General features: G+C 43.0%; 1 protein-coding gene across 1 annotated transcript; it reads right to left on the bottom strand.

Annotated features, from left to right (window-relative positions):
* Positions 1–44,225: 44,225 nt before the first annotated feature.
* Positions 44,226–71,330, bottom strand: LOC117536001 (ski oncogene-like). Its single transcript, XM_034200707.1, has 7 exons — positions 71,177–71,330; positions 55,443–55,609; positions 54,658–54,773; positions 53,141–53,445; positions 52,355–52,677; positions 49,874–50,104; positions 44,226–47,732 (listed from the first exon to the last, which is right to left on the bottom strand). The coding sequence occupies exons 1-7, from the start codon at positions 71,328–71,330 to the stop codon at positions 47,553–47,555; spliced, it is 1,476 nt and encodes a 491-aa protein (XP_034056598.1). The 3' UTR covers positions 44,226–47,552.
* Between the last annotated feature and the right edge of the window lie 759 nt (positions 71,331–72,089).

The following is a 72,089-nucleotide window of genomic DNA, read 5'->3' as shown; positions in this document are numbered from 1 at the left end:
TTGGAACTGATCCGAATCACAAGGCTAAGACACAAATTGTCTTGTCTTGTCTTGTCATTGTAGGACAGGGCATTAACCGCTGCATGAATGTGTTAGAATGTCAGAAAATGGCCCGACACAGAGAAACAGGTTTGTGTTGTGAGTACTAGCAATACATTCATGTTGTATCCATTTTATGGATGAAAGCTCATAATCACACGAAAAATGGTGGAACGACTTGAAATGAGACCACTATGAGACCACTTGAGGGTCTTTATAAACAAGCCTTAAAAGTTATGGATAGAAAGTCATTAAAACACCATCATTGCAATATACTGTCCAAATACAAAATTTTCAGTTTTGATAGTCTTGTTCTACTTTCCCGAGTTCGATTGGTATTCAGAATCATTCACAATTCTACAACACCACCGTTGAGGAGCTTTTTTCAGTTTTGCCGTGAGCAGAGTTGCAGAAACTCCAGATCTGCATCAAATGCAGATCTAACCATCCCTCTGAGGCGCACTGCCTTTGGACCATCAGCATTTTGGTTTACGGCCATCAAGCACTGGAATACTCTTCCAGTTGAACTTAAAACAAGTACTGATTTTAACTCGTTTTCCTATGGTGCAAAAAAAATGATATTAAGCAACCAGTCATGCCAACATGAATTACACTGTAATCTGAGTTTTTAAAAAAAAATGGAACTGTATTGTCATACTATATCTTAGATATTTTATTTAAGTGTATTTGAAGTGTACTAAGTATTATATTCGTAACCTGAATTTAAATCAGGCTTTGTAATTATTTGAGTGACCGAGATCATGTAAGTGTATTTCAAGTGTACTATGTATTAATTTATTGAGCTGTACTTAAATCAGGTAATACAATTGTTTGACTGATAGAGATCATGCAATGTTATTATTTGTTTATTGATTGTTATGAACCTGTCTGAGGACCACAGATGGAAATTAGCTATTAGCTATAATCTGGCATATTGCATCTCTTCTCTTTGCTGAGATTAATGTTTTTGTATGCATGGTCCTTCTATAAATAAATGCAAAAAATAAATAAATAAATGGACCATCCAGGTCTGTGTCTCAGTGCCATATTGGTTAGTGCTGAGTAGAGCTGAGGATCTGGGCTATCTGCCCCGCATGTGTCTTCACCTGTCGAATAGGAAAGATTAAATCAAGCTTTTATCACCTACTGTCCCACACGTTGGATGCTCAGAATCAGAATTCAGCATTAGGATGTCTCTATTCGTCATACAGGGGAGAAATTAAATTGTTACAGCAAAGAGTGTACCGACAAAGATACAAATAAAACACTATTAAGTAAAGTGACAAGCGCAAATTCATAAATAAAGGAAAACATCTCATTAGTTCACATTGAAAGAACAAATAACCTAGCAGCATAATTCAAATGAAGGCGAACAAATGGAAACTATAAGTAGCTATAGTAACATGCATGTTTTTTTTCTCAAACAGTGCTGTTACAGTATTGGGCAGCGCAGAAAAAAAGAAAAAGAAGAAGTAGCTGTCAGTAAAGAAGTAGCAACTGAACTTCCACAGACAACTATGACTATTAAAATCAACATGAATAATGTCATTTAAGAATTGGTAGTTTAGAATTCAAAATCAAGCAGTATGAATCTCCAACAATGAAAACAAATAAAAAATGTCACATTCACTGCAATGATGTGAACATAGTCCGTGTTATCTTCATTAGTGCTGACCCCCTCCACAAGTGGAGAAAAAAAACAATAGAGTTTTAAAGATAAAAAAGTAAAATATTCTGCATAAAATAAAGCATTAGCATTCCGGAATCCTTTTTCTTTGATAGAAAGTGAAGGTACTACAGTATATACCTGTGTATATAAAAACACAAGGACACAAACTATTACCATGATTCAAAGTGCATTTCACTTAAAAAGATCCAATTGAAGAAACGTTGTCTTTTCAGATCAATGCATTTCTGATGTTTGATACTCATGATGGCTCACTGATGTCTGAATCGTAGCTGAAGCACATTTTGGAATGCATCTCCCAAAAGTTTCATTGTGTTTTGGAACAATTCGGCAGCCTTAAACACTAAGTGTTCAAAAAGCAGCAATATTGAATAGAGGTTTAATAATTATGGCAGTGCTGTCTTAACCAAAGATCATTCACCTCAAAAACACTGCAGTACACATACATACTTTGCTTATGTCATTGTCTCATACAAATGTAGTTTATTAAAACTAGAACTCTTCGGGAAACCTGACCCTCACATAATTGTGATTCCAGCTGTAATGATGTGAATACACCCACACTGTGTATTCCTCTGGACCTATAATGTATACTAAAGTACTTCACTTGTATGCCTGTCAGTAAAACTGGCTGGTGTTTCGCAGGGCAGAAGTTAAATGCAATGATTCTCTCTTCTAAACCATCAACGTGTATGTTAGACCCAATTCCAACTAAGCTGTTGAAGGAAGTTTTTCCATTAATTAGCACTTCTTTATTAAATATTATGAATATGTCTTTATTATCAGGCTATGTTCCACAATCATTCAAAGTAGCAGTAATAAAACCGCTTCTTAAAAAGCACAACCTCGATCCAGAGGTTTTAGCCAACTATAGACCTATTTCTAATCTTCCGTTCCTCTCAAACATTCTTGAGAAAGCAGTCACAAAACAGTTGTGTGATTACTTAAAAAACAATGATTTATTTGAAGATTTTCAGTCTGGCTTTAGAACAGATCATCACAGAGACAGCTCTGGTTAAAGTCACAAATGACCTTCTAATAGCCTCTGACAAGGGACGTGTCTCTATTCTTGTTTTGCTCGATCTCAGTGCTGCATTTGATACTATCGACCATGATATCTTATTGCAAAAACTAGAGCACTTAGTTGGCATACAGGGAACTGCTTTAGGCTGGTTTAGGTCCTATCTGTCTGAACGCTCTCAGTTTGTATGTGTCAACGATGAATCTTCCACGCAAACCAAAGTTAGCCATGGAGTGCCACAGGGCTCAGTGCTTGGACCTATTTTGTTCACATTATATATGCTTCCGTTAGGCAATATTATAAGGAATCATTCTGTAAACTTTCATTGTTATGCGGATGATACTCAACTATATTTATCAATCAGGCCTGATGAAATTAATCATCTAAATAAAATTCAAGACTGCCTTAAGGACTTAAAAACGTGGATGACCTTACATTTTTTTATTTTAAACACGACCAAAACTGAAGTTATTGTACTTGGCCCGAAGAATCTACGAAACAAATTATCTCAAGATATACTAACTATGGATGGCATTAATTTGGCCTCCAGTGAGACTGTAAGGAATCTTGGTGTTATATTTCATCAGGATTTATCCTTTAACGCCCACATAAAATCAATTTCAAGGACCGCCTACTTCCATCTACGTAACATTGCAAAGATCAGGCATATCTTGCCTCAAAACGATGCAGAGAAACTAGTCCATGCATTTGTTACTTCAAGGCTGGATTATTGTAACTCTTTATTATCATGGTGTACCAAGAAGTCAGTCAAGTCGCTTCAGCTGATTCAAAATGCTGCAGCTCGTGTACTAACCAGAGTTAGGAAAAGGGACCACATGACTCCTGTTCTGGCTGCCTTACACTGGCTCCCTATAGAACACAGGATAGAATTTAAAATTCTTCTTCTCGCCTACAAAGCCCTTAATGGGCAGGCGCCATCTTACCTTAAAGATCTCATTATACCCTACTGTCCTACTAGGGCATTGCGTTCCAAGAATGCAGAGTTGTTGGTTGTTCCTAGAGTCTCTAAAAGTACAATGGGAGCCAGAGCCTTTTCTTATCAAGCTCCACATTTGTGGAATCAGCTTCCAGTTTGTGTTCGGGCGGCAGACACCCTATCTGTTTTTAAGAGTGCGCTTAAGACCTTCCTTTTTGGCTGTGGTCCTGGATCATAGGTCCTGGATGGATATCCTCGTGGATTCATTTTCCTATTATACACACATGCATTTCCAAACATTTGGTCTACCTATGTTGCAAATGTATTATCTTTCCAATTTACACACGGCATCTATTGCACGTCTGTCCGTCCTGGGAGAGGGATCCCTCCTCTGTTGCTCTCCCTGAGGTTTCTCCCATGTTCCCCTTTAAACTGTGGGGTTTTCTCTGGAAGTTTTTCCTTGTACGATGTGAGGGTCTAAGGACAGAGGGTGTCGTATTATCATACCGATATTATGTACAAACTGTGAAGTCCACTGAGACAAATGTAACATTTGTGATATTGGGCTATATAAATAAACATTGATTGATTGATTGATTGATTGATTGATTGATTGATTGATTGATTGATTAAATTGTTGAGTTTTATTTTTTGTTTCAGAAGAATGTACATTTCAACCAAATGTTCTGATACAATTTCATCCTCAGTGCTGTATTTCACATGTCACATTATTATGTATGATTCCATCGGGCTGTGTGTGTGTGTATGTATGTGTGTGTGTGTGTGTGTGTGTGTGTGTGTGGTGTGTGTGTGTGTGGTGTGTGTGTGTGTGTGTGTGTGTGTGTGTGTGTGTGTGGTGTGTGTGGTGTGTGTGTGTGTGTGTGTGTGTGTGTGTGTGTTGTGTGTGGGTGTGTGGTGTGTGTGTGTGTGTGTGTGTGTGTGGGGGCCGATGGAAGCCTGATCCTGGATGTTGGCAGCGCTCCAGGTGGATGGAGGCTGAGCGACGCCTCAGCAGCTGAAATATTGATTCAGAAAGCTGAAGCACCGCGGGCCATCAGCCTGGACATACAGCAGAAAAACTACAATCTGTGTGCAGAGTCTTACACGGTGTTACATCTGACTGAGGAAAAGATTGGTCTTGTACTACTTTAAGACTGCTCTTACATAGCCGCTACATACATTACATTGGCCTTTCACAAGACGTTATGCTAGGCTAGGCTACGTCCTGATTCAAGCTTTTAACTACAGACATGAGAGTCCTACCAGTCCTCTCATCTTACTCTTAGGAAAACAAAACAAAACTGAGATGTTGACTTTAATGAAATGTTTTATGTAGACAGATTTCACATAACTGCATTAGGTTAGTTGAAAGCAATAATATTAAGTTGAACTAAACATGTTTTATTTAAACTTGATATTATGGCTTTCAACTAACGTAATACAGTTATGTGATATTACATTTTTTTTTTTTTTTTAGATCAACGTTTCTGTTTTTTTTGGTGAATAAAGGATAATACATATAATAATAATACCACAATGCTATTGTTTAAAGGGCCCGTTCCCCCACATGCAATTAGTCTAACATGGCATGTAGATAGAGTTATCGCTGACAATTTCCTCTCTTCGCTAATGGAGCTGTTTATTCCATGGCTCAAACATGCTAAATATCTATCCTTGCTTAACTTTGATTTCACCCTCTCTATTCAAATATCTTAACCGTGTCCACAATAAAAAGAAAAAAGCTGAATTGCATTGAATTTTTTGCTGGGAGTTCATATTGAGAGCTTTACCAGAGAGACATCTGCTTTGGGCAGATCAGGAGATAAGGGGAGACCCAAACTTCTTCAATAATCTACTAACAGTGAAACAACAGACTCATCGTTTAATCAGTTCATTGATCATTAAATATGCCAATAACATTAACCACTTCAGACTAATGTCTTATCGTTGCTGTGTGCAGAACTCTTGAGTGAAAAATAGGTGTGTGTGTGTGTGTGGTGTGTGTGTGTGTGTGTGTGTGTGTGTGTGTGTGTGGTGTGTGTGTGTGTGTGTGTGTGTGTGTGTGTGTGTGTGTGTGATGATGTACATGCATTTGAGTGGGGCCCAGTGATTGACACGCTCTCACAAGGAGGGCTGTGAGCCGGGCTCTCTGTGTCTTTCAGCGGGTAAACCAGCGCGCCTTTGATTAATTTTTTAATACCCTCAGCTCCAGCACCATGTTTCTCTGCCTGTTTTGTTTTTTTGCCTCTCTCGTTCTCCATTGTGCCTGCCCCCTTCAAAGTCAATACATTTACCACTCTCCTCCTCCTCCTCCTCCTCCTCCTCCTCCTCCTCCTCCTCCTCCTCCTCCTCCTCCTCCTCTTCCTTGTTTCTGCGTGGTGTACTCTGTGGTCCTACAGGAGGTACTTTAGGCCCCATGTGAGATGCATTTCAAACTGAATAGTGAGGTCCTCCAAGTGCTGCTCCTGAGCGCTGGTGCCTATTCCCCCCCCCCCCCCCCCGCAGGAGACACACTATGTAAATGACAAGAGCTCAGTGAAATATGGCAGCAGAGCCACAACAGCTTCATTTGAAGGCAAGACTGAGATGACGAGCCATGTTCCTCCATCTCCTTTGAGACCAGGAGGGAGGAGGAGGGAGGGAGGAAGCCAATCGGGTCCCACTCGGCCTACTTCTTCTTCTGCATCAGAGGTCTGTGGACTCGGAGTGCCGTGGTGGTTTTTTTCAGTTTGTGGTACATATATGATGATTACATTATATTACATTTAGCTGACACTTTTATTCAAGGCGACTTACATTAAGTGCTTTCAACCATGAAGAAACACACTCAAAAGCAAGAATCCTGCAGGTACAGTTCCTGTCTATAAACCCAATGTTACAGCCGCTGCTACCTTGTGCCTTTAACGTTGTGTGTATGCAAATGAGCTGTGCCTTCCGATGCTGTCAGTGGTCGTCCCGACCTCGCAACATTCGCAGGGATTGGACAGACGTCACTCAAGCCCTGCCCGCTGCTGCCACGTCATCCGGGGGAGGAGGATAAAGGCTGGGCACGAACATCCGTCTGGAGGCCCTGTATTTTGTGACAGATGCCTCAACCCTCTACTTGTGACAAAGCCTTCCTCCTGTGATTCTGTTAGACTGCATAGCAGTGTATTTTCTGTGCCTCGTTAGACTGCTTAGCAGTATATTCTGTAGGGTTCTGTGCGATCTCACTGGTTAGCAGTGTGTCGTGGTATTCTGTCTTTAGAGTAGGGTTTGTGTGTGTGTGTGTTGCATAGATCCAGGTTGCTTAGCTCCTGTAGACCCGCATTTAGATTAGTGACATTGTGAAACAGCTAAGACCCAGGTTAGCTTAGCACCTGTAGATCAGCATTTGTGTATATTGCTTAGACCACGGTGATTAGCACCGGTTGATCAGCAACAGCTGTGTTTCCACACACTCTCCTTTTGTTTAGTGTTTTGTTCCACTTTAGAAGTGAGGTACGTTCATTCTTTTGTAGCCTACTGTGCAACTCTCTTTTGGAGTCCTGTGTTGTTAACCCGTAACAGTTTGGTCCGTTGTTGGTCCAGGCTGTTCGTGTGTTTATCATTGTTTTGTTCAGTTGCCGTCATAAATAAACCCACCGGTAACCAATACCAATTACAAACTGGTCGTGTCGTTTCCCTTTCTTACCCCTAGCAAAGAGGGAACGTAACACGTGGGGACTCGTCCGGGATCTCTAAATAGATTCCGGGGGTTGTAGGTGGTGTTATTGTGGCTGAAAGCTGTGTAAAACGTGTGGGCGGTACACTCAGGTATGGCATCGTTCACTTTAGCATCGTTCTTAGTTTGGCCGTCCTATGAGGAGTTGGACCGGTGTAAAAAGGACGACTTACTGGAGATAGCGCGGCACTTCGGTCTTGAGGTGAGCCGGCAGATGTTAAAAAAAGAGTTGAAGGCAGTGGTAGTGGATGAGATGGTGAAGAAGGAATTACTAGTAATGGCTGTACCTGTTGAGCTCCCAGTGTCTGATGTGTTAGCTGAAGACCCGTTAGAGGCAGGCGGCAAAGTTTATATGTACCGAGGAAAAGAGTGATGACAGCGAGGGGGGCGAGTCGTGTGAAGCACGGTTCATGCCGTCTCGCGGAGGTCCACCCTCTTCTGTGGGCAGCACAGATTCCCGGGAAGGGAATAAACTAAAAGTCCGTCTCGCCCGGCTTAAGTTAGAGGCTAAAGACAGGGAGCAAGACAGGCAGTTCCAGTTGGAAATATGGAAAATCGAGGCAGACAAGGAAGTCCGGATACGTCAGCTGGAGCTAGACTCCGAGCTGCGCGCCTCCGGTGCTTTTGGCCATTTCGGAGGAAGCCTTCCACTTCCTTCTCATCCACCTGCCTTCAATGTAGGAAAAAATGTTGCATTAGTGCCGGTTTTCCGTGAGGCTGAAGTGGATGCATATTTTGGTGCGTTTGAAAGCATGGCAGCGGCATTACAGTGGCCGGCTGAGGCCTGGGCTCTGTTAGTGCAGTGTAAACTTCACGGGAGAGCTCAGGAGGCGGTTGCTGCTCTTTCACTGGAGGACAGCCTAAGTTACGACCTGGTGAAGCGTGCCATACTTAGGGTGTATGAGTTAGTTCCCGAAGCTTATCGGCAGAAGTTCAGGAATCACAGAAAGGGGGCTAATCAAACACATGTCGAGTATGCCAGGGAGAAGGGGATGTTGTTAAATAAATGGATTGAGTCATGTGACGCTGCAGAATATTCTGCCTTGAAGGAGAGTGAGTGATGACAAAGCAAGGGGTGAGAAGGTGGCTTATGTGTTGGATAAAGAGGTATTAGTGCGCAAATGGTCCCTCACTGCTACTGCTGAAGCTGACTGGAGTGTACTGCATCAGGTAGTCGTGCCGGCGCCATACCGTCAACATGTGCTATCTGTAGCGCATGAAAGTCAATGGTCGGGACACTTGGGCGTGACAAAAACCTATCAAATAATTCTGAAGCATTTCTTTTGGCCAGGTTTAAAGATGGATGTTTCTAGCTTCTGCCGCTGCTGTCATGTGTGCCAGGTTGTCGGTAAGCCTAACCAGAAAATTCCGCAAGCTCCGTTACATCCCATATCGGCTATAGGTGAGCCCTTTGACCGGGTGTTGATAGACTGTGTTGGTCCTTTACCACGTACGAAAACAGGTCAACAGTATTTGCTCACCATAATGTGTACGTCGACTCGTTTTCCGGAAGCTATTCCCCTGCGTAGCATTACTTCCGCAGCTGTAGTTAAGGCCTTGACCAAGTTCTTTTCTACATTTGGAATTCCGCGAATAATTCAGAGTGACCAAGGGACAAACTTTAAATCGAAGTTGTTCAAGCAGATTCTCCAAACACTGCAGGTTAAACATGTCATATCCAGTGCGTATCATCCCGAGTCGCAGGGGGCGTTAGAACGGTGGCATCAGATTTTAAAAAGCATGCTGCGAAAGTACTGTATGGAAACAGAGAATAATTGGGATGAGGGAATTCCTTTCGTTTTGTTCGCAGCCCGTGAAGCTGTTCAGGAGTCATTAGGATTCAGTCCCGCGGAGCTCGTCTTCGGCCATACGCCCCGCTTGTCCACTTAAAATTCTACATGATGAGTTTCTTTCGGCTGATACTCCTCCAGATACGAACGTACTAGATTACGTTAGTTAGTTTCGGGAGCGTTTGTACCGAGCAAACTCACTCGCTAGAGAGTCGCGATCCGCTTCACAAGCTGTCATGAAGCGGAACTATGACCGTGCCGCTGTCCCTAGGCACTTTGAAATAGGTGATAAGGTCCTTGCACTATTGCCTATCCCCGGTTCTGCGCTCTCAGCAAAATTCCTCGGCCCGTACGAAATCCGTGATTGATTATGTGATTGGTACTCCAGAGAGACGACGAAAAACGCGCGTCTGCCATGTAAACATGTTGAAGCGTTATTATGCACGCACCACCACTGATAGTACGCCGGCCGGCTCAGCTAATCAAAGAGTAGCTGCTTCCGCCTTAATAGTTGTCGATAGTTTCGGCCCGTCTGACGACGGTTTGGTGATGCGTTCACATCACCAGCCGGGTGCTCGGTTATGCAACTCGGAGATGGTAAAGACATTGCCAACTACGTTAGGTCATCTGCAGGAGGGGCAGCAGCACGACATAACCCAGTTGGTGGATCGTTTCCCGAGCCTTTTCCATGATGTCCCGACACAAACTAATGTGATAACGCATGACATCGATGTAAAGGGCGCGAGGCCAATTAAACAACATCCGTACCGTGCCAATCCGTACCGTGCCAATCCGTACCGTGCCAATCCGTACCGTGCCAATCCGACCAAGCGCGAGTTTATGAAACAGGAGGCGGAATATCTCGTATCAAATGGCCTCTCAGCGGTCTCTCTCTCTCTGTGCTGTCTCTCTGCTGTCTCTGTCTGCTGTCTCTGTCTGCTGTCTCTCTCTCTCTGCTGTCTCTGTCTGCTGTCTCTCTGCTGTGTCTCTGCTGTGTCTCTCTGCTGTATTTCTCTCTGCTGTCTCTCTCTCTGCTGTCTCTCTCTCTCTGTCTCTCTGTGCTGTCGCTCTCTGCTGTCTCTCTCTCTCTTTCTCTCTCTGCTGTCTCTCTCTGCTGTCTCTCTGTGCTGTCTCTCTCTCTGTGCTGTCTCTCTCTGCTGTCTCTCTCTCTCTCTCTGTGCTGTCTCTCTCTGTGCTGTCTCTATCTCTGTGCTGTCTCTCTCTGTGCTGTCTCTCTCTCTCTATCTCTGTGCTGTCTCTCTCTCTCTGCTGTCTCTCTCTCTATGTGCTGTATCTCTCTCTATCTGTGCTGTCTCTATCTCTGTGCTGTCTCTCTCTCTGTGCTGTCTCTCTCTCTGTGCTGGTCTCTCTCTCTCTCTGCTGTCTCTCTCTCTGCTCTCTCTCTCTCTCTCTCTCTCTGCTGTCTCTCTCTCTCTGCTCTCTCTCTCTCCTCTCTCTCTCTCTCTCTCTCTCTGCTGTCTCTCTCTCTCTCTCTGCTCTCTCTCTCTCTCTGCTGTCTCTCTCTCTCTCTCTGCTGTCTCTCTCTCTGTCTGTGCTGTCTCTCTGTGCTGTCTCTCTCTGTGCTGTCTCTCTCTGTGCTGTCTCTCTCTCTGTGCTGTCAATACAATTCAAAAGCTTTATTAGCATGACCATATTTACATACAGTATTGCCAAAGCTATGTATATTTGTAACATCTATACAAAAATACATACAAATAAACAAATTAACAGTTATAAACAAACTGCTAAGAACATGTTTTTGTTGTTGTTGTTTTTTACAAGGAATACAGATTCATTTCATTCATATAATACATGAATACAAAATAGAATATGATATATATACATAAGATGTGAGACCTGGTGTATCTGCTCATTCCGGTTCCCTCAGACTGTGGCAGGCAGAGACAAACTGTCCCTCAGACTGTGGCAGGCAGAGACAAACTGTCCCTCAGACTGTGGCAGGCAGAGACAAACTGTCCCTCAGACTGTGGCAGGCAGAGACAAACTGTCCCTCAGAATGTGGCAGGCAGAGACAAACTGTCCCTCAGAATGTGGTAGAGACAAACTGTCCCTCAGACTGTGGCAGGCAGAGACAAACTGTCCCTCAGACTGTGGCAGGTAGAGACAAACTGTCCCTCAGAATGTGGCAGGCAGAGACAAACTGTCCCTCAGACTGTGGCAGAGACAAACTGTCCCTCAGACTGTGGCAGGCAGATACAAACTGTCCCTCAGACTGTGGCAGGTAGAGACAAACTGTCCCTCAGACTGTGGCAGGTAGAGACAAACTGTCCTCAGACTGTGGCAGGTAGAGACAAACTGTCCCTCAGACTGTGGCAGGTAGATACAAAACTGTCCCTCAGACTGTGGCAGGGTAGATACAAACTGTCCCTCAGACTGTGGCAGGTAGATACAAACTGTCCCTCAGACTGTGGCAGGCAGAGACAAACTGTCCCTCAGACTGTGGCAGGCAGAAACAAACTGTCCCTCAGACTGTGGCAGGCAGAGACAAACTGTCCCTCAGACTGTGGCAGGCAGAGACAAACTGTCCCTCAGACTGTGGCAGGCAGAGACAACTGTCCCTCAGACTGTGGCAGGCAGAGACAAAACTGTCCCTCAGACTGTGGCAGGCAGAGACAAACTGTCCCTCAGAATGTGGCAGGCAGAGACAAACTGTCCCTCAGAATGTGGTAGAGACAAACTGTCCCTCAGAATGTGGTAGAGACAAACTGTCCCTCAGACTGTGGCAGGCAGAGACAAACTGTCCCTCAGACTGTGGCAGGTAGAGACAAACTGTCCCTCAGACTGTGGCAGGTAGAGACAAACTGTCCCTCAGACTGTGGCAGAGACAAACTGTCCCTCAGACTGTGGCAGGCAGATACAAACTGTCCCTCAGACTGTGGCAGGTAGAGACAAACTGTCCCTCAGACTGTGGCAGGTAGAGACAAACTGTCCCTCAGACTGTGGCAGGTAGATACAAACTGTCCCTCAGACTGTGGCAGGTAGAGACAAACTGTCCCTCAGACTGTGGCAGGCAGATACAAACTGTCCCTCAGACTGTGGCAGGTAGAGACAAACTGTCCCTCAGACTGTGGCAGGTAGAGACAAACTGTTCCTCAGAGAGTGGCAGAGACAAACTGTCCCTCAGACTGTGGCAGGTAGAGACAAACTGTCCCTCAGACAGTGGCAGAGACAAACTGTCCCTCAGACTGTGGCAGATACAAACTGTCCCTCAGACTGTGGCAGAGACAAACTGTCCCTCAGACTGTGGCTGAGACAAACTGTCCCTCAGACTGTGGCAGAGACAAACTGTCCCTCAGACTGCAAACCCGCCTTAACCTGCCCTCAGGCCCTGTGGCTGATTTTGTAGGCCCCCTATTTAAACAACAAATCAAAGTAATTTATAGCCTCTGCAGGCTCTGCACACACACACACACACACACACACACACACACACACACACACACACACACACACACACACACACACACACACACACACACACACACAACACTAATTGAGCACCATGAACAGCAAGATATGCCCTCAATGCCAGGTATCAGTAGATGAGAATGATCATTATCTCCGGTGGATTAACACAAACCTAGTTATGTAAAACGATGCACATTTAAACCTGCAGGCTACTGGGAATCAATGAATAGTGCAGCATTGCCTTACCTCTTTAGCAGTGCTTCCGAAAAAGCCTTTATGATGTTCTTAAAATCTATCTCACGAAGAATGTCATGCTCAATTGACATCAGTGTTAGGTTTCCTTTTCCGAGCGCCACTCTCAAACTTTTTCTTCTCCGACATTTTCTCCTAAACAACCTTCATCTGTCACTCAATCACTCGCAATTTGAATAAGTCACATGTGAAACATATTCTCATTCTAATTGGCTGTTAAGTGGTGTCCACTGACTGTTACGGAGTCATCATTTTTGAGAAAAATCTCTGGAATCCATCGATCTCATTGATTAGCGGAGCAAATGATCAAAATACTACGGAGGGAAGATATTTTCGTTTGGATTACTGGTCTGGGGGAAGCTCACGAGTGTGTGTGTGTATACGTGTGTGTTTGTGTGTGTGTGTGTGTATACGTGTGTGTGTTTGTGTATTTTTGTGTTTGTGTGTATTGTGTTTGTTTCCCGGGGAAAACACTCACGAGAAACACCGGCTGTTGTTATGCCTGCTGTGACGTCAAGTTACTCCGTTCTCCGCTTCTAATTATGCCGTTACAAGCTTCAAAGCTGTATTTATCATCTGAATTTGCCAAAACATTACATTATATAATATAATATATATATACTACATGTGTTTTAGGTTGACTTTTAAAATCTGTCCAGGGACTACAGATGAAAAATAGCCACTTGGCTAACTCTGGCACATTTACAGAAATGTTCATTAATGTGCACTGTCCCATTTAAATAAAAAACATTGCATTTAGCTGAAATGAAAAAAACAAGTGTAATATTCTGAAAGCCAAGACTTTGTTTATTTGAAACCAGATGAAAACAAACTGAAACGGACCCTGCCGTGTTATCTATGATTACTATACGCCTTACATTCATAATTTCAGCCGGAGGGAGGGGGGCAGCGCTGTGGAACAGAAGAGTGGCGAGGGAGAGCTGTCTTCTTCCCTTTATTAGCTTCAAAAATGTATTTATCGTATGATTTTGGAAATAAAAGTTTCATATTCTGAAAGCCAAGACTTTGTTTATTTAAAATTAAAATAAAACACCCGAAAAAAGAAAAAAATAGATTTTTATTTTTTTGAATTGGCTCATGATAGGCCCCCGATCTCTGTAGGCCCCTGGGCTTCAGCCCAGGTCAGCTCGTGCATTAAGGCGGCCCTGTCAGACTGTGGCAGAGACAAACTGTCCCTCAGACTGTGGCAGAGACAAACTGTCCCTCAGACTGTGGCTGAGACAAACTGTCCCTCAGACTGTGGCAGAGACAAACTGTCCCTCAGACTGTGGCAGAGACAAACTGTCCCTCAGACTGTGGCTGAGACAAACTGTCCCTCAGACTGTGGCAGAGACAAACTGTCCCTCAGACTGTGGTAGAGACAAACTGTCCCTCAGACTGTGGCAGAGACAAACTGTCCCTCAGACTGTGGCAGGCAGAGAGAAACTGTCCCTCAGACTGTGGCTGAGACAAACTGTCCCTCAGACTGTGGCAGAGACAAACTGTCCCTCAGACTGTGGCAGGTAGAGACAAACTGTCCCTCAGACTGTGGCAGGCAGAGACAAACTGTCCCTCAGACTGTGGCAGGTAGAGACAAACTGTCCCTCAGACTGTGGCAGGTAGAGACAAACTGTCCCTCAGACTGTGGCAGGTAGAGACAAACTGTCCCTCAGACTGTGGCAGGTAGAGACAAACTGTCCCTCAGACTGTGGCAGAGACAAACTGTCCCTCAGAGAGTGGCAGGGCAGAGACAAACTGTCCTGCAACAATGCAGCTCTCTTTATATTCCCCGAGAAGTATTTTTTGTTTTCATTTTAAATATTTGAGGATGCTTATGGTTGAGTTTTGGGAATAATTGTTTCCGTATAGGTTCAAAAGTTGGGCATTGTGTGAGGAAGTGCTGCTCTGTCTCCACAGCAGTTCCTCCACACTGCTGGCATGATCGCTCCCTCTCTCTCTCTCTCTCTCTCCTCTCTCTCTCTCTCTCTCTCTCGCTCTCTCTCTCTCTCTCTCTCTCTCTCTTCTCTCTCGCTCTCTCTCTCTCTTCTCTCTCTCTCTCTCCTCTCTCTCTCTCTCTCTCTCTCTCTCTCTCTCTCTCTGGATTTGTATTAATAATGGAAATGTGCCTAATTCCGCTCTGCAGGCGTTGTTAGTTGTTCTCCTGTGAACCTGTAGGATGCGTTTGCAAAACTCATTGTGAGCATTTTCCCATTTGTTAAATGTTTGGTTTGTTTGTGGGCCCCACACTTCGCTTCCATAGAGTAGGACGGGTTGTATTACTGATTGAAGTCATTTAAGCCAAATTAAAATTGGAATGTGAATTTGTCTTTTTATTGCATAAAACGCCCTGCGTGCTTTCTCTCTCAGTTCATTGACAGCTTGATTAAAGCTTCCAGTAGAACTTGTTTTCAGTCCGAAATAATGATATTCTGAGCAATTTTCTATTGTATGTGTCCCAATTGTAAAGTCAATATTGTTTGCCTGACATCTGGATCTTTTTTTAAATATCATTGTTTTTGTCTTTTTTATGTTAATTGCCATGGCCCAGGTCTGACAGTAACCTTCGAGTATATTTAAACTCTGTGGAAGTCCTTCTTTTGTCGGGTTTAACAGGATTAAATCATCTGCATACAGCAGGAATCTGATCCCTGTTTTGTGAAGAGTGAGCCCAAGTGGACTGTTCTAAGATAGTGGCCAGTTCGTTAATATAGATGTTGAACAGGATCCTTGTCTTACTCCCCGTTCTTGAGAAATGAAGGTTGTTCTTTTGTGTCCGATCTTGATGCTGCACATGTTGTTTGTGTACATAGATTGTATTAGGTCAAATGTTTTACCCCCTATACCGCTTTGAAGTAGTTTGTTGAATAGACCAACGTGCCAAATCGAGTCAAATGCTTTTTGGAAATCGATGAAACAGGCAAATATTTAGCTTTTATTTTGATTAACATATTTGTCCACTATGGTGTGTAGGGTGTAAATGTGGTCTGATGTGCGGTGATTTGGTAAGAATCCAATCAGGCTTTTGCTCAGGACATTGTGTTTCGTAAGGAAGTCTATAAGCCGGGAATTTATAATACTACAGAAGACCTTCCCCAGGTTACTGTTCACACAAATGCCTCTGTAATTATTAGGGTCAGATTATTCGTTTTTAAAAATGGGTGTTATGAGACCACGATTCCAGCTGTCAGGAAAGTAACCTACAATCAGGATCAAATTGAATAGATTGAGTATTGCCAATCTGATCTTTTTACTTGAGTGTTTTAGCATCTCGTTCAATATGCCATCAAGCCCACTTGCTTTTTTTTGGTTTTAGGTTAATCAACTTTTTGTCCAGTTCCTGTTCAGTAATTAGAAAGTCCAAATGGTTCTGGGAGTCCTTGATGACCAATTCTAATTTGTTGAACTTTTCAGTTATTTGTGTTTGTTCTGAGTCAGAATTGAGAGGAATGTTACCATACAGATGTTTGAAGTGATCGGTCCAGATGTCTCCATTCTGTATAACTGGGTCATCGTGTTTACTTTTATTTAGATTTTTCCAATTTTCCCAGAATCTGTTTATGTTTAAAGAATCCTCGATTATTGTTAGTTGTTTTTGTGTGTACTGAGCCTTCTTGATTTTGATTGTACGTTTGTATTGTTTGAGCATGTGGCAGTAAAGGAGGCGTACGTCTGCGTTGCTAAGATCTCTATGTTCTTGGTTCGATATTTTCCTAAGTTCTTTCCTTTTTTCTTGGCATTCTTCATCAAACCAGTTGATTTATTTTAGTTTTGGGGGCTTGTTGCTGCATTTCTTCAGTTGGGATGTATGAGCTGTTCTCATGAAGATGTGGTTAATTGTTCTAACTGCCAGGTCTATGCCTTCTTTATTGTGGTCATATGTGGTGTCCAGAGAGTTGTCTAAGAGTCTTTGAATTTGTTCGTTTCCGATAGCTTTCTGGAACTCTTGTGCACTGTCTGGAGCCCATTTGTATTTTCTTTTAATGTTAAACAGATTATTGGGCTCAGTTTGTGGACGGTTAGTTTCTGTTCTTTTCATGAACACAGTAATTTGGCTGTGATCAGATAGAGGTGTTAGAGGTTTGACTATAAATTAACTGAGAGAGAGCGGGTCCAAATCTGTTATCATGTAATCTACGGTACTCGTGCCAAGAGATGAGCAGAAGGTGGGTCTTCCCAAAGAGTCACCTCTAAACCTACCGTTAACAATGTACAGACCGAGGCTTTGAAAGAGTTGGAAGCAGCTCTCTTCCCATTCTTGTTTATCTGAGGGTCAGAATTATGGCGAGGAAGATTTGTGGTGTTGTTGCGGGGAAAGTTTTGTCCAAATATATGTTTGTTACCACTCTCTGAGTATGAGTCTGGATGGGTTCCAGTACGTGCGTTGAGGTCTCCACAGATCAACACTTTCCTTGGGCCTGAAATCTGAAGATTTGGGTGAGGAGGGTGTGGGAATATTTCCTCGCTGTAAGTAAGGAGAGTCACTCGGAGGAACATATATTGTACATAAAAACAAATCATTTTCTGTACATGTGATGCTTTTGGATAGTTTAATCCAGATGTGGGAGGGCTCGGATTTTATTATTGTTATATATTTTGAGAGTTCGATTTTAATTGCTGGGTTTTTGATCGAGGGCAGAAGAATTTGTTTGTAATTTGGGGGACAGTGGATGTTGGAATCAGATCTACACCAGGGGCCTGTACTACGAAGCTGGATTTTCCTAACCTGGATATGTTTGAGTTAGCCGGTTGGCCTAATCCAAAACATACGCGCTCTCGCTAAACTATCCTACGACGCTGGTTATCAAGTGGATCGCTCAAGCCAGCCGTATCCTATCTAGTTAGGTGCGCGTTCACATGAAAGGGGTGGTATCTGGAGCATTCGACCAATCACAAACATGGAGAAGCGCACTGACAGCGCAGCGCGTCATACTTCCTGAATGAAAAGTGAACTTTAATACTAGTTAAATATGAAGACGTTAAACTTTAAACATCCATGACTTAAACACTTTATCCAGGATCAAAGCCACATAGCTGCACCTGCAAGGTGAATACAGCTGGTAAAAGAAAAAGTGTTTGAATGCATACATTAACAGGTTTATGATATCACTGCCCCGTCTAAGACACGATCTGCCTTTAATTACATTTGACTCGAGTGTTTCGTCAACTTAATGTGTTGCTTAAAATAATACTTCTGCATACAGTATGTGACACTGTGAGTGTTGCACGGCCAGATACGGCTCAGCTGACTCAGATAAGGAAATTATGATTATGATGTGATATGAATGATAATGGGACACATCGACGTCTGCACTCAGTGTACTTATGTTGTGGCAGATATTTAAGTAAGCTTTCTTAACGCTAATGTTATAATAGTCAGATTGCTCTGAAGATGGGAGGTGATATTCTATTAATGTTCACGTTCACACAGTCGGTCATTTTTGCCGGCCGTCTTTCCTGCAACGGCAGCTTTTCTGTATTTCCTTTCTCCTGTAATATGACTTGATCGCTTTAAACTCCGCACACTGAGCTCTGATTGGTCAGCAGGCAGTGCTTTCACTGAGTTGAGCTCTTAGCCTGCAAACTAACCTGCTCCGGACCAGGTTAGCCGCACAGCATAAGTTACCATGGAGATCTAGCCCGCTAAAACAACACACTCTCACGCCCTAAGCGTCCAGGAGCGACGTTTGGTCAGTGTCCGTGGCGTCCAGTTGTGACGCTCCTAGGCTCCTTCAGCTTCATAAAGGGACGCAAATAGCTTTCAACTGATTGCAATGTATTCCCATCTGCGGCGGGATTTGACGCTCATGGAAGCACGGCATTCGTTTGTGTCGGCTGCCCTTAAAGGCAATGTGAGCGTCCATTCCCATTGGATAACGGAGAATTGTACACCCGGAAGTAAGTATTCCTCTTACTGTCAATTGATTTTACAGTGATATCTGCACTACTCATCGACTAAAAAACACCAGATTATCCTTGTTAATTACACAACATTGATTGGTTTAAATTGTGTGCAATGCTTTTGTATTTTTTCCCTTCGATTCGGAGAAACAAATATTTTTTCGGAGTAAAGGATGGCAGAAGACACTACACTACCCAGAATCCCCAGCTATCGTTTGGACTACACCATGTGCTCTGTTTGACAAACCCCGTTTTTTTCACTATTCATTCCAATGGCTGGCGTCTATGTCACGTGATCTTCAAATTTCTCCCTGCAGAAAAGAAAACATGGCCGAACTTCGTTTTATTCTCGGTGGAAAATGCCTATTTTAAAGTTAGTTTGGCCATTAAAATGCGTTTTGATGAGATTTGATGCGAGAAATATGAGTTGTTATTTCAGATTATGTGTGCAGTGGATGTCCATGATCTTTAGTTTGCTAGTTATTACGAAGATTACTTCAGGAAATTGCGTCCATAGAACGTTTTCATTGTTACCAAGGTGGTTGCTAGGGATGCTGCTATCGATATTATTTCTGTTATGTTGTGTAACTGTTTAATGGTGTTATCTTTATTGCTACCCCCTTCCCCGTCAATGTATAGTGTTGGTCCACAGCGCAAACATATTAGTTTAACAAAATCCGCATCTAAAGATAGCCTACGTTATTTCCCCCTGTGCAATTTCAGTCTCACATCTCACAGCACATCGTCATGAACAAATAACGGAAACAGACCGAAAACATTGAAAAAAAATACAATAATACTTTATTCCGAGTGTGCTTGCTTTTCTCTTTGGAAGTCATCACATAACGGCATGGTAATACACGGTTCGGCTGCATTAAATATTACATATCTGCCGTAGTTCTGTATTTATAGAGCCCTGATGAGAAGATTTATAGACAAACATGAGGAACTGAAAACGTGACGTGGATCATAAATATATCAGCCATTAAACAACATCTTACATTTCTTTTCACACAATACGTCTCCTTGCAGTATCAACACTAATTCGGCTGACTTTTATATTTGATCCAATTGGTAGATAGGCTGTATTTACACCATAAAGATGCACAGCTGATATAAAGGGACACCTAGTGGTTAAAGCATGTTATTGAATTTCATTATTTTTATTATTAGATATTAATAGGATCCCTATAAAGTATATTCATTACTCGTTATTCTCTACTAATAGTTAATTAAAGACTGTATATAATGACTATTTTGCACATCCCTTTCAAGATTTTCTAAGGTTTATTGACCATATAGGCCCACACAACTATGGTGTAGTTCTGCATTGAATGAAAAACTTGGGTCGCAGGTTCCTCAATAGTGCATTACAAGACATCTATCAATATTTGTGCATAGCTCCAGCAATGTTAACTATGTTGAAGCACTTATTTTAACTGATATTATACATAATGTATTATACTCTTATAAGAAGTATGTAGATATTTCATCTCCGGCCTTGTCAGGTATTGAACAATCAATAAATAAAGAACACAGAATTGTTAAATATAAAACACAGAATTTGTGTGATTATACTAAATGATTTACAAATAAACACCACTGCATATTTACAACTGTAACACATGCTGATGTAACGCAAATGTTTCCAACCTGGGATCAATAAAGTATATATTATCTTAAGCTGATCGATGGCTACTGCCATATTTGCAAAATGTGCCTCTGAACCTTGACAAGTGCATGTTTCAGGCTTATCAATTAATGTAATGTAATATTATCAATTAACAACAGGGGTCACAAACATAAGACCAGCTGTTAAATAAAGCTCTTCTGACCTTAGCTGGCATGTGTGTATATATATTAATGCTGCCCATTATGGGCACAAGCAATTTTCACCCATTTATTAATTATATGTTTTACATTTGAGTGTTTCCTATCCCCTAAACCTCCAGGGATGTACACAGTTTAATACTGGCAACTTCTTATTATGGGAAATACGAAAACGTCTTTTAAAACTACAACTCCCAGTAGAGACGTGCCATAGATAGAGAACATGTTGCGAAACAGAATAGCCAGCATGTGTAGTTCTGGGGATGGGGGGGGGGGAGGGGGGGGACGCGGTGGACCCGTTCAAATCCAGTTTTGGACAGTCTGACGTGGTTCCATCCCATTTCAAGTGCTGTTCGAGAATCGGCGTAACCCTCGGAGCACACTCTCCAATCACAGAGCTTGAGGACTATCACGGGGTTTGTCAAACAGAGCACATGGTGTAGTCCAAACGATAGCTGGGGATTCTGGGTAGTGTAGTGTCTTCTGCCATCCTTTACTCAGAAAAAACATTTGTTTCTCCGAATCGAAGGGGAAAAATACAAAAGCATTGCACACAATTTAAACCAATCAATGTTGTGTAATTAACAAGGATAATCTGGTGTTTTTTAGTCGATGAGTAGTGCAGATATCACTGTAAAATCAATCAACAGTAAGAGGAATACTTACTTCCGGGTGTACAATTCTCCGTTATCCAATGGGAATGGACGCTCACATTGCCTTTAAGGGCAGCCGACACAAACGAATGCCATGCTTCCATGAGCGTCAAATCCCGCCGCAGATGGGAATACATTGCAATCAGTTGAAAGCTATTTGCGTCCCTTTATGAAGCTGAAGGAGCCTAGGAGCGTCACAACTGGACGCCACGGACACTGACCAAACGTCGCTCCTGGACGCTTAGGGAGTGAGAGTGTGTTGGCTAAAAAGAGAACCAGCGTCGTAGGACCGGAAAGCCGGAGTTTTCCCTGAAGTTAGCCGGCTAAGCGAAAATCCAGCTTCGTAGTACAGGCCTCAGGTCTCTTGGAGGATAATAATGTCTACATTTTGTGTGTTCTCTTTAAATTCATCTGTTCTATATTTCTGTCCAAACAGAGAAGAATGTATACCTTGGATGTTCCACATAGAGATGGAGAATGGTGTCATTGAAGTGGTCATTGTGAAAAATACAAATACATTTGAAAAATGAGATAAACAGGTGTGTGTGTGTGTGTTTTAAGTTAAGTCTTATACGACCTGACTCATCAGTTTGGTGCATATAAGGCTAAGGAGGTGTGTGATCTCTCCCAGGTCGGCTCCGTTTCTGCCGATGTTTGGTAGGGTCTTCAGTGCAGTGGCGTAGCCTTTCTGAGCTGGTTGCTGAAACGGGGGGCAGGGCTGATATCCTGGTATGGGCCTTGAGTTTATTGGAGTGGTGCTGACCTGTCTTGCTTGTATGGCTCTGGTTCTGGGTGGGTGGCTCTGAAGGTGAGGTAATAATGGTGGAGGGGGGTAGGGTCCTGGTGCAAGGGGATATCTGCGATATTCTCTTGCAGGTGGTGATAGGGGTGGTCCAGTTATATGCTGGCTAGCTCGTCCGCGGCTAACAGAGGCTCCGCCCTGGCTTCGTCCTAAGGCCACATCTTTAAGTGTCTTAGCAAAGACTTTTACAATGTCCTTACCGAGGTGAACGTGGTCATGGAGGCTGTGAATGCTGAGGGTGGGGTGATGTGCCAGGTAGACATTGGGCATTACAGCACATCCTCTGGAGATCTCCGAATTGATCCTATGGATAGTGAGAGGGTGGAAATCTCTTCTGGGCAGGATTGTGGAGACAGTTATTTTAGAGTTTGGGAAACTCTGCGTAGCCTTTAGCGCCACTCTCTTCACAGATTCCGCTACTCTCTCTTGCTCTATACGAAGGTTGTTAGTTCCTGTGTGCACAATGATGTGGCTTGGTTCTCCCAGTTTGGCCTTTGTGAGAACATCAAGTACATTATCTGTTCTTGGGCACCATATTTTTTTTACTTTTTGTCCAGGAAAGAGTTGTTCTTCATCTAAGAATTTTCCATTTGAGTCAATAAGAATTATTAATTCAGCATCAGTCGCTTCTGTGTCGGTTGTTATTTTGATTGTGGAAGGAGGAATATTGTCTAGCTGGTAGCTGGTAGATGGTTGTTGTGGCTCATGCTGGGGCGCTGGGCCATTGGTGAATGGTTTGAATGTGGGTTTTGGTGAGGTTTTACTGGTTGATGGTTGTGGGCTGGGCTGGAGCAGAAGGCTGCTGGTTGAAGGCCTTGGCTCAGTGAGTTGTGTGTTACTCGTAGCAGGTTGGGGTCGCTGCGGTGCTGTGGCTGTGAGGCTCTGGAGCTGCTCTTTCAGGCCCAGGATGGTTTGATGTTTGAGGTGCAACTCCTCTTTTACTGCTGTTATTTCTTTCTTTAGAATGTCCCTGTCCGTCTGTAGGACAGTCACTTCTCCTCTTAGTTGTTGTGTTGATGTTTTTAATTATTTCTTTAACTGGCAGAGTTCATCCTTAATCTGCTGAAATGATTCACTGGATGGCGAGTGAGAACGTTTGTCTCTCATCTCCACTATCTCTATGAGAAGGGTCATTGTTCCCTGTAGCTTGTCTTCAGGTTGCAGCTCCCGCTGCTCTCTGAGAAGGGTCACTGTTCCCTGCAGCTTGTCTTCAGGCTGCAGCAGTCTCTCCTGGGTAACGGTGCTAGCTTTCTCTTTGTTTTGTGTCTTTGTTAGTGCTTTAATAATAAGGACATTTTCTTGGACTAAGGTCAGACTGGCCTGGCTCCCTTGGAACATGATTGTTCCATTATGGTAAATGTTTACCGTCATCATAGTGTTGTCACTGTCATCATCATCTCCGATGAGAACCATCGTTCTGCCACTACCTATTCCTCTCTTTTTGTGGTCTTTATAGTGGGAACAAATTGCTTTATGCCAGGATTGATTGATTGATTGATTGATTGATTGATTGATTGATTGAAAAGTGTATTAACAGCTTGTATATTGGGTACAGTGCAGTACAGCTCAAAACATACAATTGTTAAGGGGATGCAGACCAGAGAAAGACTTTCGTCTTGTTCACATCAGGGTCCCCCATTTCCAATTCATCATGTCATTTAAGACATATAAGACATATTTGACATACAGATGGCTTATTTACAATTTACATACAGGTGGTTTTTTACATACAGATTGCTTATTTACAATTTTCATTTTAGATTTCGTTCTAATACATCCTAACCGGACATTTAAGACATACCAAGTCTACAGATATACAGTTAGTAACAGAGTCTAAAATGCGAGTATATACATAGATGGGGGGGGGGGGGGGAAGCTGTCCATTGAACGACAGGTTGAGATTTGTACCATTACCGGGGCCAGTTTTGCAATGCTCTCCCCCGAAGGTGCTCTTTAAGAGAGGTTTTGAAGGTAAGTATAGTTTTACTTTCCTTTACAGTTGTGGGAAGAGCGTTCCACCTTGATGTGGCATAATTGCGAAACGTGTATTCCCCCTTTTTTGTGCCAAATCTGGGTTTCACATGATTTGTGGAGCTCCCTCTGGTGTTATGATCATGGTATTCCTTGACCTTTGGGAAGAATTTTGACATGTACATGGGTACCATAGAGGTGTAGTGGATCTTGTAGACCAGGCCCATTGCAAGTAGCTGTACTCTGTCGTCTACTCTAAGCCATCCTAGGTTGTCAAAGTGGGCAGAGGTGAGGTGGGTTCTAGATGAAAGGTCAAGCAGTAGTCTGACCAGTTTATTTTGCGATGTTTGAAGTTTTATTTTTAGCGCCTTGGAGGTGCTATGGTACCATGACGTGCAAGCATAGTCATAGTACCCTTGATTCAGTGTTGTCGGTATACAGCAGGAGGTTACAGATTACTATCTTGTCTCCTTGGTGGCTGTAGTCGGCTGTTAATGTCTCTGGGTTATCTCTTAGAAGTTTAAGTTTGAAAGCTTTCTTTGCCTGTGCACTTTTTACCTCCTTTGGGTATTCAAGTGCAAGGAGGAGGGGCTTCCCGACTGTTGCATCAGTCATGGTGCTCTTCTTTGTTGTTGCTTAGCACGCTAGTTAGCAGATAGCAAATATTGGCGCAATTCCTTTGTATCGGTTAGTATAAATGTCCCTCTTCCATCAGATGAGAAGCAAATATTATTTTCAATCTTCTGTCTTTTGATGAATACTCAGTAGTTGTTATTTACATTTTTCAAGTAGTTGTTAGCTGCCTACCTTCCTGGTTAACTGTGTTAGCTTGTCCTAGCTTGACCTAGCTTGTCCTAGCTTGTCCTAGCTTGTCGCTTCTTCTTCTTTGTTTTCTTGTAGGTTGTTTTCCAAACTCTTGTTTTCGTTGGTTACCCTCTGCAATGTCTTTTCCTTGAAGTTATAATTTCATATTTGTGGGTTTATCTCATTTTAAAACTGCTTATTTTTGTATATCTCTTTAAGAGCTTAAGATTGCCATGTCATTGCCATTGTATCTCTCTCTGAGGTCTCTGAGACCTGCTGTCTCTATCTCTCTCTCTCTGTGCTGTCTCTCTGTGCTGTCTCTCTCTGTGCTGTATCTCTCCCTGCTGTCTCTTTCTCTCTGTGCTGTCTCGCTCTCTGTGCTGTCTCTCTCTCTCTCTCTCTGCTGTCTCTCTCTCTGTGCTGTCTCTCTCTCTGTGCTGTCTCTCTCTCTCTCTCTCTGCTGTCTCTTTCTCTCTGTGCTGTCTCGCTCTCTGTGCTGTCTCTCTCTCTCTCTCTCTCTCTGCTGTCTCTCTCTCTGTGCTGTCTCTCTCTGCTGTCTCTCTGCATGTAAACAAACAGAAACATCCAGAGCCCCTCACTGAGCGTCCTGTGTCCCCGCTGAGCAGCCGCCACTGACAGGCCCATCACGCCAGCTCGGCCTCATCACAGTGACACTGACGTCCCAGCCCCTCCCTCATCTACTGTCAATTACAACCCCCACCCTGCACCTTCTGGAGGCTATGTGGCACCCAGCAGGCCTGCCCCCCCCCCTCCCCCTGCCTGGCTGGCTGGTGTGTTGCATGGGCGCCACTTTGTTAGAAAAAGTGGTGGGGACAGTTTTTTCCCGATTTAAAAAACACCAATGCATTAAGCTCCCCCGCAAACAATACTTCCATATATAGGCCTACTGTACATAATGCTTACAATACTGTTTCGAGAACTAGTGCAGTAACTACGCTGCTGCAAAGCAAGAGCAACAACTGCTTTACTATTCTCCATTAAATGATTACTAATATTAAACGTGTCGCAGGTCCAAACTGCATCACTTGGGTTACCAGAAATATACCCAGGAAGTTTGAACAGTCCTCAGGATTGGACATGTGCAAATAAACCAAAGTATACAATTATTTGTGCATGCTATTTTCAGAACATTTTAACAAATGATCCTGATGCAAATTGGTGGGGACCCCAGCGTCCCCAGTATAAAAGAAACATTATGGTGTGTAGTCATATTGCCTTTGAGACTGGAGACGCTCCAACACTCGTTTAGGAATTACGTTCTGAACTCTTTTCGCTGAAAGACTTTTTTCCGCTTTTGGTCCTTTTGACAGGGCTTACTTGGATAACTGGAATGGCCTTCAGATTATAACAACAAAACTGTGCTTCACTGCATTGCTTTAAAAATACCTAAACAATTATTTGACTAATTTATGATGCCTGGTTTTCATATTCACATTAGTGTTATTTGATTTACATTGTAAGTATGGCAGACTTGGAGCACTTGAGTCCTGGACTCGGACTCAAGTGCAGATTTTCGGGACTTGTGACTCGACTCGGTCTCGCGCAGTGATGGACTCGAAATCAGACTCGCGCATGACTTGAACTCGGACTCAAACAAGTTTTGTCTAAAGTCCGGATGTACTCAGATTTGCCCCAGGGTTGTGCAGCTTCCAGGCGAGTTCCGTACCCCGCGTGTGGGGCATCATTATATTTAGAATCATTGCACGCCTATTTCAACCTAATGTCATACAGAACACACGATCAGTGTATGTATGACGATGACAGTATTACAATTTGAAATAGAAGTTATTTGATGTTCTATAAATAAAGTGAGGTCCAGCTGAATCTTTAAAACAGTTGGTAGATATTGCTACTTTTTACTTATGTACTTTTCAAAGACCAAACTTCTTTACTTTTACTTGAGTAAAGAAGTTTGGTCAGTACTTACATTTTTACCAGAGTATTTATAAACACAAGTATCTGTACTTCTACTTGAGTGAAAGGATGTGTGTACTTTTGCCATCCCTGCATGTATGCTAACCAGAGTTAAGGTAATGCGTCACTGTTGATAACAGCAGTAATCATATTAGTTACTCAGCACGAAATGATCACCTTACTTGTGTTACCATAAGGTTTTCGACCATCTGCGTAACGGGAGGACAGAAAAATAAATCAAACGTCCCTTTTCTCTTACGCTACACTGCCAAGTTGATGGATGAAGAGACGGAGCAGAAATGTCAGTTGCAGCAGAGATACAGGCTTTTAGCAGCAAACATCATGGAGCAAATGCTGCCCGTTTCCACAGTGGAAATGCCATCTTTTCCAAACATATTGAGCAAGATACAGGTAACGGGGGGCGGCTGCCATCAGACAGGAACACTTGGGCTGTATACCTGTTCCAGAGTTCTGATGAAGATGAGCTAAAGGAAACATGATGTTCAAACAGAGAGCAGAAACAGAGATCTGTGTTCAGTACTGTCCTTATAAACTGATCTGGCATAAATGAGGTTTAACTTGATATTGTTATTGGTCATTTGATTTATGGTGCATCTCAGGTGATGTCACAGAGTAATCCAAAAGTAATGTAACTAGTAGTGTTACTAATTACTTTCAGCAGCAAACATTTTATTAAAGCAATGCATTACTTTTTTTGAGTAACTACCTGAACACTGAGAAGAAGGGGGCTCTTGGAGTGGTCTGCTTGTACGTTGACTAACCGCAGTGAGAAACATTTACACTTCTCTGCCTCAGACCAGCAGAAAGGCCTGCATGAGTCACCCACAGGTGCCCACAGTCTTTATGAAATCATGCCTACACAGGCCTTGATGAAAGCTGCCCACTCCCGGAGGCTTCCTATTCACTGTGTCATGTTCTGTGTTGTGTCAAACACACACCTTATTTCCAGCTATTTTCCACATTCCTATGGAGAAATCCCATTGACTCTGAGACGAGGGAACCCGTAGTGGTAAAATGCTAACTCACTTCCGGGTTTTAGGACTCGTCACTGCACCACTCTATAAGCTAAAGTTGCGAGTAGTCACATCATGCTAAAAGAACAATTATGTATAGAAAATCTACATTTGAATTATTTTATAATCCTATTGGCCCTCTGAATCGTATTAGATTGTGAAGTGCCCTTTTATATATACGGTCAATGGAACAAAGTTGAAGCTCACTGATAGACATGTTGTAACTTGTTTTTATCAGTATAATATATCAAGTGCTTCTATGCTGGGTTCCTGGCTATACCGTAGGTTCTCCAAATTACTTTTTTAAGCAACCTATGGCACGAGCACAGGTTTTGGTTCAAGTGTCTGAAGACACTGAATGGAACTTTACAACCTCACTGTAGGACAACAGACTACAGGAAGCTGAATAGTTATCTGCACCCAAAATAATTCCAGCACATACTTTCCCCACAAAAAAAGAATTTGTTGGTTTTACATTTCTGTTTTTTGTAGTTTTCAAACAACCAGAATGGTATCTTCAATCGAGGAATTACACTGTTGACAAAGTAAGTGGCCTTGCACTGATTTATTGGCCAACCTTGAAATACTGCTTTCTTATCACTCCCTGTTATCACATCCTATACCAATGCAGTGGGTGTGCAGCACGTTTTGTCTGAGGTGGAGCTGTCTGCAGTCCAACAGCATTTGGTTTAACTCGAAAAACCCAATGATAACATCAAATTGTGATATGATTGCTATGCAAACGCACTACTGTAAAGTGTTGATTTCTGCCACCAGACAGTGAAGTGCCATTGACAACAGAGTTGGGTTTGAGCAAAGCAGAGCACACTTTATTTTGTCCAAATGAATAACATATTATGTCCATTCATCTGAGAAGCTGCCATCAAGGCTATACTCAAGGACTTGAAGATGGACAACACTTATGTGGCAATATTTTCGCACAGACACTGTGTAGGGCTGGGGGGTGGTTTTTACACTGAATCACCAATTTTCACTTGACCTTGCGAGCTAACTGCCAATGCCACCCATGAGTCACTTTCGTGAAGCGTGCTTTCAGCGGACAGCCGAGAGTTGTTCCCTCCGTGTTAAACTGACAGCTGCATGTCAGCAGCGCCGCTCACCTGCAAGAACACAGTAGCAGCGATGTTTAAAGTATACATATCCTTCACTCAAGAAGAAGTACAGATACCTGTGTTTAAAAATATTCCAGGAAAAGTTAAAGAACTGAATAAACTCTTTACTCAAGTAAAAGTAAAGAAGTATGGACTTTGAAATGTACTTAAAGTGCACCTATCATGCTATTTTTAGGCAATAGCATAGGTCTCAGATATATACAAATATATTAAAAACATGTCTATGAAGTGTTTTGCTCAAAATACCAAACAGATCACCCATTCTAGCCATGCCTCATATCCCTCTATTTCACTTCCTGTTTCAAAAGTGCTGATTTTGGGTATAAAGCCTTAAAAAAAAAAATGGATACAAAAAAAGGAGGGGGAGACAGCATTTGGCAAAAAACATCACTTGCCCACTTTTGGTTGTCTGTAGAGACCGAGTTCCCCCACTTCGCCAAAAAGGCTGTAAAAGTGCTCATTACCTTCACCTCCGCCTACCTGTGTGAGTGCGGGTTTCCCGCATTGACTTTGATCAAAAGCAAGTACCGGTCAAGCAGGGGCGGATCTACCGGGGTGGCATGGGGTGGCAACTGCCACCCTAAAAATAGCCTTGCCACCCCAGCTGCCACCCCTGTTTGCAGCTTTGTTTTGAAATAAAAGGTGTGGCTCATCGGACATTTATGAGAGAAAATCCCTAATGTCCGTGTGCAAGTGAATGCAGCACAAGACGCGAGCCTTGTAACCCCTCCCCCGGCCCTGGCGCGAGCGAGGAAATGTGATAGGCGGTCATTTATTTTTCAACGGGACGGCGCAAAACGAGAAGCATTCGGACCCCAAGTAGACGGAAGGAATGAGGTAGTTGCGGTCTACAATGACAGAGAAGAGACTGTCAAGTTTGGCTGTACTCAGCATTGAATCAAAACGCACTAAAGCTGTTGATCTTCTTAATACGTTTGTGAGGCGTTTTGATGAACAAAAATGGTAATCGCCGCATTCAGCTGTTATAGGCATGCCAACTTGATGCTCTGCTCACGGATGACTCTATAAGCATATAAAACTGTTAAGATGATGACCTTACGTGTGTAAATATTCTTTTTTCTTTGTGAGAAACTCAAATAAGACGGTGTGTAAAACTACACTGCCCAGCCAAAAAAAAGTAACCACTTTGATTCAACTAGGCCAGTAGGTAAGGGCATTCCACTGGATAATAATACCCCTGCATTATAGCATTATAGCAACAACAACAATAATAATAATAATAATAATAATAATAGCAATAATAATTGGGAGGGGGGGTGCGGCTGTTCTTATGTTCTCTGAGGGGAGGCTCACCTTCCCACACTTTGAAAACCCCTGGTCTAAACTAAATTGCATTTTGAGTGCATAGGCATGATAGGTCCCCTTTAAGTAAAAATAACACTATCTACAAACTGTTTTAAAGAGTCAAGCTGGACCTCACTTAAATGGGGAAAAACTAAATATTTGCCATCGACTAGGCTACAGTCACCCTGCAATCTACATTGTAGATTGCAGGGTGACGCTACCTCTTCCTTAGAACAACACAACAAATATTATGGTGGTTTAAAAATACAGAAATTAGGAGAGTTATACGATAACTTGGCCTGTCTCTGCCTCTTCCTCTTCCCTAACATTAGCCTGTTTTGATAATGTAAGAAGTAGAAGGTACAGTTATTTATGTTAAAAGTGTTAGGAGTAAAAGTAAAAAGTTGTCAGAAAAATAACAGTGGAGTAAAGTACTGATACCAGACAAATCTACTTAATTACAGTCACAAAGTATTTGTACTTCAGTACTACCCACCTCTGTAGAAGACACACCACAGGTTTACTATGGCCCTATGTCTGAAATCAGAAATGATCCAGCCATTGTTTGGCAGTTTGTGAGATTGTACTGAAATTGGGATTTGTCCAATACCAGTGAGTGAATTACCTTCATATCCAAACAGAGACTTTAATAAGAGCTGCCATGTGTACTCCTGTATGAAGCAAATATTATAACTGAGATATTTGCTTAATCAGATGTGTTATTGTGACGATCCAAGTCTCGCTCAAGAATAAGTATTAAAATATCGTGGGAGGGTTAGGCCTCGTCAGTGGTGGAATGTAACTGAGTACATTTACTCAAGCATACTTAGGTCTAATTTTGGGCTCCTTTAACTTTGAGTATTTCCATTTTCTGCTACTTTGTACTTCTACGTCAGTACACTTCAGAGGGAAATGTTGTACTTTTACTGCACTACATGTATTTGACACTTGTAGTTTCTTTTCACATAACTATGTGTTTATATGATATATACTTAGTGCATTATCTCTTTTACTCAGTATTTTCCTAAATGTGCTCCATATTGACGAATTACAACATCAAAACACTTTTATATGTATTTCCTAATGATAAAAACCGAATAATATAATAATAATTCAACGCATTTATAAGAGACATTCTGCTTCTGCTAAATTAGTACTTTTACATTTGGTACTTGAATACTTCTGTACTTTGACTTAAATGACATTTTCAACTTAGGACTTTACTTGTAATGGAGTATGTTTAGACTGTGGTGTTAGTACTTTTACTTAACACTCTGCTTTTACTATCACTCATGTTTCTACTGCAACAAGTCACATGGCAGAATAACAAACAGGGCAAGCAAAAGATAAACATTTAAAATGTTTCATTTCTCTGTGGGGTCCTCCTCTTAATGTCCTCAGACTCATATATGACAGTCTGATTGTGCCAGAGGTAACAACAAGCCCTTTAGTGGACTGATGTGGTGCAGCCCAAGCAATGACGTGTTTTGTGGCCTACTTCTTCAAAGCTGACATTTGTTGTCACTATAAGATTGGAATATAGGGTCCAATGGTATCTCATTGGTTGCGCTTTGAGCAGCAACTGAGGTCTAAGTTGAAAATTAAGAGGCCTGCACTACACCATGGGTAGCTTCCTGGTAGTTGGCAGCGCTACCAACTCTGGTTTTCCCATCTGAAAATGAGGCAAAGACTTCTTCAGCTCATTCTGTTAAATGTCCGAAATGGCTGATGATACAGCTTGCTTTAAAAAAACAAATAAATAACAGCTCAATAGATCCCATAAAGAGTGACGCAGTCATGACGTATTTTTGTTGTTAGCATCGGGGCTCTCTCGACAAAAGGCGGCTAATATTTGGGGTGATAGCGTTTAATAGTCTTATTTATTGTATACACTTGTTAGCAACTGCTGTTATGGAAGATTCAGACTGTGGTTAGGATGCCGGCTGCTGGAGTGAAGGGAGTGGAGGCCAGACAGCTGATCGGAATCAGGTAATCAGTGCCGGAATAAAAGCATGTCGTAACCTGGTTCTGGTCTGTTTTGCAGTAGGTGGGATTCCGGGATGGTCGCCAAAGGACCTGTGAAGGTTCCCACACGGGCAACGTTGGTGACTGGTGTATACGTTGTTTGGAGCTAATAAACGCTTGTGATAAACCGACCTGCTCTTTCCGTCCCTATTTGAACACTGTGTGAGCAGAGAGGCTCACACAGACATTCGAGGTATTTGCTGACTTGAATCTTATGTTGTAGAAATAAATGCTAAAATCTTAAACTTATGTTAACCACAGATTATGTTTCAGGTATCTAATCAATAACAAGTTTAAAAATCATTGACTTCAAGATGAGGAACAGGAAGTGATCACATTACTACAGTTTTAGGACTCATTCCAGCACCACTAATCAGACTGTCAGTGTTTTTCAATGAAATATTCAAATCTGTGGTCAAACTAGCAAGACTGTAATAGAGCTTTACATGGTTCTATTTATCCCCCCCTGCTAATGTCCGGCTGGATCAGATTGGTTCTGGATCTAGACTGATTTACCCTTGGCTCGGGAAAGCGCAGTTATTGGCCCTCTCTCAGTGACACCCTGGTGGCTCATCACAGTGACATCCTGCCGGGCGGACTGACAGAGGATAGATGACAGGAAGATGCTGCCTGAGATGCTGATCGTTTTTGTCAAGCTGAGACAGTAACAATGCTGCAGCGACCCATAAATATTGAAACTGCCCAGAGGCTCAATGTACCTGTGTGTGTGTGTGTGTGTGTGTTGTGTTGTGTGTGTGTGTGGGTGTGTGTGTGTGTGTGTGTTGTGTGTGTGTGTGTGTGTGTGTGTGTGTGTGTGTGTGTTGTGTGTGTGTGTGTGTGTGTGTGTTGTGTGTGTGTGTGTGTGTGTGTGTGTGTGTTGTGTGTGTGTGTGTGTGTGTGTGTTAAAGAGGGAGTCCATTAGGCTGCAGGGAAGTGTCCATCTAGAGGAGAAAGGGGCAAAGTTCAAGTGTGTTGTGTTTTCTAGGTGGCAATATGTAATGGTAAACAGCATTGCTTCACATTGCCATAACAAAAAGCATTACAAAAAATATGCAAAACTACTGACAGCTTACAGCCACTTAATTGTAAGTGTGCATCATGGAGTGTATCATGGAGTTTGAATTTTAATTACAGTTTAAACATTTCATTTTTAATAGTTCAACAATTCTAGGTGCTAGCTGCCAATAAAATCTATTCATAGGATGAAAGCCTATAGATTATGGAGACCCTCCCCAGGGAGTAATATAAAGGGCTTCTCACTGTTGATGGTTTGATGGTGAAGGGGTGAAGTGGCTTTTACTGCAACGGCGGCATATACACAAAAGGTGTAAGTATTTTAGCATACGTTAATATACATTCACTAGAATTTTCTCCCCGAGTACCAGTGGCGTCGCCTGGCCTGGGCATTCGGGGCTTTAGCACCGAATGTTTTTTCTGTAGCCCCGGACAATTCTCCCTCAATAATATAATACATTGACCGTGCTTTACGTGAACTTCATCATGACACAAGAGAGGACGGTAGGACTGTAATTTTCCGTGTTCAGTGAATGCAACAATGACACCACCAGACCAATCAGAGAGTTGCATGGAAATAAACGTGTGCTTGTGTCATTAAAGCTTGGCTCTGTGTGCAGGGGGTAGCTTGGAGTTGCTATAGCAACTCCAACAATTGGCCTAGCAACGGCTTAGCAACCCCATTGTTTTGTTATGAAAATGTATCTATATTTATACACATTCTCGCGAGATCTATCAGGGGTCGTTGTTCGCTCCCATCGCTCTAAACGCTCGAGTTTCACCCATGGTTTCCCCACGGCTGCCAGCTGGGTTTACTCGCATCATTCAAACAAGACGCGCTGGCTCGGGAGCTACAACTACAACAAAATGAACATATTTTACCGTGATTCAATTGTAATACACGTTTCTAAATGATGCCGAAGTAACAACATACTGATACCGGTTAGTAAAAACCATGAATTAATGCTTGACAAGTCTGCAGACAGACGGCAGGCAAAAACACTTTTAAAATGCTTGTTTTCTGAATGAAGATCTGGGGCCTGTACTACGAAGCTGGTTCAACCTAACCTGGATATGTTTGAGTTAGCCGGTTGGCCTAACCCAAAACATACGCGCTCTCGCTAAACGGTACGACGCGGGTTATCAAGTGGATCGCTCAAGCCAGCCGTGTCCTATCTAGTTAGGTGCACGTTCACATGAAAGGGGTGGTATCTGGAGCATTCGACCAATCACAAACATGGAGAAGCGTACTGACAACGCAGCGTCATAATTCATGAATGAAAAGTGAACTATATAATTAGACAAATATGAAGAAGTTAAACTTTAAACATCCATGACTTAAACACTTTATCCAGGATAAAAGCCACATAGCTGCACCTGCAAGGTGAATACAGCTGGTAAAAGTGTTCAAATGTTTGAATGCAGGTTTATGATATCAGACACGATCTGACTTTAATTACATTTGACTCGAGTGTTTCGTCAACTTAATGTGTTGCTTAAAATAATACTTCTGCATACAGTATGTGACACTGTGAGTGTTGCACGGCCAGATACGGCTCAGCTGACTCAGATAAGGAAATATATGATACATTATGAAGTGATATGAACGATAATGGGACACATCGACGTCTGCACTCACAGTGCCGCGGACTGTAGGCAATTATAATGTTACTTTGATCCGGTTACTTATGTTGTGGCAGATATTTAATTAAGCTTTCTTAACATAATAGTATAATAGTTATAATAGTCAGATTGCTCTGAAGATGGGAGGTGATATTCTATTCATTTTCACGTTCACACAGTCGGTGATTTTGGCCGGCCGTCTTTCCTGCAACGGCAGTTTAAACTGTATTTCCTCCGCACAAGCTAACGTTGTGTTTAGGCCTACTCCGTCCACACTCACAACAACGGCCTACAGACATAAATAAACCAGCGACTGTATTCGCTATGACACAGACAGTCTGTGGTTTGTACTTGTTTAACTTTTGTCCAGTTTCTGAACAGATATGAGGAGATGTGAGCTCTGTGTGCTAACTGTTAACAGCTAACGGCTGATGTTTTCTGGTTGAACGTCAGTGGCAGGCTGAGATCCTCACCACTGCTGTGTGTGTGTGTGTGTGTGTGTGTGTGTGTGTGTGTGTGTGTGTGTGTGTGTGTGTGTGTGTGTGTGTGTGTGTGTGTGTGTGTGTGTGTGTGTGTGTGTGTGTGTGTGTGTGTGGCTGGCTGGCAATAGCGCATTTAGTGTGATCGAGAGACAGAGAGAAAGTGAGGGAGAGAGAGGGACCCGGTGCCAGCAGGGACCGTGTTGTTAGCATCTGGTTAGCTAGCTGCACTAACGGACATAAGGAGCTGTTCGTTCCACAACAAGCTGGAGGAGAGTCCTCTCCTCTGAGACTGAGAGACTCAGGTGAGCTAAAGGACTCTCTGAGTATTTAGATAGTTCATTTGAGTCTTGCATTCACACCTAATAGTCCGCTTCTCTGGTGCGCACCAGACCACAGTTTGTTACATTGTTTCATTTTTCATAAGGTTCGGTTTGCGTTCACACGGGCAAAACTCAAACGGACTATAAACTTTAAACACAAGTCATGTGCTTGGAAATGCTGTTCAACAATTGGTGAGACATTAAGGGGGTAAAAACGCAATTCCCGGCAATTTCTACTGGAGCCTCCGCCATGGAGCATCGGCACTTTCGGCAGGTTATTCTCATGCTGCTGTTAATCTGGAGATCAACAGACACTAGCGGCCCGCGCATATGATTATATAAATCAGACAACGTCCGTTAAAAAACATTATGATTACATAATGAGAGACGTTCTGCAGTAAGGAGGGGCGTTTCACCGACGACAGGTGTTCTTACTTTTATGTTGACGGAGCATTTTTACTTTACACGACACTGTTCAACACTTAATTCTGCTTCACTCTTTAAATTAACAACCGCGGATGTCTTGAAAGACTCTTTCGCTAAAGATTTTGAAGACATCCGCGTTCTTGTGACACGTAAATACTACGCTTCCTATGTTTTGGTGCGGACTGCGATCACACCAGCAATTAACCGCTCCAGAGTTCGCAAGCAAGCGTTCCGAGACCAACTATTTTAGCGGACCAGAGTCCGGTTGTTTAGTTCACTTAAGAGGTCTCGGACTGTGTTCACACCGACCCAAATGAACCGCATCAAGCGGCTAAACGCACCAGGGTTAGATTCAACCGGACTATAAAAGGCTGGTGTGAATGCACCGTTATCTCAGTGGGTCTCAAACGATTATTTCCGCGGCACACCTTCATATTATCATTATAGTCTATATGGCAGTAAAATAAGAATATAGTTTAAAAGGGGAGTGATTTGTAAAATATCCATAAAGAAAAAGTAAATCTGTTTACAGTTCTGTTTCATATGGGTGTTGAGAGATGTATCCATAGATCTCTTAATGTTGCTCTCAAAGTGCACCAGATTGATGCTTTTAACTTCAATATTTAAAAAATATCTTCCCGCGTGAGCATCCCCCCGGACCCCCCTAGAGAAGGTGAGGTCCGCCCCCCACTCATAAAAAATAGCATATTACCCCTGCCTATATGCCGTGAGCTGATTATCGAGCTTTCATTGTAACAGTCGCGGGTGTACTGTGTGTGCGTGTGGGGAGTGTGTTGCAGTAGAAAAATCCCTGAATGTTTTCAGGTCCAGGCGACGCCCCTGCCGAGTACATGTGATATTACCTGCAACAGAGACCAGCTTGGAGTGTTTCCTGAAGTAATAATAATAATAATAATACATTATATTTCTATAGCGCTTTTCTTGAACCCAAAGACGCTTTACAATTGGGAGGGAGGGTAGACAAACAAAACAAAACAAAAACAAAAACAAAAAAGAAACAAAACAAAACAGAGAAGCAGTCAGGAGGAAGTTGGTTGAGAGGGGGGGGGGCTTATAGATACAGAGTTGAAGAGGTGGGTTTTGAGGCGGGACTGGAACAGGGTGAGGGACTCAGACTCACGGAGGTCTTGGGGGAGGGAGTTCCAGAGCTTCGGGGCTGCCACAGAGAAGGCTCTATCCCCGAAGCTCCGGAGTTTGGCCTTGGGGATGGAAAGCAAACCGGCTGAGGTGGATCTGAGGGACTGGGGTGGTTGGTAGAGGCTGAGGAGGTCAGTGAGGTAGGGGGGGGGGGGGGGCAGATGGTGGAGGGCTTTGTAAGTGAGGACCAGGAGTTTGTAATGGATGCGGTGTGAAACGGGGAGCCAGTGGAGTTCTTTGAGGACCGGGGTGATGTGATGCCATGATTTGGTGTGGGTGAGGAGTCTGGCGGCTGCGTTCTGGACACGCTGGAGTCTATTGAGGGATATAGTGCTGATGCCGTAGAGGAGTGAGTTGCAATAGTCAAGGCGGGAGGAGATGAAGGCGTGAAATGAGTCGCTCAGCTGCAGGGCGGGTGAGAGAGGGACGGAGTTTGGCAATATTGCGGAGGTGGAAAAATGAGGTTTTACAACTTGACGGATGTGGGGCTCGAGGGAGAGGGTGGGCCAAATATAACGCCAAGGTTGCGTGCCTTGGTGGAGGGGGAAACAGGGGTGCCATCAATGGTGACTGTCAGGTTGGGGGTTTTGCTGAGGGTGGATTTGGAGCCGATGAGGAGGAGTTCCGTTTTATTGCTGTTGAGTCTGAGGAGGTTATGTTGCATCCAGGATTTTATTGCAGTCAGCCAGGATTCGATGTGGGTGAGGGGGGTGTTGTGGGGAGATTTGGTGCTGAGGTAAATCTGTGTGTCGTCAGCGTAACAGTGAAAGTCCAGGTTGTATTGGCGGAGAATCTGACCAAGGGGGAGGATGTAGATGATGAAGAGGAGGGGGCCGAGTACTGAACCTTGGGGAACACCTTGGGTGACTGAAGCTGTGGCAGAGGAGTGGTTGTTGAGGGAGATGAAGTGGGATCTGTCGGAGAGGTAGGACTGAAGCCACCTGAGTGCAGTACCTTCGATACCGATGTCCTGGAGTCGGGTAAGCAGGATGGTGTGGCTCACGGTATCGAAGGCTGCACTCAGGTCGAGGAGGATGAGGATGTTGAGGGAACCGGTGTCAGCAGAGGTGAGGAGGTCATTGAGGACTTTGATGAGTGCCGTTTCTGTGCTGTGGTGGGGACGAAAACCAGACTGAAGGGGTTCAAAAAGCTGGTTGGTTTGGAGATGGCGGTGGAGTTGTTTGGAGATGATGCGTTCTATTGCTTTTGAGAGAAAGGGGAGGTTGGAGATGGGGCGGTAATTACTGAGGGAGGAGGGATCCAGACTGGGTTTCTTGAGGATGGGAGTGACAGCAGCAGTTTTGAAGGCAGAGGGAACGGTTCCTTGGGACAGGGAGGAGTTGAAAAGATTGACAAGGTAGGGGCAGAGGACGGGGAGGCAGGACTTCAGTAGAGGGGTGGGTAGAGGGTCAAGCGAGCAGGTTGTGGGTTTGGAGGAGCTGATCAGTTTGAGTATTTCAGGGGGGTAACCAGAGTGAACTGGGAGAGGCGGCCGTGGGGAGGAGGGCTCGGGAGGTCCAGGGAGATGGGGGGGAGAAATTGTGGCGGTGGATGTTGGGGGAGATGTTTGTGTGTCAGATGCAGTGGATAGGGAGAGATTAATGGCAGTGATTTTGTCAGAGAAAAACTGGAGGAATGAACTGCATAAAGTGGAAGTGGAGGAAGGGAGGGTGTCAGCACAGGGTTTGAGGAGCTTGTTGACGGTGGAGAAGAGGGTCCTGGGGTTATGGGAGGCGTCGGCAAAGATGATGGAGAGGTAAGCAGTTTTTGCGGCAGTGAGGGCGTCTCTGTGAGATTGTAGGATTGTAGGACTGTCTTTGTAGGATTCATGGTGAACTGTGAGGGATGATTTCATGGTTAGGCGTTCAAGCTGGCGGCCAGTTTGCTTCAGTTTAGGGAGTGCAGGGGTGAACCAGGGTGAGGAAGTGTCTGTAATACACGCATAATAGCTTTACGTGGCTGTGTGAATAAACATTGTGTGTGTGTCATGACAGAGTGAAGACTGACAGCTCCTCCTCCCCAGTTGTTACATTAGCTAACGGGTTTATTGGCGCCTGAGTGACAATTAAACAAATATAAATCTCGTTTTAGGCAGATTTACCGTCAATTTTTCAAGAACTCACTGTTTCAGCTTCAGTAAAAAGCTGATATAAAATGATTCAGGGATTAGATTATAATATAACTGTTGGTCCCTTTTGAACCTCTTGTTTTTCCCACTCTGTTAAATGTACCACGTTGTCTTTAAAGAGATTGTTTGAAGTGGTGGTTTATACTAAGTTAGTTTATCAAGTATGTTCGATGGCCATCACACACCCACCAGTTCGGAGAAACAGAATGCTAAAAAGGTGACATATTTTAGCAGCCGCTCCCTTGACAAAAAGCAGATTGGATTTTTCCATTGGATTTCAGAATAATGCACAAAATAAGCTCTGTGGCCAACACACGTTTATAATACTTCACATATTCTGTGCAGCGGGATAATCTCCATGCACTAACACCACTATATGACTTTTGAAGCACCAATGTAATCGCCAAGACGTAAAGGTGTACCAGCAGGATGCTAAGTGATGTACAGCTATAGACAGGGGCAGGAGCAACACCTATTTGAGATATCTAAAAAACAATCAATATTTGGTAAAGTGTCAGCAAAATGTCACCCCTTTCCGTCAGAGGGTGCTTTCCTTTTAGTGAAGTAAGATAGTTTGATAGTAATAGATCAATGCAATTTTGGTTTAGCCTATGTATTTAATGGTGGAGATTCAGCTCCATTGTAAACATTGCAGCCATTTGTAATGTTGTTGTTTGATCACATTATACTGAGGGCATCTTCTTTTTTGTCCATCTGTCACACATAATTAACATGTATATTTCTAGCTTCCAAACATGCTGGTCTGAACGACATGCCAGCGTTTGAATACCCCTTCCCACCGTTCATAAACAAATCTGGAAAATGTTCTAAATGAATTAAACATGACTTGGTAATTGACTGTACATTATGAAACAGCAGGAGACAGGAGGCAGAGTGAGACTGAGAGAGCAGCAGAGAGACTCCAGAGACTAATGAGCTAACTGTGGGGTGTTCTTCCTCATGTGACTGCTGTAATTGGGTCAGTCAATAGCCCTGCGTGGTGCTGCTGCTGGTGGAGAGGAGCCCAGAGCCATCATCTGACATCACAGCCCACACAGCGCTGCCAATGTGGGCCACAGCAGCAGCCAGAGAGCCGCCTCAACCAGCCACTGTCTGCTCTCCTACTGTAGCCTACCAGTTACCACCCATAATAACACTACATCTCATGTGTTCTTGGCACTGTTTAGTTGTACATTTTTGGTTCATGTTTGCCTTTACATCTGCACAAGATCAGTACATGAAATGCTCGTGGTAGCACTTATTTTAAACATTTTGTTGGCAAAGCTATCTAATCTGTCTCTATGATGTATTCGGGGACTTTATTTGACACAGTTATCTTTTAATGAAGTTACCAAAAACAATCTTTCAATCGTCTCTGCCTGCAGAACGGAAATGATGAAGGCTGTGTTGGTGGGCACTTTGCTAGCCCCGTCAATTTGTTGCAAAAAGCGTATCGTTCTGGTCAAGGCTCTAACCAGAGGCCTGTACTACGAAGCTGGTTCAACATAACCTGGATATGTTTGAGTTAGCCGGTTGGCCTAATCCAAAACATACGCGCTCTCGCTAAGCGGTCCTACGACGCTGGTTATCAAGTGGATCGCTCAAGCCAGCCGTGCCCTATCTAGTTGGTGCGCGTTCACATGAAAGGGGTGGTATCTGGAGCATTCGACCAATCACAAACATGGAGAAGCGCACTGACAGCGCAGCGTCATAATTCATGAATGAAAAGTGAACTATATAATTAGACAAATATGAAGACGTTAAACTTTAAACATCCATGACTTAAACACTTTATCCAGGATCAAAGCCACATAGTCTGCACCTGCAAGGTGAATACAGCTGGTAACAGAACAAGTGTTTGAATGCGTACATTAACAGGTTTATGATATCACTGCTCCGTCTAAGACACGATCTGACTTTAATTACATTTGACTCGAGTGTTTCGTCAACTTAATGTGTTGCTTAAAATAATACTTCTGCATACAGTATGTGACACCAAGTGTTGCACAGCCAGATACGGCTAAGCTGACTCAGATAAGGAAATATATGATACATTATGAAGTGATATGAATGATAATGGGACACATCGACGTCTGCACTCACAGTGCCGCGGACTGTAGGTAATGTTACTTTGATCCGGTTACTTATGTTGTGGCAGATATTTAATTAAGCTTTCTTAACATAATAGTATAATAGTTATAATAGTCAGATTTCTCTGAAGATGGGAGGTGATATTCTATTCATTTTCACGTTCACACAGTTTGTGATTTTGGCCGGCCGTCTTTCCGGCAACGGCAGCTTTTCTGTATTTCCTCTGCACACTGAACTCTGATTGGTCAGCAGGCGGGGCTTTCACTGAGTTGATCTCTTATCCTGGAACCTATCCTGCTCCGGAGCAGGCTAGCCACTCAGCATAAGTTATCTAGCCCGCTAAAAAGTGAACCAGCTTCGTAGGACCGGAAATCCCTGAAGTTAGCCCGCTAAACGAAAATCCTACTTCGTAGTACAGGCCTCTGGTGTCGTCCCTCAACTTAACCAAACGGAATATTTCCTGTTAGCTGGAAAATTACGTCAAGACATAACTTGAAATTGTTGCATAATTCGGTTCATGACCAAAAACGTGCTAAACTAATTTCCATCAGCCTCGCCTGTAGCCCAGTCTGTGTTTATTGCTAAATAGCAAGCTAAACATGCTAAACTAAGATGGGGAACAAGGCAGGTCTGGTAAACATCACATGTTAGCATTTTTATTGTGAGCATGTTAGCATTTACTAAATACCATTAGCCTACCATTTAGCTCGTAGCACCACAGTGTTTTCTGAAGGTACAGCCTCTCTCTTGTATTGAGGTAGCCTAAGACTGGTGTATAACAGACAATCGTTTTATTTATTTATAGTTTACAAATCCTTAAAAGCACAGTCCATGTCAGCTTCTAACACCAAATGTCATAACCACACCAAAAAACAACTTAACTTGTTTCTCTCCCTGCACTGGATCTGAGGAGCTAACAGCTAAGCTAATGTGCCTTCACAATCACAACTGTGTAAACTGACTGTTTGTGCACGCTAATGAATGTTTTCATCAGACTCTGTCTCTGAGTGGGCGTTTACCTGCTGCACATTCCTCTCTAGTTAAGTGTTTGCAGCTCGTCTTTTCCTTTTAATGGTTTTCACAGTAATTATGGAGGTTTCTCCAGCGGCTGCCGTCAAACCATATCTGTGTACATAAAGTGGATGAGAGGGTGGAACAAGAAGAATGTTTAGTGTTGTTTTGGTATGCTGAAAAGTGGCCTCTGCACAGAAACAACTCCACTTTATTTCAGCTGAAAGGGGTCGTAAATCTTTCTGTTATGATCTTTATGTTCACATGTAATGTATCTTTTCATCCTGTTTTCCTTTCTGTGTTCAGCTGCCTTTAAAGCTGTTTTTCTTCTCTCAGATTTGTAATTAGAGATTCCATCCTGTGAGGCGGAAACCAACTTGTTTGAGATGTGTTTCTGTTGTCATGAATACTCATATTTGTACTTTCAAAATCCCCTCAAATAAAAATAGTGTTACTTGTTGTAATAATACATCCTGAATTGTCTGATCATGAATATGTTATTCTCTTAGAGTTCCTGGCTCTAAAGACCCTGTCACACTGTCCCGAAATTGACACCCGATGGACACACGAATATGGAATTGTGAATTTCGCACGATGATGGCCCCGAACCACACACGAAGGCAACATTTACATTACATTTAAGACATACAACTGCAACAAAAGTAACACAAACAATTATGTTAAAGTACTATGATACTGTACTGATATCTTCAGACTTTGTTCTTTACTTTATCCGTCTTTATATGTAGAAGATATTAAGTTTTCTCCGTAATGTTGTTTCCATAGCAACAACAACTTCCTGTCAACTCTCCTTCAAAATAATATATTATATCCTTTTTAGTTTCACAGAACACAAATTGGGTTATTTACATAATATATTTACATGATTTTGTTGTGCAATAAAACAACCCGATGGACACACGATAAAGGAAATGTTCAAATTCGGCTGTGATCGTAGCAACATCGGGCCATTCGTGAGGGCATCTTAAGCCTTCGTATGACCGCCGGTGGAGTTTCTCAGGCTCCAGCAGCAACTTCGTGAGCGGTGGCAAAATCTTTGGCATGCCAAAAAATAGCCGAAGGACCTTGCGAAGGTTCATTTTCGTGTTGAATTCGTGTGTCAATTTTGCCCTTCGTAAGGCCATCGTGAGGGCATCTTGTTATCATCGGTGCCATCGGGCATTCGCCCCGATCAGAGTGAGGGTGAATGCACCGATGATAACACGAAGATGACACGATTTGACAAGATGCCCTCACGAGTACCTTACGAAGTTGCCGCTCACGAAGTTGCTGCCGGAGCCTGAGAATCTCCACCGGCGGTCATACGATGGCTTAGATGCCCTCACGAATGGCCCGATGTTGCTACGATCACAGCCGAATTTGAACATTTCCTTTATCGTGTGTCCATCGGGTGTCAATTTCGGGACAGTGTGACAGGGGCTTTCGGGAATCCACACCAAACAACAACATTTGCTCTTTTTGAAAGAAAATAACCCGGGTGATGATAATGTCTTACATATTGAAGGCATGGAGTTTAAAAAAGGGTTTAATATAGGTTAAGTTGCATTAGATAGAATAAAGTAAAAAAATGTAAGGTCTAAATTGTGTTCCTCTGCTACTAAATTCATCAGTGAAATTAATTCAAATGAAAAAAGCACAGATAAAATAGGCTTTACATTGTTTATGCAACATGCAGCAAAAAAATATGAAAACTGGGTCATTCAATCTGGACAAACAACTTTATTTCTGGTAATGCATCTATACACTGTACATTCAGTCACTGTAGTATATAAGCATAGCTATTTTCAAACATAATCTCATAAAGTCCTTTACTTTACAATATAGTCCGTGTCGTGAGAGAAGGGAAGGGTCGTTGGAGGAGGAATGAGGAAAAAGGCGTGAAAAAATTAGGGAAACAAGGAAGATAGATGAATAAGCCAAGCTTTTTTCACACTGTATATGTGGCATTAATGATGGGAAAGCTTACATTTACCTCTTACATAAAAATATTTCTAGAATTGTAAGGTTTATATAGAATTAGCAGCAGCACAGGGCTAAAAGGATACATGAGGATGAGGGGAAACAATCTGCAAGGTGGCGTAGTTATGTGCATGTGTGTGTGTGTGTGTATGTGTGTGTCACCCATACGCTAGGTCTACTATCTGATACTGAACATACTGTTAAAAATATATATGAACTGGTGAAAAAAGTCATTCAATATAAAGACTCTACAGTAAAAAAAAATGAGAAGATATGGATTAAATGTTTATGTAGGGAATATTCTCTTACGCACTGCCTTTTTTAAACATTTCAGTTAAAACACAAATTTAAAAAAAAGACAGCTATTGTAAGAAAAGATTTCTTTTTGAAAAAGGAAACACCATGTACATATATTATACAATATCGTAAATGAAAAAAATATTTACATTTGTAAATTCTTATTCAAATCCTCACACTGGCTAGTATTTGTCTATTAATATGGACTGTTATTGCTGCGTTACTGTCCATTATTTAGCAAAATGATTCTCCTTTAGAAAACAATACGCTGTTGAACGGCTTTTTCTTTTTGCGCGGGAAAGTGAAGAGCCAATGTCGTTATTTTCTCCCTTCTTTTGTAGAAAACCATGAGTAAAGTAAACTACGCATAGGCTATCAACTCTTTGAGTGTAAAAACAACTACAAAATGTACCAATTTGAGGTCTGCCAAAGTAGCAGACGCCGCGATGTTCTCTGAGCAACATCAGTAATGTTAGATAAGAAAAGGGCTTCTAACATAATGCCCTCTGTGTTATCCTCAACAAGCTGGGAATAAACAGTCTGTATATACAACCCAAAGTAACATTTCATCGAAGCAAGTGGCTTTTCAAGATCTTCTATAAAAATGGTTTGAACATGCATATCATTGATTTCAAAAGAAGGAAAAAGCACTCATTCAGAAAAAAAGCCTGAAGCGTCTAGCGTTTGTTCAATTACTCTCAGCACTGAAAAAGGAACAAAGTTTGTAAACTGGTTGGTCTTAAGAATACTGTTAAGAAGAACTGCTGAACGAGGGAGGGGCTTTTGATTTGAAACCTGCAAACAGGAAGGTGATGAGAGGCCACGCCCCCAGCAGCGTCATCATCAGTGTTCCTTCTCTGGAAACCCTTCGCCCGCCCGCGTCCAGGCACTTGAGGTTGTCCAGCATTGCATTTTTTTTTCTTGTCTTTAGTTTTTTTTTGCAAGAGTGGAGTTTTGTTCCTTAAGAACAATATACTGTGTTGTTTTTGTATTACTTTTTCCTCTTCTAAATAAGACAATTTGCTTTATATTGCATAACACAATAAAACCTTTACATGTACAGTATCAATGCCCAATAACTGACTATATGTATGGCAAACTCAAATTTCATGCATAAAGAAAATATGAGTTTTCAATTGAAGAAAGTGAACATAACAGACAAGCAATAATAAAATATCTCCACAACAACAACCAAAGGAAAAATAGCATTAACACAATGTACATTCTGATTGCATTGTACCCACTGTGTGACGGATGCTGCCTTTTGAATAAAATTACATTTTATTCCTCCAACATGAGAATTTAGTTCAGGCTCCAATAACAATCACCTCACATGCTGTTAATGATGTTTGTCGGAGTTGTAACCGGGTGCGATATTTGTGTCAATTATTTTACAAAAGCGGGAGAGTGCTTAGCCCAAAATTGTCCAACAATCCCAGACTGCATCAGCAAGCAAGAGGTTCTTTCTTTCCATTTATTTACAAGACTTTGCCTTTAGAAAACAGAACAACAGTATTTATTGGAGATGCATATAATCAACATAATGCTTACTGGATTTATATGGTAGCAGTCATGTATACGATGGTGTTTTTCAAAGTAAGATTGAAGACAATAGTGGGAGTACAATGCATTATAACAGTATTTTGTTATGACAAAGTGCGATTCATTATTGTAAAGTCAAAAAAAACAAAAACATACATTTATATTTACATACCTTAATTTAATTAAAATGAACATTTTGTGGTTCTTGTCACCATATCCAGCCCACCATGATGTCATAGGTGATGCTTCTGATGTCATTTGGAGTAAAAACATACCGGCTCTCATCGCTCGAGTGTAAGAAGACAATAAAACCACACTCACATCTGAAGGATTTATCTTTACAAGATACACACTTCAGGGTTTTGTTAAAATAACAGAAGGCGACAGAGTGTGGCTTATTGGCAGCAACACTGAGATGTTGGATGTTGGTATTGACCATCCAGAAAGTGCTCACTAAAAGGTGCCTTTAACCCGGCATGTTTTTATTCCCAACTCCCAATCCAGGGTGTGATCCACAGAGAGGAGGATCTACCCAAATGCAAGCCCACTCACCACTTGGAGAAATTAGAAATACATGATTTTATAAAGCAACAATGGGAGGAAAAGAACTTTGAACTGGATGCTTTTCCCCTCAGTGGACTGCGATGGCTTCCTGAAAAACCGACAAAACCCCGGTGGCACTGTGGGAAGTTCATTTGCTTGTTATGTTCATATTCTGATTTATTTGTATCCTTTTTATATTTTTAAACTTCAATAGCACAGAGAAAAACAGAAACCGTCTCATGTTTTCTTTACATTTCGCTATGTAGTCTCTTAAATAGCTCAGAATGCCCTCCATCTTCGTCATGGCGAGGGGACGTTTGGAGGAGATTATTCCGGTCTGTTAAGTGTGACCCCCTCCTCTCCACAGCTGCATTACTCTAATATAACATGATCGTCTCTCAGCACTAGCACCACAGACGCCTGTCCCTGGATCTCCCCTCAAATCTGCTTTTTATTCTTGTGATCCTGGTTTTTAGTTCTGTGAGTTTGGAAGTCAGTGTTTGATTTAGTAACACCTGTTTCCATGTTGCAGTGTTTCCAGTCTTTCTCCATGAAAGCACTCACTTGATTTTTCATGGGTGTTTCTTCTCTCTGTGTCTGCTCGGAGAGTCTTTCATTTGTGAGTGGTGGGGGGCAGAAGATGGGGATCATGGCGGGCGATTGGGGGATGGGGGGGGTTGGCTGCTGGGTTAGTTTTCAGCGAGTGTGTCCTGAGGTGCCCCCTCCTTGTCGCTGGGCCAGAGTTGCTGCTGCAGCTCCTTCACCACCCTCTCCAGGTGCTCCCGGGCCTCCCGCTCCAGCAGCAGGTCGGCTCGGAGCTGCTCGCGGTCGGCCTCGGCGTGCTGCAGCTTCATCTGGAGGTCCTCGATCTGCGGAACACATGGCAGGAAGCAGATGTGACTAAAGGACGACTGAGCTGTGTACACGGAGTTATTCATATTCATGTTAACTCAAAGGATATTTTCCTACAGTCTTGCTCGACTGGCAGATTGGCTTCATAATTTCAACAACTTGTGATTTACATAACTGATTTATGTCAATATAAGTTCTTACAGAAACAAGGTCATAGAAACGTTTCTAGATTTGAGCATATATTTGAAGAGACAGTCTCAATGCAATGTGGGAGTTTTAGTCAAAAGTTCCCTTTGTTGTGTGTTCCACTATCAGTTCATAGATCTCTGTTAATGACAGCCTTCTAGAGCGGCTGCAGTCTCTGAGGGGGGGTTCACAGACCCAGCTTGAGAGCATAACCTCCCTCTTGTTTTGTCTAATCTGCATTTCCCATGGTGCCTGAAGGAAGCCAACGTCTCTTCCTGTTTCCCTTCGGAGCAGGACTTATCCCACGTCTGTGCACTCGGGGCTACACCCATTTATTTTTGACTGTGGAAGAGGAAATGTGGCTTTTTTTACTTGCCTTCTCCTCTGCTGACCTTGAGTGTATTTGAGACAGTGAAACTCTGCAATTACTGCGAGGGTGTTGACATTATGGTCTAGACTCTCTACCATCACATTTGTACACATTGCACTGTTAGTGCCTGTCTGCATGCCGGGCCACGCTTGGCTTAATTTAAACGCTCCCCATGTTACTCAAGTATCACTGAGAGATTAAGAAACATTTCATGGACACAACCAACCTTTATAGTCTACTTGCCAGCAATGGGAAACCGGAAAGGTTGTGTACCCCAACCCCAATGTTGAATACATTTCTGACATTTTAAGGGGGGAAAAAATATTTTTGAGTCCCCTTAAACTAAAACATTGAACCAAAATGTATCAAAATCAGCCCGACGTGAGAACAAATTAACAAAAAATGCAATAATTCCTCTTGTAAATATCAGGAATTTATTTAACATCCTCATTAACCTCCAAAACCACACCAAAATGTTCCAAGTCGGCCTTGCCTTTTTTCAGCTATTGTCTGCATATTTAATGCTTAATAACGCAACTTATGCCAATTGTGCAAATTGCCCAACATATGCAAGTTAGCATCCAGCAGTTTCTATGAGCTGGAGAGGGACCCATACTATACATTTATAACATACAACTTTGGGGTACTCAACATTTGCAGGCAAACAATGAGAGCTGGTACACACTATAACCCTAACACAGGGGTCGGCAACCCGCGGCTCTTTAAGCCCTCTACTCTGGCTCCCTTGAGCTTAGACAAAACTAAGAAGGAAATAAAATACAAGTATTTGTAGGACTATTTACATTTTGTTGCACGGTAGAAAATGTTTCGTATCTTGTATTTTGAGGTGATACTGTGACACAAGAACATGTAAAAAATGGTTTTAATTAGGTCAACTAAAATATGCGTCACATCCTGCTACGATCCCGCACCAGTGCCTTTTCCTGCAGGCGAATAACCTGACCCCCGGCTCGATGAGCGAACTATGGATACATCAAAGAAAATAAAAGTATGGGAGGAACACAGGATTGAATTCTGCGTGGACAGAGTTATCTGTTTTCAAGCAAACGATGCTGGTTTTCCGGGATGTTTGATATGTGGAGAGAAGTTGTCAAAGGTGCTGCAGACTTACGTGTCGAGGAACAACACGGAAGAGGAAGACAGCTGACGATCTTCAGTCATCATTCAATCAGTTAACTCTTTTTAGGGTGCAGCTATATGTTTTATTTATTTCAAAGTGGGCCCATTTGAATTATATTCATTTTCTTCAAATGTGCAGAGGACTCCAAGTGCTGTGTTGATTTATTTTAAAGTAGGCCTGTGTCTTTTATTCTCCTTAGAAGAGTTATTTGTTTATTATTAGAGGTTAACAGTTTTCTATAATGTAATAAATAATAAATGCAAAAAAACTGTAGTTTTTGTCTATGATATAACAATATATACAACTTCACAAGCTATCAAGCTATCAAATATGTTTTGCGGCTCCAGACAAAAAAAAATTGTGGAAAAGGGGGCAAAATGGCTCTTTTGGTCAAAAAGGTTGCAGACCCCTGCCCTAACCCTAAGCGATTGAAAGCTACGTTAGCGCGCAGGCTAACTCACCTGTGCAGAGTACTTGGCGCGGAGCCTCCCGGCCTCGCAGCCTTTGTCACACACTCTTAGCTGCCGTGCCTGCTCCAACTCCCGCTTCAGACGGATCCGCGACTCGTTGGCTTCCTTCATCTTCTTCTCGCTCTCGGCTCGCAGGCGCTCGATTTCCTTTCTCAGGTTTCGCTTTGCCTCGGTCGCCTCCCGCAGCTTTTCCTTTTTCGCCACCCGCAAGAACTCCAACTCCTGGAAAAAAGACATGTAGAACTCAGTCAAAAAGAGAGTTTCTCATAGAGGGATTGTAAAGGGTGGGCTCACAGCATTTAGCTTTCCTTCCTCTCAATTACTGGAAGTGTGTGTGTGTGTGTGTGTGTGTGTGTGTGTGTGTGTGTGTGTGTGTGTGTGTGTGTGTGTGTGTGTGTGTGTGTGTGTGTGCGTGTGTGGTGTGTGTGTGTGTGTGTGTGTGTGTGTGTGTGTGCGTGTGTGTGTGAGAGTGTGAGAGTCCATTGAACTGCAGGCACTAGCCTCTTGCCTTGATTTCCCGCCCTGATTTATAGGACATATCTCTTCATATCTTGATAACACACAAACCTCAGTAAGGACTCCTCTGTGTTATGTAGTGTCTTTTTACTCGAAACAAATCTTCTTAGGATCAAGAAAGGCATTTGACCCGGTAAATACTACACTATACGATGATACTTTATTTTAGGATCAAGTCTGCATAGTTTTTCTCGCAAACCAGCAGCTTTATTTACAACATTAAAAAGGTCAAGAAAGATACAAGAAAACAAACATATAACATTACAATGAATGAAGAACCGCCTCCATTGGACTCCTTCGTACGGTGGCCCTGAAGTGCAAGACACTACAGCATTTCACAAAACACTTAGTTCAGTGTTTTGTGAAATGCTGTGGTGTCTTGCACTTCAGGGCCACCGTACCTTTGTTTACTTCAGTAACATAATGACATCACTATGTGACACTCGCCCTCCTATTGGCTAGCACTCCAACACATTGAACGTGATAGGCTAAGGGGCGGGACATCTCTAAGCGGTTGACCAATGACAATCAGCCAGCTAACCAATCAGAGCAGACTGGGCTCTGGTTTCAGACAGAGGGTGAAAAGAGGTGCTGCAGCACAGGCAGTATGAGACAAATAAAGAGACCCTTTACTCCTCAGATTGAACTCTTTCCCCACCGTCACTAAACACAGCAGGAATGAACCGGCGGCTGTTTTTAAGTCAGGCCACATTTCATTAAGTTGTCGGTTGGTTGGATTGATGTTGCCTTCCACAGCTCCTGTGAACTCTGATGGAGAGGGAAAGTGGAATGCTGTCAGGCTGGACTAGCTTTTCTCACTCAGGATGTGTTCAGTGCTGCTCTCCCACTTAGACTCCTTCGTCGGCATTTTCTTGTTCTCAGTTCAAGGCCAAAAATAAAGATGGAAGTCTGGCCTTTCCCTTCGCTGCAATATCCGCTCTCATTGTTATTACTTGCCAACTCATGCTAAGCTTTGCTGACAGTCATCATGGATTCTAATCCACTTCTACATTTTGATGCCTGAGCTCAAGTCATTTCCTCAGTGAGCCAACTTTGATAACTTTCTGTCTGCTCTGATTTCAAGAACATACAGAGAGGCTTAATGTGAGTCGCTAGGGCTTTGAAATGGCATTCTCTCAGCCAACAGTCGAACACACCATGCTGCCATCACTAACATCACTTCATATTCCTTGTATATATAGCATATCCGTGTTAGAATAGACACTTAATAAACAGGGTTGCACATTTCAATAATTACGGCTGATCTTTTTATATCAGGCCGTTTGTCATGGTGTGTAGGTTTCTCCACATTTGATTGCGTAACAGTGACTTATTTGACTGGTTGGTGGCCTTGAATGGCACAGAGGTTAGTTTAGGTAAAGCCCTTTGCTCATACGTGGTATGGAGATTAATATACATTGCAAACAACTTTGGCAGAGCTGTATTAAAAACATCTGCGGCAAGTTCAAGTTGAAGCAGGAAGGGTTGAAGCTAGTCTTGAATCCAAGCAAAGTCTCATTCAATGGAGAAGTCCAGGTAAAGTCACACATTTATGAGTTGAGATGTAGGTAGGCTACTATTAAGTGACATACTTTTACATTTTGATCAATGAAAACTGAATAAATATAGTTTTTCTTATTTTTGTTCATCCACGGATGTCTCTGAATACAATAACAAGTAAGAAATGTTTTCATTCAAATCTCAAGTAGGGCCATGTTGTAACATAGTCAAGTCTCTCAGAGTTTGTGATGTGTGTATAAGTCACTCTGAATGGAGCTGGGCTCACAGTTTCCCTCTGCCTCCTGTCTGTGTGCTAACTGCTAACTGCTATCCTAAACACACCTCGGACCTAATCGTGTAAACAACGCACATATATGCAACATGTATCAATGTTCTCATCGGGAAGGGAAAGTACATTTCGAATGGGTTACTGTTGATAACACAAACGGCCCCCACCTGCTGGAGGCTGCGTTTGGCCTGCAGGGCGGACCCCAGCTTCTCCTCCTGCTTCACCCTCATCTTCACGATCTCGTGCAGGAACTTCTCCTTGGACTCTTTGGAGTCCAGTCCGCTGTCCAGCGCCTGCCTCAGACTCTCCAGCTCCGACTCTAGCCCCCCCTCTGAGGGGGCCACGGGGGCTGCAGTGGGTGTGGGAGGGGGGCCCTCAGCCGACGTGACGGTGCAGACGGGCCCCAGGGCCCCCGGCGAGCTCAGGTCCTTGGTTAAGCTGCTGGACGAGGTGAAGGATGGCGACGACAGGGAGGACAGGGAGGATGTGACTGTGGGGGAGACCAGGACACGGGGGTGAGGTTTGTGTAAAATACTCTGGTGGAAACTAAGTTTACAGGTGTATCAGCCCCGTATCAATGTACACATGTAACACATTCTACCTCTGCGCCTTCACAACTTCACAACTTCATATCATTCATCTGTTTGCATCTCACGTATTTATATATTATAACAATAAGCACTATTATTTCGCCATACAGCATTACAGTTTACATTCTATTTAAAGCTCATCTTATTTGACTTGTATGTAGTTACATTCTCCTGCATTACTTGCTAATTAGTCTTGCAACATTCTCTTGCACTATTTGTATTGGTTTATGTCTTATACAGTATATTGATGTTGCATTGTTGCAGGATCCTGGGATGGTCATTGCATATTTACACTGCAGCTCTGCAGATGACAGTACATTATTTGAACCTGAACATTTCTAGTTTCTTAAGTTGTTTGCTTACATTCATCGCGGCTTTCCACTTCGATCTCCACCTCAGATTCCTTGTCGTCCTGAGGGGGGGGCAGCGGCGGCTTGCTGGCGGCTGCGAGCGGGGGGCAGGGGGGCTCCGGCTCTGGGGGCTGGAGCTCCTCTGTGGCTCTTCTCTTGCGGGGCCTGGAGCTGGCGCCCTCGCCCGGGGGCTCACTTCCGCTCGGGTGGGAGGTGCTGGGTACCGACAGGGACATTGGACCTACCTTCCCCAGGGGCAGCGGTGTGAGGGCCACATTGGGGGCCACCGCTTTCTCTATACTCTTGTAGTTGTAGAAGCTTTGAGAAAAGAAAAAAAAGACAATTTAGATTTAATTTAGGGCTGTACCATTAAGAAAAAGTAAACAATTGCAATATTTAGAAATTGTGATATTGTGAGGTTTTGAAAATGATTGAATCATTACCATTGAAAAATATAGTAAATGATCAGTGTGATTATATAAGAGGATCTGTATTCAACACATATGTTCTATTAAGTATTCATTTGAAGGCTGGGATATCTCTGCAAATCAACAATATTTATTAAAATTTAAAAAAAATTATTGTAATGTTTATTTTATTAGCTTTTCTTTTTAATGACTGATTTTAAATGCCATTTTCTTAAAGTCTTTCATTTTTTGTAAAGCACTTTGAATTGCCTTGTGTTGAAAAGTTCTATATAAATAAACTTGCCTTGCCTTAAAAATTATATTTTAACACATATTTAGTCTTCTCCAACTATTGTGCCTCCTGAGATTTGAATATTGCACAAGTCCAAAATGCAATTTCAATACAATTGTGATTAATTGTGCAGCTCAAATGTATGTACAACACGTTAAAGGTTACTTCATAACCAGGAGCTGAGTTGTGCATGCATGCAAACACAGTAGCATACTGTATGGTCAGATTGAAGCGTCCAGCGAAGTGCCTGCAGCTCTCTCCTCCCACTTTAGGAGAAACTGGGCACTGTGATATGGTGCAGCCTGCTCTGGCAGCGCCACGCCAAGTGGGTGCCCAAAGTGTGAGTGTGTGTCAAATGTGTGTAAGTGGAGGAGTGTGGGAGGCTGTGGTGGAGTCAGACTTGACCCTCTGACACCAGCCCACCCAGACAAGCGAGAGCAGCTCATCAGATCCAACCCAACAAAATGGCCGAACTCTGCTGCAGTAAGAGCTCCTTAAAGTCTAGATATTAGTTCTGCAGGGATGAGTTTTAATGGATCATATTTTTCTAAAGGTCTGTGGTAAACAGATTGTGTTCTGCCACATAAAGTCCAGCGGTGATGACGTTACAGTAAACAATGGTTTAGTTTGTTTTAGCCAAAAGCTAGCCTCTGATTCTGGCGCTTGTGTCCACGGTGTGTATCTTCTGCAGGAATCCAGAATCCAATAAAAAAAAACACATTGGCTTCTTGTCGAGGGAACCAGCGCAATGCTAACTTCAAAAGTGTTTCCTCTCTGAAGCACCCTATTGCTGTCATGTGAGTGAGGTGTGTTGGTGCTGTGCTGCCTCACCTGTCTCTCAGCAGGGCCAGGGGGTGACTGGAGGGCTCCTTCTCTCCAGCAGAGATGTGGGGGGACCAGGGTCTGAAAGCTGAGGGTCTCTGTCTGGGCTGGATGCAGTTAAGCCCCTGAAAAAAGACAAACATAAACCTGTTATTCTCCAAGTAACAAAAGTGACTACCAAAAAATACTGTTGCGAGGATATTTGGAGGATATGTTTTCAATGCTGACGAGCAGTGCTAGACATTTTGATATGCTAAGCCAGGACACACTTACGGAAATATAGCATTTATGTTTGATACACAGGCTTATTGTAGCTGGCCTGACAACGAGTTTGAGGACGGAATACACTGGTTCTAGGACTCCAATTCTCTGCAACTTTAGACTGTATTATTTCTCTGTGTGATATATTTATCAGTGCTATAGCTTGCAGTCAATGTGATCAGCTGTACTCAGTCCTTTGAATGTGAATGTGTAACTGTAAGAAATTGTGCAACCAATGAATTGTTGAAGACATTCTAACCGTATCCTCATAGTGGATTTTTTGGGAATATTGCTCTTCACAGGGGACATTCATCATTATTTTGTGGTTATATTGTGTTACACTGCGCTGCCTCTCAGTAAGTGAATCTGGGGGGCTCATGGCGGCTACAGTTACCCCCTCTGTGAGCACCGCGTGCCCAATCTAAATTTAAGCGCTACCCTCATCCGAAAACTTCTGTAGCCTATAATATTACACCAAATCTCATCTCATGCGTCACCACCAACATCTCCCCCCTGAGCTCAGCAACACGGACCTTATTGGCGGCGGACAGGGACTGGAGCCAGTCGTGCTGCTTCTCTTTGTCCGACTGCAGGGCCGGCGAGGGGAAGTCTTCATGTTTGGACCGTTTGATAGGGACGGGGTCAGATGCCTGGAGGAACACAAAGATATTTGATTTAAGTTTTAAATAATTTGATCTAGCTGTATTTCACTTAGGCAGTATTTTTTACAAAGACATAATGGGCTCATGTAATATGGAAGAGGATTAGGGGCTACATGAGGAAAGATCTTTGGGACGTGACCAAAAGTACAACACAAATTGGAGTTGTCACTTTTCTGAGATTAAAGCCAGAATTCTGAGATTTTCAACAAAAAAGAGAAAAAGAGAGAAACATTATTTTCTTGTCAGAATGAAAATAACATTTTGAATTCTGAGAATAAAAAGAAAAAACTTTTGGTCACATAAAAAAATACAGTTTCCCACAATCCCAAATACAATAACAAAGATATATAAAAATATGTATATACCTATATATATATATATATACCTATGAACAGACACATTTAAAGATATAAACACAAAGTGAAAACAGTATCCGTGCTGCTTGAAAAGGGCTCACACATGTGCGCTGGGTGGATTACTGCTCCCTCGTCATGTGACTGCACAGGTTGGCAGCTGGCTAAGAGCTGTCACACTATAATGTCAGTGAACTGAGAGTGCACCCAATAGTGTCAGACAGACAAATAAGAGTGTGTGTGTGGGTGTGTATGCGCGAGTGCCAGCGGAGGTGTCTGATAGCTGGAAGTGTGTTTAAATGTAGGTGTGGTGTTGACTCTGTCACACACAATCCAATACAGCTCGGTGTGTTTGCTCATGGGCAGCCAAGAGAGGAGGCTAGAGGTGACTGGGGCAGTGTGTGTGTGTGTGTGTGTGTGTGTGTGTGTGTGTCTGTCTGTCTGTCACACACAGATACACCCATACAGAAAAAAAACAAGCAGGGGTTTGTTTCTCTTCCTCTGTTAGGCTTCGTGGCTATGACCTCAGTCTCTCCAAGCTGTGGCTGTCACTAGCTGCCACACAGGCGCGCACGCACACGCACACACACACACACACACACACACACACACACACACACACACACACACACACACACACACACATACACACAGTAACAGCAATGCATAATTGATTGAACACAGTGTGCTGCAGGAAATGAATAATCCAAATCCCTAAAAAAATGGTGAGTGTTATGTAATACAAATAATATGAAATAACTTAGGAAATGTACCACTTATATGTAGTTTTAAAACAATTAAGTGGATTCAAACATTATGATCAACCTATTCCACAAATGTGAAATATTGTGAAGTGTATTATAATAGCATTGAACTTGCATGCAAAAACAACTCTTTTTTAGACTGTTAAATCTCCATGAATCTTCCTGACAGCTGAAATGAAAGTCTTTCAGCTGTCAGTGTGTAGTTATGGAATTACCTTCGACAAGCGTTTTGTTCTGACTCACTGTTTAAAGGTTGTGTGTTAAAGTGGAGGTCACACATGTCATGCTGGCTCTGTCAAACCAACAATATTTATAGAGGGGATGTTTTCCCTCATCATACACTCTCTCTGGTGCTCTCACTCTTATTTTCAGGAGTGCGGCCAACATCAGTGCGCACACACACACACCCCTCCTGCGTGGTGTCAACAGGTGGTCATTTGTAATGGGGTTAGATACTCTCTCTCTCTGGCAGTGTGTCATGCTGTGCCACATGTCTGTGTAATCAGAGCTGCTCTCACAGGAAAGTAGCGTGGCTAGACGAGGTCTGCCGATGTGACAGCTGCCCACTGACGTGCAGCTCCATGACTTTCAATGACTTTCCATAACGCCATCGGTTTCCCTGACCAACAACGCTCTTTTCTATCTGCAGTACACATTTGTTAAAGAGGGCATAGTGTGCTTATTTTCAGGTGTATATCAGTATGTAGTGTCTCTACTTTAAAGAGTCCTCTCCTGCTGATGTTCAGGTGTATATCAGTATGTAGTGTCTCTACTTTAAAGAGTCCTCTCCTGCTGATGTTCAGGTGTATATCAGTATGTAGTGTCTCTACTTTAAAGAGTCCTCTCCTGCTGATGTTCAGGTGTATATCAGTATGTAGTGTCTCTACTTTAAAGAGTCCTCTCCTGCTGATGTTCAGGTGTATATCAGTATGTAGTGTCTCTACTTTAAAGAGTCCTCTCCTGCTGATGTTCAGGTGTATATTAGTATGTAGTGTCTCTACTTTAAAGAGTCCTCTCCTGCTGATGTTCAGGTGAATATCAGTATGTAGTGTCTCTACTTTAAAGAGTCCTCTCCTGCTGATGTTCAGGTGTATATCAGTATGTAGTGTCTCTACTTTAAAGAGTCCTCTCCTGCTGATGTTCAGGTGTATATCAGTATGTAGTGTCTCTACTTTAAAGAGTCCTCTCCTGCTGATGTTCAGGTGTATATCAGTATGTAGTGTCTCTACATGTCTCCATGCTTTAATGTTCAGAAAGCTCTTTATTGTTCTCATACTGCCTGTGCTGCAGCACCTCTTTTCACCCTCTGTCTGAAACCAGAGCCCAGTCTGCTCTGATTGGTTAGCTGGCTGATTGTCATTGGTCAACCGCTTAGAGATGTCCCGCGCCTTAGCCTATCACGTTCAATGTGTTGGAGTGCTAGCCAATAGGAGGGCGAGTGTCACATAGTGATGTCATTATGTTACTGAAGTAAACAAAGGTACGGTGGCCCTGAAGTGCAAGACACCACAGCATTTCACAAAACACTGAACTAAGTGTTTTGTGAAATGCTGTAGTGTCTTGCACTTCAGGGCCACTGTACGAAGGAGTCCAATGGAGGCGGTTCTTCATTCATTGTAATGTTATATGTTTGTTTTCTTGTATCTTTCTTGACCTTTTTAATGTTGTAAATAAAGCTGCTGGTTTGCGAGAAAAACTATGCAGACTTGATCCTAAAATAAAGTATCATCGTATAGTGTAGTATTTACCGGGTCAAATGCCTTTCTTGATCCTAAGAAGATTTGTTTCGAGTAAAAAGACACTACATAACACAGAGGAGTCCTTACTGAGGTTTGTGTGTTATCAAGATATGAAGAGATATGTCCTATAAATCAGGGCGGGAAATCAAGGCAAGAGGCTAGTGCCTGCAGTTCAATGGACTCTCACACTCTCTCACACACACACACACACACACACACACACACACTCACACACACACACACACACACACACACACACACACACACACACACACACACACACACACACACGCACACACACACACACACACACACAGCCTATGGGCAAAGTCTCTGTGCCACGTGCCAGTCCTCGTCTCGTGGATTACCGGTTGCCAACAGCTTTCCATCAGGGCGAGATCCGGCCCGGTAATCTTGGACGGAGGAGAGCGTCGGGGGTCAACAATTGGCAGCGGAGCTTATGGGGCCGCCGGTGGGGGGGGCGGAGGGAGAAATCTGCATGTCTAGATTACTGAACAGTGGGACTGTGCGACACGGAGCACAGACAGCCGGGTGGGAGTTCCTGTTTCAGAAGGCGGCTTGGTGATGTCAGAGGCTTTGGGCTGTTTCCAGAGCAAAAGTGAGGAGTCATTTACATTTCATTTGATTCATGTGAAATGATACCATTAGTGATATCTTCCTAAGAGGGTCCCTCGGATAAAAAATTAACAAATGGGGCTCTGTGGCGGAGGGTGTGTGAGATGAAAACATGAGAAACCCTGCGCTGATACACACACGTTCAGACACACACACTCAGACCCTGACTGGAGGTGAATGAGACCCTTTACACTGCTCTGCTGATAAGCGTGCGATTTACAGCTGCAAATGATAGCGCAGGGCTAACCTTCAGAGACACACAATAATGTGAGTGTGTGTGTGTGTGAGTGTGTGCATATACCCGTGCACTTTGCAGCCCATCCCCTTTATGATCCGGTGTGGATTACACAGCATAGACAGGATGTCACACTTCTAAAATAAGGCTTTCAGATTAGCAGAGGTGTGTGTTAGACGTGCTCAGACAGCAGCTCACACACCTCACAGTGAGAGTATGACACCTCGTAATATGGAGCATTACCCTGGTATCATGGCGATGCCGTTAGCCTTTTATTAAAAGTTAGATATCACTTCATTATCATCATTCATGATTCCAAGGAGTCCCAGTGCTGTGTGCTCTAAAAGCTAGTTTTTTAGGAAGGATATTGGCCAAGAAATGACACAAAATATCAATATTGGATGTTTAAAGCACATATCTGTGAAATGCTAATTTACAGTCCCTTACTTTACACATGGTAGCTGAGGAACTCACAAAGCCTCAAGTCATGGGGAAGCATGTGTGGAAATAGTGAGAGTGGCAGCCCCGTCTCAGCTGCCAGAGGGGGGCCACAGGGGGGGCCACAGAGGGGCTCATGTGTGAGCACGTGTCTGGGCGAGTGGATGTGGGTGTACATGTCTCTTAGTATGGCTGTGTGTGTGTGTGTGTGTGTGTGTGTGTGTGTGTGTGTGTGTGTGTGTGTGTGTGTGTGTGTGTGTGTGTGTGTGTGTGTGTGTGTGTGTGTGTGTGTGTGGCAGAGACAGGATGGGTGGGGTGATAACAGACTTCTCGGTTGAGACGCTCTTTTGAAACTCTGCTTCAGAACACTTCCTCTGTCTGCAGACTAGTGATGTTTGTCTAAACACATGAAGCATTTTTCTAAAATATTACAGTACACAATCTCTTTCAAAATGTACCTAGCGAAACCATTTCTGCTCGTGTTGATATTTCTGAAAGGTTTTATGTGTGTTGTTACTCTAATGCCTCTAGTGCACAATTATGCAGTAAATAACTTGATGTTTCAATTTTTCATTTACACATGCGAGGGACATTGAATAGAGATCCCATCTTGGGGGATCTGCAGATATATGCAGTTTAGAGAAATAAATACATAACAGTAGAAACACAACTGTGGAAGTGATACTTGTTATACTTTCACTAAAGCTGCAGACATCTTTATAAAGCTCTGAGAGATCCTTAAATAGATACATGAAATGTTCCTGGGCTCTTTACCCTGTTGTTGCTTCTTTAATGAATCAAACTGGTTGTTTGTGTCAGCAGGTTAACTGCCAAAGTCACACTTTTGAGAGTTTTGATCAGCTGATCAGACTGTATTGAGGGAGTTGGTGGAAATAGAAATCCTAGATGTAGCTTCCTGACAATATAAGTTCTCTGACCAACGTATCCATATATCTTTTCTGTTTCAAGTTGGAATTAGAGTTAGCTGCAGTGAAGAAAGCAACACATTTGGAGGAAAGGCTATTCTTGTTGGACTGCTGGAAAGAAGCCAGAAGGGGCCTTCAGGGGAGCGCAGAGACTTCTGTAATGACCGCCCTCTAAAAACTCCATCTCCCTGGGATCCCAGCTGATGTGAAACCTGCCCTGTGAGCTCAAAAACAGGACCACCAAATGAAAGCGCCTTGGAATAACGCCGCTCTTGAGCCACAATCATTTGTTCAGAAAGTCTGTAATTCTATCTTTACCCGTGTCCTTGTTTCATTTTTCTGCAACTCCCTCCTCTCGCTGTCCATCCCCTCAGAACCCCCACCCCGCCCTGTTGGTCTATCTGTCTGAGAGCGTTTCCTGTGTCATAGATTACAGGATGTCCTCTACAAACAAGCAAGATTCCAGTCGCAGAGAAAGAAAGCAAGCTGAATCATTTGCAGAAGCACAGCTAAATGAAGTACCGGGGCTAAAACAGCTTCCAGTGCGGTCTGGAGGACCAGATGACTGTCATAAACCAAACCCCAACTACCCTTAATGATATAACTGCAAAATCTGTCAATTGATGGTCAATACATTCCTACATAAAAGAAGGCAACTATCTTTCACTGTGGCCATTACCTTTGTGAGAGCCCATTATTGCTTTGACTGCATAATGTGAGTCAGTGTCAGGCCTGCATAGCTGAGACACACAGCGTGTGGTGACACGGTGCCTAACAGGTTTCCTAAGCAACTTCCCGAGACTCCGCTCAGATGAAAGGCCAAACAATGTTTTCTTTGCTCTTTCTTCAGTCAGAAGGGCGAGCGAGCCGCACCCTGCCTGTGACCTGACTTTGGCCTCCCTGCATGTCTCGCTGAGGGGCCCCCCCCCCGGAGGCAGAGCTTGGCTCACCTCGTACAGAACAGGCAACGCAAATCCCACATATGCGGGTAACAAACAGGTGTTGGACAACATGTGGTTCCAGAATGTATGCAGGGAAAGGGCTGACCTGCAGCTCTCAGGTTCCCGGATGAATTCATGAACTGTTGAGGAAACAAACAAGCTGTATGCAGGACTCTTTCCAAAGAGCAATAATGTCAACAATAACAAAACAAACAAAGACTGTGACACCACTGTTGTGCAATAACAAGTATGTGCAATAATTAAATTATTACTTAATTCCTTCATGTTACACTTAATTTATTTCATAAATGCTGCTGCTACTTTTTTACCCGAATGTGTACTTTGTAAATTGTAATAACCTTTAATTTTTATCTTAAATATGATGTGCTTGCCCTTTATCTAATAGTGCTTAATTGTTGTGTCTCTATCTTCACTTTTTCTGTTACGATGTAAACGTCCCCTCTGTAGGACGAATAAAGGGATTGTGATTCCCCACCTCTCTGTGCTAATTCCTCAGTCTGTGCAGTTCAACACCCAGAACAACATGCAGGATAAAAATACAGCGAGCGCCGTGGCTGCTCAGCCGAGTGAGATTCCTCGACTGTATGTTTGTGGGTTACACACACACGCAGAGCTCCAATGTTGGCAACTAGTTCATCCCACCGTCGTCTCCTTGGCTGAGGAGTCACAGAGAACAATAGGGTCTCTGTCTTCAGCGAAGTAAATAGCAAAAACACTTTACATAGTTACAGTCAAACTATTGCAGCGCTGCTCTGCGAAGGATCACATTAATGTCATTACCCCGGACTCTGCTGAGGCGCAGTTCCGACTTCAAGATGAACTGGTTTGCTGACTACACTTGATATTACCTCATCTATTATTCACTTGATACAGCGCAGAGTCATTTCTCCTGCGCTCAGCACATAAGTAACTGTGTTTATTTAAGTTATAAAGAGCGAGTTCCAACTTGTTTAGCTAGTTGGAGAACCGGGTGAGGACTTGAAAGGAAAGACACCTGCCAGGGGAAGAAACACAGGACTGTGTGCACGTGCATGTGTGTGTGTACAGACAAATAGCAGATGTTCAGACTATCAGGTAGCTGTATATATAGAGCGGAGGCTCCAGCAGTACCTGCCTGTACCACGGCTCCCCACATAAGCCATCATGTATCTTATTAGCAGGGAAGCTTCTCCTGCTACTTGAAAGAAAAACAAAAAGACACTTTGTTTCCACAGCCCTCGCCAAAAACAGCTTGTATTGATACTGCCTCCGAGTAAAATCTGCTAGCTCTCCTGTCGCCTCCCAGCGTTTTCCTGGAGGGACATTTAGAAATCTGACATTTCAATTCCTTTTTATTGCACAATTTATATTTGAGAATCCCCCCAGAAAATGTAGTGGAATGAATTACAATGCATTCTATACTTCCAGGAAGAGTCCAGAGAGGCTCGTAGACAAAACAGATGCCCCTTTCACACCAACGCGGTTCCCGTTCTAGCTCCGTGCTAGAGCTTTTCTGGTTCGGAACCGGTTTTTCATTTCAGCCCCCGTTTTGTTCACACCGCCCAGAGCCCGACTGGTGCTGCCGCGGCTGCGTCATGACGTCACAGTTTACGTCGCTGATTTTCTCCCCAACGGCGCCGGGTCGATGATCGTGTTGCTTTTAATCATACAAAGCCAGATTAAATTAAATAACTACTTCTCAACCCTTGTACTTTTCTCCAGTGCCGTGGTTCATTGTTTATTAATGTGTTTCAGCGGCATCTACCGACCGCTGCAGTGCTGCCCGCTGTTTGGCATCACAACGCTGTTATGAACGTTTCTCTGGTATAAAATGGGTGATGTTAGCATAGCAACTACAGCTAAACTGACTATCTTGACTACTTGTTGCTATCCTATTGTGGCATAAGCCGTTTTCTTTATCAGGCTCTAGCTCTGAACCGGCCCTGGAACCGCGTTGGTGTGAAAGGGGCTAGCTAGGCCTACGGTTCAATACTTGTAGCAACCATTTAAAACAACTGCTGGATAAAGAAAGCCTTTAAATATGCAGGGAAATGAATTAAGTGTTTCTTCACAGTTACTATTCCGAAGGGGAAAAGGGCTGACATGTCCAAACACATCAGAAAAAACAGAGCAGGGAAAGAATGGAAGAAACAAACAAGGGTTGGAAAAGAAAGAGAAGTGTAAACAGTTTGTGGCAAGGGATCAAGTCTGAGCAGAGAGCAGCAACAGATGATTCCAGGATACAACTCAGCTAATCCAAAAAGCCATAAAAACAATCAGACTCATAACGTGCTAGACCACCAAAGCTCTCTGTAACAGCCCACACTCCCTGAAGGACTGTGTAGAATCTCCAACTGAACCTAGAGCATGGAGGTCACCAACATTACCAGTTGCATATGACAACAGTGATATGCATGGAAAAGAACAGAGAAAGAATAATAAGAGGGAAGGCAACAGAGAGCCCTCCCTCTGCTCCACGAATGAACACGGAAAAAGGGGAAGGAAAGGGAAGAGATTGGGAGGTTTGGGAAGGCAGCAGGGTCTTCATTTCCTCTCGCCAAATTTGCTTTGGCAACTCTTTCCGTGGGAATGGTTAGAGACTGGCTCTTGTCAGCCGGAGAGAGCCAGGGATCGGCCCACCGAGGAGACGGAAAGCTCAGAAGCGTAACATGGAGACGGGGGGTGGGTGGCTAAGTAAATACAGCTGGACTTTTCCATGGCTTTCCTTTTCCATCCCTTGCTTGGCTGATGCTGTTTTTAAAAGGATCAAATGCTAACATTAACATGCTAGACAGATAGGTTGGATGTGTCCAGTGAGTGTCATTAACTTTGTGAAGTTAGTGTTGAAGACAAATGTCATTATTCATTTGATATCTGACCTCTAATACTTGGCCACCAATGTGCAACATCCACCATTTTTTGCAGCCAATACTGGGTATTGAGTAGGGCTGCTCAATTAATCGTATTTTAATCGCGATTACGATTATGGCGTGCAACGATTACGAAAACAACGTAATCGAAATAAAACGATAATTTTTTTATTACTTTTTTTTTTTTTTTTTTTTTCAGTTGAATTCTACTTAACGTTCAGGGTAATCAACTGTTAAAAACATACTGTTCACATTTTGTTCTCCAATAAATGGATGTTTTCAAAGTCAATGAATAATCGCATTTAATAATCGCAATTACGATTATTAACCCAAATAATCGAGATTATGATTTTTGCCATAATCGAGCAGCCCTAGTATTGAGGCAAATGTTTAGGGGTTGAAAATCTGATTATATTTTAATATATTTTATAATAATGTGTACATTACATTGTAAACTTAGCAGATCAACTGTAATCACAGAAGAATATTGACCTGCTCGCTAGAAATATGATTAAATTATTCCCAACAAATATATTTATGTGTATTTATCTATCAAGAAATAGCAGTTCAAATGCTAATATGGGCTTGTAAATGTATTGGCATTTTACATTTCCAATGTACTTTAGTTTAAGAAAAGCACCCTTTTAAAATGTTATACAAAAATAAAATGAAAAAGAAACAGTGTGCTTTCATCATTACAGTAGATTGAATATCAATCAGTCCTAATTACATTCATCATTCTGACGGTGGATGACACTGATGGGAAGACATAAACAAACCCTGGTTATGGAGTTCATGTCTGCTGCTTTGCTATTAGATAGCCGAAGAAAGCCAGAACATTCATTTAATGTCCCTTTTATGATCTTAGGCAGCAAATGTTTAAGAGCCATCTAAAAGCTGGATAATTGAATTTGCTCACTTTTTAAGGTTGTTCTTATCCCTGCATGCACACTACTGGATTTACTAATTGATCTGGCTGTGTGAGTGTGTGTGTGCAACTACTTCTGATTGTGTGTCATATATAAAGAGTTCATGCTTACTAGAACATAATAGTAGATGACAACCTTTAAAATGTTATACAGTATTTCTGATTAAAGGCCTGCAGTTCAGTTGAAACACTTCTTATTTCCCTAGTTCTGGTTGGAAGAAGCTTGGCGGCTTGAGTGCAGAGGAATCTGCTGATGGCTCTTTTCCTTGCACTGGTGCAAAAAGTTGCTATGTTTCAAAGGAGGCCAGATGTGAATCACGGGTGGAGAGGGGAGGAGTGTGTCTGTGTGCAGGATGGGGAAATGCAGGGCCTGGGGCATACTTCTGCTTGGCGTGTAACGTGCCCTAAGGTTGAGGTTGCTTGTGAAAGGGTTAAGTCGCATGGCTGAGCAAATACATAAATAGCACTGGGAGGAGGGGGGTGCTGCTGGCCTGCAGGCGCAGAGGGAGCACACACACACACACACACACACACACACACACACACACACACACACAACACACACACACACAACACACACACACACACACACAACACACACAACACACACACACACACACACACACACACACACACACACACACACACACACACTGGCAGTTTGATTTCCAAGTATTACTTACGGGGCACTGAAACACAAGCAGGCATTTCGGGTACCCCAACCCCAGACTGATGCACATGAGTTAACATGTGACAACATGCCCATTAGGGCTGTGCAAACACACACACACACACACACACACACACACACACACACACACACACACACACACACACACACACACACACACACACACACGTATGTTTGCAACAGAAACATGCCATAATTGTGAATATCATCCCAACGCCTAACAAATTCTCAACCCTCCTTGTACATGACATGTCATTTAGAGACACTTCAGTACTGCAGACTACAGCGGTAACTGTGGTGAAGTATCTTGCCCAAGGACACTTCAACATGTTGACAGCAGAGGATGGGTATCAAAGCACTGACCATCTGATTGGAAGACACCCATTTACCACCTAAGTCACAGCATCCTTCTTAACTACACTTAGATTGGCAGCATAAAATAACCCCTTCCCTGCTTCAGACAGGAAGTGTTCACTGATCGAGTATCAGAATATAATATGGAACATTTGAAATACAAAATGAATTGTGTTCGTAACTATTACCCATTCTTATGTATTGCATTTAATAGGCTAAAAGGTCTGCTAGACTTTCTAAAATGGGCCCGGAGTGGCTAATAATGGTTTGCCTTACTGAGAGTGTCCTTGCACTTTCAGTTTGCTGCATGGATCCTCCTGTCAGAGAGCAGGAAGAGGGGGATTTGAGTGAGGGTGGGGGCTTTCACTCAAATCCCCTCTCATCTTACAGACATCATTACGCCTGCTAAAGCCTCATCCCTGGAGCCCTCCACTACCAGGGGCAGGGATGGACCACCAATTACAGTCTTAACCTCCAATCCCGCGTCCCTGTCCCTCTCTCACTGACACCTCCAGCTGGAGCAGCTTTAGAGCGATGCCTCCTCATGAGACACTGGGAGCTGCCACCGTTACAGACACTGGTGGGTTGGAGTGAGAGAATGTTTCCACTGCATAGAGCCGCCTGTGGTTCACCACCACAGTTTGACTATGGCTACAATGCATCATAAATAATGCACATTCTATTATGTTGTCTTAAACTTTTAATATGAAGCTGTATTACGTGACGCACAACTAAAGAAACAACATATATTGAACAAGATATAACAAATTTGACAAAATGTTGTTGCTGTTGTATCGTCCAGGGCCTTTTGTACTATATATTATCATAATAATATTTTGTTAATAAAACCAGAAAGTCAGATTTATTTACTGTTTCGGTCGTGAGGTTTTATTTTTCATCGTATCCAAGTGCATATTTTCAAGAATTAAAGGTGTTTTGCTCTTTAAAAAGGGTGTACTTGTATTATTATGCTATTATATTATCATTTTATCAGCAGCATAAAAAGTGACAATAATACAGATTATCGCAATTATTTTTGGCACAATAAATCATGCAAGAAAAGTTGTTGCGGTGACAGGCCTTTGTAGAACTGTTTGTATTCCAACATGTCTCGGTTCAGAACAGATTGCTCTTCTTAGAATTATAATCATGAGCCAAAGATAGTACATTAAGACTGTAACATTGAAAACTGTACTGAGTGATACATAGAATATCACACTCTCACTCAGTATGAACAATAATGAAAGGGTTTTCTATGTGTAGGTCATGACTTGTTCTTAAGCTTGTTCGACCTTGTTCTTGTCCTAGAATCATCCCCCATTTGAACTAGCATGGCATGGAAAATGAACAAGAGCTTAAGCAGCCGTTCAGGATGCTATTTGATCCAGAACATGTTATTCCTCAGTATTCAAAGACCCTTTATGGAACGCCTGAATACTCCACTTTAAAACCCAAAGACCCTCAATTATCAGGGGCCCACCCAAACAGGTATCCAGAGCTGGAATATCAACTGAATATTGAGTATATAAATAAATAACCATGTGAAGGAGAAAGCAAGAGCAATAAGCTCCCATCTAATAAACGGAATAATATGCATTGGATTTGTAAGGCTTGACTTCCAGTTCAGTTAACGTCGCAGTGTACAGAGAAAAGGCTCATGGGATGCTATTTGGCAGATGGAGGGGTGAATGGTTGATAACATAAACAAGCCTGCAGCAGTGGAAGCGAAGGTGATATGACAGAGGATAGTGGAAGGTGTGAATCTAACAATGTGTGAGACTGTAGTGTTGCTCTTGTTGCCACATCCCACCCCCCTCACAGCAGCACCTGGAGGAGTAATGAGCCATAGTAAACAAGGTAGGTCATTGGCTCAGCGTGAATGAATAAATACGTGTGTTGATTACCCAGCTCAACTATGTGCCTGTGTTAACTGTAAACAGTGAATGGGTGTAGGACAGAATTCTAGAGACAATGACGTAGTATTTCTAATTTAGGAAGAGGAATTGTTTTAGCACTGTTGCGTAAACAAACCTCTGCATGACTGCTAGACTGACAGTTGAGCACCAGCTACAGAAAGAAAATCCACTTCTTTCCCTTCACCTATTTGCACAGGGCGCATTATGCCCAGAGCATGATCCAGTGAGACGCGTGGGATCCAGCGGTCGGGGAAGGATGAGATGGGAATGGGATTAGGACTGTTTGAGGAATTGACACCAGAGGGGGTCAGCAATGATGGTTAAATCCTCCAGCCGCTGTCTGCTCAATCCCCTTGATTCAAATCCCAGGATCCCCCCTAAGAGCAGACAAGAATCTGACGCACCAGAGTGAGAAACTAGTGATCTCGACATGTGTGGGGTTCAAGCTTCGGACAAATGTAATGTCGTTTTGAGCGTTGGTCTCTGCATTTGATTCGTTTTTCTGAAAGGTCTACCAATGAATCAAGAGTTTAAAAGAGTTTAAATGTCCAAATGATAGTCTTTATCCTGGCTTCAACCTTCAAAATCTAACATTGTGGGGGAAATTCAGGTTTCTCTTAGAAAAAGAAATCTGTCCAAAATATATCTTCTAGAAAGCTTTTATTAAAAAATAACAGATACTAGTCAAATGTGAGATAAGCTTACAAGCTCCCCTTAAGCCATGCTGTTTCTGAGTAAATGTCTAACCCCTCGCTTGACACAAACCTACGAGTCGAAAGGTTGAAAGAGCAGCTCACATGGCCAGAGGCTTCACTCCTGCTCCTTCCTGTCTGTGGGGCGGGATTAGGTCAGCTGTTTCAGACACCGTGACCAGCCACTGCCTCTCTCCTGACCAGCCCTCGTCTGGCTGCTTTTAGACAAACCACTCAACACACTGGGTCCTTATGTGCTGCATAAAAATGCAGCTGTATCTATTGATGGCCATGTTTGTTGTAGTTGGGCATTAAGTGGGCCAAGCACAGCCACACTAATGCATTTGCAGACATGGTGGGTCAATTAGAGCTCCACGCTGAGCCCATCATCCAAAATGGAGGAACAATCTCTTACACATGAGGGCTGCTGAGATGCAAGCTGTGGTCTTCGAGTGTTTTTATGTGTGGAGAAGCACGGGAAAACAAGCGGAAGGGGGGTCAAATGAATGAGGCGTGCTGTGTAAAATGTGTTGTACTGATTTTATGGTAGCTACATATATAATGCAGGCTTCAGAAAATGTTTCCCAGGAACAGTGGAGGCTAATAATTCAGTTTGATAGAGAACCCTTTACATAGCTCTAAAGTATTTCTTGCTTTTTACAACACGCTGAAGTAGACCTTCCATGCCGGGTAAACAACATCTAAAAATATCAAACTCTAAAATCCACTCCAAGATAAGATACGATAAAATATATTGAATAAAAACAGGTCAATTTTTGTCAAACTTGCGAAAGTTCCCCGAGACCCACAGAAGCAGTTTTGTATAATTGTACAAACTGGACAACACTTAATGACATAAAGCAGAAAAGGGATACAATAGCTTTCTTATATTCCCCATAAAATATAATCACACAGAAATTCCATCCGCAGCACAAAACGCTGTGAAAGTAAAGTACATTAGGGTGGAAGACCCCTGCTGAGAGTGGCAGCAGGGATACTCCCACACAGACAGCCTTCCACTTAACTTCACATTTAGAGCACAACACAGTCAAGCAGATGCCTGAGCAGCCAATCCCCACTACTGCCTGTGATAAGCATCTCTCCCACAGTAAACACTGTAGTATCATCAGAGCAGGGCAGGACCTCAGAGAGCAGAAGCATCAGGATTAGCAATAGCACGTTTTCCCATCAGCTTCGCAATTACAGTAGCTATCTGTCAAGTGAACACACCTGAGCCTCAGACAGTCTGATGGTATGGAGATGAGAGGTGTTTGCTTTTCACGTTCCGGCTGGTCCACTCAAATGTGCATTCAAGCTGTGTTGTTTAAACAGCATTTCACATCTCCAAACCAATACAAAAACAGAGAGACTGGATGTGTAAATGGTAGTCTGCCCGACAGGAAGTTACCAATCCCAAATTGACAAAGAGAAATGTTCCAGCCAGAGAACATGTCAAACGTGTCTCGGTTCAATACAGATGGCTCTTCTCAGAGTTGTAATCATAAGCAAATGATTGTACGTTTAGACAACATGTCGTAAGTGATGTAGCAAGTCACTTTCACTAGAATGAACCATATTGTTTTGAATTTAGGTCATGACTTGTTCTCAAGCTTGTTTGAACTTTTTCTTGAGAATGAACCTCGATTTGAACTAGCGTAATGTAGAAAATTAACCAGGGCTACTATGGCTGCATGGATGCTATGTTATCCAGAACATGTTCAGTACTCATGAAAAACAATATTAAAAAAGAAATGAGGCTAAATGTGTAGAAGGTAGTCTGTCGGACAGGAAGTTAGCAATCCCAAATTGACAGAGAAGTGTTCCAGCCAGAGATGAGGTCATGTCCTCCTCAGGCTAAGTGGTGTGTCCCGGGACCTTTACGAAAAGAGACATGTTCCTGTAACGCTGCAGCTGGAAAATTACAGGTCATTAACCAGCAAACTGGAATTCAGGCTAACACTTGAAATAGGAATCCCTGGGGGGACAGAGCAGAGAGCAGCCCCCTCCTCTGCTTCCATAAAGGTATTTGAAGAGAACAACTATCCAGGCAGAGTCCCAAACTGTCACATACATTTCCTGGGGTGAGAGAAAATGGGTGCCACTGCACATGTTGAGCATGTACCAGAGTCACATATCAGTGTCTGCACGCCTCTGTCTGCAGGCTCCCTCTGAGTGGAGGGAATAATGGTCTGGGTTGTTAGCGAGCACTCCAGTTGCGCTGTGATGGGAATGTTTTTGACAGCTTTCAGACACTTGGCACTAATGATGTTCTGCATGACCTATGGCCAGCTGGGAGTTTTTTTCTCCATCAAATCAGTGAGTTGAACCATTTTTCTCAAAAAGTTTACAAAAAAGCGCCGCTATCAACCGGTATTGCTGAAGCTGTAAACAAGAAGAACTACTTTCATGAGGGCGTCCGTCTTTTTCCGACTTGTGCTACTGGAATGCTGTCAACTCGGATGTGACGTCACTCCCAGTTCCAACTACCATTGTAAATGGAACGTAGCATTACTGGTGATGATGTTTGGGACTGTGTGGATGTTGCTTACACTGGCCATTGCTGCACATACCCAGGACTACCTTCAATGGTGCATCTTTACTGAGAAAGGCCTACCACACACAGGTATTACATCAAAATCTATCTGTCAGCTGGCAGTACTTAAGCAGATGACTCCTCTAAAATCCAGCAGTAAATCAAATCCCTGTCATGTAGAAGTATAGTAGCCGTGATAGGTGAAAGCCTAGTTACAGCCAATCGGACAGAGCAGAAAGAATGAACCAATCAATGAGCACCAGAGGCTCCCTAAGGAACAGCGTGGAGCAGCGGAGGGTTATTGTAAATCAATTGTCTGCCAATTCATTTCCATTGATAGCATCAGAATAATGACATGCGTAATAAAATGGTAATCAGGGCCTTTGGCTGCCGGCGGTGAAGTCGTTTGGCAATCTGAGCTGCAGGGGAAGTGGCAGTGGCCCACATTCTCCACTCATGCATTGCTGAACATGTGTGCACTTATTCATGTGTGTACATCGGC

This window comes from Gymnodraco acuticeps, unplaced genomic scaffold (assembly GCF_902827175.1).
Source record: "Gymnodraco acuticeps unplaced genomic scaffold, fGymAcu1.1, whole genome shotgun sequence".
In the NCBI taxonomy this organism is placed as follows: Eukaryota; Metazoa; Chordata; class Actinopteri; order Perciformes; family Bathydraconidae; genus Gymnodraco; species Gymnodraco acuticeps.
The sequence above is the reverse complement of the archived record's forward strand: the minus strand, read 5'-3'. Positions and strand labels throughout refer to the sequence as shown.

Excerpts from the sequence above, each read along its gene's own strand:
- LOC117536001 (XM_034200707.1), bottom strand. The coding sequence starts at position 71,330 with ATGCAGAACATCATTAGTGCCAAGTGTCTGAAAGCTGTCAAAAACATT. Across the intron at positions 53,446-54,657 it reads CTGGCCCTGCTGAGAGACAG|CTTCTACAACTACAAGAGTA; the intron begins GTGAGGCAGCAC and ends CTTTTCTCAAAG. Across the intron at positions 50,105-52,354 it reads CCAAACGCAGCCTCCAGCAG|GAGTTGGAGTTCTTGCGGGT; the intron begins GTGGGGGCCGTT and ends TCTTTTTTCCAG.